Here is a 72,089-nt window from a genome sequence, read left to right as displayed (position 1 = left end):
GAACTACTAAATAGAAGCAATATCAGAACATAATTGGTTAACAGAATACTTTTTAATGTGGTATGGCTTCAAATAACAACAAAAAAACAACTAATTGGAAGCAATATCAGCACATAATAAGTTAACACAATACTTTTTCATGTGGGGTTGGGGTGGGGGTGAGTGAAGGGAAATGAATAAATTTCGATAAGACAGAAAACATATTTACCAATCCGTTTTGAAAGAAAGCAAGAAGCTCTGATTTGACAGGATCAATAGCTCTAATGCATGCAAAAATTTATTGATCACTAGGTATTTCTAGTAATCCATTACTTTCTTTTAATCCAAAGTCATTTTCTTGAACCATGGGTAGAAATGATTAAAAATACCTGCCACTTCTTTGTTGTTTTTGGTTGAAGAACACCAAGTGGAGAAGAAACAGAGTCACATTTGATGTTTGTTTTCTCTCTAATCAGATTGGGTTGAGACCTGTTATGTTCTGTAGATACAATTCCATGACTATCAAGACTGTGTGCAGAGTTTTGTAAGGTGTTGGCAGAACTAGAAATAGATCCATTTTCACTCAGGTATTGACCGGATGACTCAACCATAGAGGTTAACTCCTTCAGTTTTTCATCTAATAGAACACCCAAAGCATCACCACCAATTACATTCAAACCTAATGGTGGTGTGATGGATGATTTTGGAAAGGACTGATTGTCACAAGAATCAGAAATGAGAGACAAAATGTTCTTCTTTTCCATAATTTGGCTTGAAGATGTGGATCCCGCCACTGTTTTCTTAATGGGAGATGTGAATGTAAATGAAATAACATCCATACCATTTTTCCTCTCAACTCCATCCCAGTTGGTACATCCTTCAATTGTGACATTGCATTTTACTGACTTGTCATCTTTGCTCTTCAATATGCTGCTGGGAACAATTCCATCAGAGTGAATATCCCCATTGACTAGCTGTTCCTTTCTGCAAAGTGTCTTTGATCTAGAAGTAGATGGTTCCTTTCCAATATCAGTTGCCATAGATCTTGCAGCTCCAGAACTGTTTCTGTTTACGACAGTATTTTTTACAGTCTTACTGGGCCTAGATATGTCATTTGTGGAAGAAGATTTCCTCTCTTTTGGGTAAGAGACTGAAGATTTTGTGCTTTCCCCATCTTTATTAGATGAACTGTTCTGCTTCTGGTTATTCTGCCTTAGCACATTGGAGGTCTTGCTGGATGCTCTTTTTTCCACACTTCTTTGTATATTTGACCTATTCCTACCAGATTTGCCCTCTGTGTATTCCTTTGAAGTTACAGAAGTTTTATTACCAGTTGGAGCTGATCCCTCCCTTTTCTGAATATTGGTCTTCGCCTGAACTGCAAGTGAAACTGATTTCTCCTTACCCTTACTGTGAGAAACATCTCGCCTTGGTACCTCGGCAGCCCAGTGTGGGTGTGTCTCTTCTGGCTGACCCTGGACCTTCTCAGTAGGTTGTCTTCTCAGAGGTTTAACAGAATTGTGGTCTCTGATTCTTTGAGATGCTTCGAGAACCTTGGATGATTTCTGAGCAGCCTCCATTTTCTCTCTTAGGTCACGTATTCTCAAAGGAACAGAAGAAGAGCTGCAATGTTGCATCTTGTTCTTGATTGTTGATTTAGGACTTTGCTGAATTATTCTGGCAGCAGCCTCCATTATATATTCTGCATTCTTAGGGGGAATAAACCCAGGACTTTTAATAGGAGATAACATCCTATGTTGGGTAACTGAAATAGGCTTAGCTGATTTTGGAGGCAATACTTCAGTTTGAAACCTCTCAATTGGGAGGTTTTGCACCTTTTGCAGCCTCATTTCAACAGGATTCATGCTAAATCCATCCAATTTATTCCGCACATTTTCATAGACTACCGTGTGATGTCCATTTCCAAAGTCACTGGTTGCTCTTGGGTAATGAGAATCTCTATACGAGTGAGAGTATGGGGGCGGGGCTTGATACAGTTCTGAAACTTGTGAAGTCGGCAAAGAATCCAATCCCATAAGGCGTGCAACAACCCCAGGTGGCCGTTGCCCATAATTTTCATCACTACTGACTGACAGAGCAGAGTGATAATCATAATTCTGTTTGGCATCTAAGCCAAATACATAATCATGTGCCTTCAAGAAAATAAACAGCAGCGATGAACAATAAGTACGTAATCACAGGAACAAACTATATAGTTCAATTACTTAAGAATACACACACACACACACACACATATATATATATATATAGAGAGAGAGAGAGAGCCACCTTCTGAAATTGTGACAGGGCCGGTCCATTGATATATTCTTTCCCCTGTTTAGAACTTTCTGTAACAAAAGTATCGCAAAAGTAACACTATATTCAGCACTATGCATCAGAAGCAAAAGAGAGTGTGCTAGTTTAGATATTGCAAAGGGAGGAAAGGACTTGCCAGGTGCTTCAGACTTGTTAGAGAAAAGCTTCTTTCGAGATTTAATATTCCAATCAAACAACTGCAGAAAGCCTCCCTTCAAACTTCGCTTTTCAACCTCCATTCGTTCATTCAGTTCCTCAAACACCAGATCAAATCAAGTACATTCTGCAATAAGCATTCACATTCAGTTACCAATCTCAAGTACTTTAGACACTATTAATATCCACATAAAATAGAGCTCTTTTTTTTTTTTTTTTTTTTTTTTTTTTTTTTTTTTTTTGTAAAATGAGAATTCCAATAAAAATCCATTACTGTGGAATGTGGATGTATGGTCCTGCCTCTCTTTTTGAGAAGAAGAAAGAAAGGAAGAGGAAAAAGACAAAAAGTTACGGACTTTGAATTCAAATCACAAAAAACTCAAATGTAAGAACGAGCATTTTCCATAATTAACCAAAACCACTACTTAGAGGAAAAAATTAAATTAAATTAATGCACATTCCATATACAGATGCGCACATAATTATTAGGAGTAAAATGAGAAGCATCAAATGAAGAGAAACGAGCTAAGAAAGGGATTATAATGGGGGGTCAAAAAAGGCCACTACTTCTAATTCAAGAAGTTCAAAGAAATAACGGGGCAAGAGCATTCTCCAAAAGTAACAAAACACAACACTTGAAAATCGAGAGAGACAAGTAAATCACGACGCATTTCAGATACAGCCGTGTATAGACCACGATTTGTGCAGAATTAGAGTGACGAAATTTGAAGAAACAGAAAAATGTTTAAAATGAGGTCTTACTAAATCGGGATTACCATGCCAGATTTCATCTTCAAACCCTCATATGGTTCAGCTCCATTATCCACAGCAGAACAAGAGGTAGAGAATGAAGAGAAGCTAAGATCTGATTGAACGGTTAGGGTTTCGAATTCTTCCGGTCAATGTGGGAGAGAGAGAGAGAGAAAGAGAAAGAGAAACCCAAACACATGAGAAAGTGTGCTTTCTTTTTTGAGGAATAGAGAGACTGAGAGAGAGAGATTTGAATAGAGAGAGAGAGAGAGAGAGAGAGAGAGAGAGAAGTGTAATGTGGCAGTGAAGAGACGACGACGTCGACGCTCAATTTCACCGTTACATTAAAACAATTACTCTTTTAACTATTTTTCAAAAAAAATAATAAATTTACTCTTTAACTATTTAAGTTTTAACCGTTAAGTACACCAGTTAATTAGAATTTTATGGATAATTATACAAATGATAATAATAGGATTATAGGAGTCATATTATGAGAAATGCTATTTCACAAAATTTAAAGGTTTTAATATAATTCTTATTCTTATGTTTAATTTGGTATAATTGTCATAAAATATAAATACTTGTACTATTTTTATCACATTTTAAAAATTTGAATATAATTTATACAAAATATAAATGTTTGAATTTTACTGCCTATAAACCCGATATATTTTTTTTGAAAGCCTATAAACCCGATATATATTTATGCATGACATTAAAATAAATTTCGTCATATCATTTACATCAAATAATATAAATTAATTCAAGGATGCAAGTATTGTGAAATAAACTCAAAGTTTGAGATAATTACCAATTTATCATTGTATTTTTTCCTTGCTTTGAAATCGTTGGTCTATCTACATCAATGCCCCAATGGATATACTGAGTTACTCCGTATTAGTGGAGCGTTATGTTGTGCATGGTGCATACGGATGCAAAAAAAAAAGACGTTATTTTGACGTCTAACTTACAAAAAATTCAGAATTACATAACTACACATCCATAATTTCACTACACTTCCAGAATTGCATAACTACACTTCCAGAATTGCATAATTATAATTCCAGAATTTCATAACTACACATCCATAACTTCATACTACACTTTCAGAATTGCATAACTACACTTCCAGAATTTCATAACTAAAAAATCCAAAATGAATGAACTAAAAATGAATAACATAATGTTGTTGCTGGGAATCAAAACTGATTTTTTTTGTTAAGTAGGACGCACGTTTTATGCAAAATGACGTCATTTTTGCATCCGTATGCACCATGCAGGGTGCATACGGATGCACATCATAATTTGCCCGTATTAGTTTTCTCATGAGTTAATAATCAAAAAGATCCTTTGACTATAGTGAAATTACCAATTTAGTTTTTGACTATTTTTTTTTATCAATTAAGTTCTTCAATTTTAAAAATCTTAACCAATTTGGTCCTCTGTTTATTTTTTCGTTAGACATCTATTAACTCGGAACCAAATTGGTAATTTCGTTATAGTCAAGGGATCATTTCAATAAATAACTTTTCAGAAAAAATGGAGCATGTGATGACTGAAATGGTCCCTTGACTATAGCAAAATTACTAATTTGGTCCCGAGTTAACGGATGTCTAAGGAAAACAAACGGATAGGGATGGCAATGTGCCCCGTCCCCGTTGGGGATCCCCGCCCCCGTTGAGGACGGGGACGGGGACGGGGATGGGGAGTTTATGAAATTCCCCGGCGGGGACGGGGACGGGGACGGGGATACCCCTCCCCGCCCCGCCCCGTCCCCGAATAATATATATATATATAGTTTTAGGAATTAGAAATTAGATATAGATTATTAGAATTTCTTTTTGTCTGTGGCTAATACAGTGTACTGTTGATTTAAACATAATTAGTTAATTACATAAAACACTGTTGTATACTGTGTATGACAGGATAATAGGGCTGGCACCCGACCCGGATCACAAATGAGCATCTGACTCAGCATCACATGGGAACCCAACGGGCAGAACTCCAACGGTTAGAATCCAACAGGTGTCACATTTATTGTCATTGAAGCCACCTTTGATGCCACCATTGATGAGAGAGTGTTAAAACCTCAATGCCTCATTCATGACTCTTCATATTCTTGCCATTAGCTCAGCTCCCCAAGGATGTCTCTTCATGTTGTTACCGTTAGGACCTAGCATAAATAGAACTTCCCTCAGCTGAGCAGGGGACACACTGTACTTTCTATACTGAGACAAAGAGCAATACAACTATTGTTACTCTCTTTCACGGAACGTCATTCTAATATTATATTTCCGGTAACATTATTACCGTCATTGGTGCTTTCGTTGAGAGCCTGAGTCCAATACTCAAGCAGACTACAACACAACTCATTCCTCTTTCAACAGCAAGCTTGAAAGAATGGTGTCCCGCAGCTCCCATGGTTCCTGCAACGTGAACAATAACAATGCCTCAGGTGACCTCCGGGACCAACTCACCAACAATCGCGGAGGGGACCTTCGAGACCAACTCAACAATGGAGGGGACCTTCGAAACCAACTCAACAATGGAGGGGACCTTCGAGACCAACTCAACAATGGAGGGGTGAACCAAGCCGTGAACCTCCAGGCGACTGCCGATGTCATTCAACAAGCAGTGACGGCGGCGCTAAATCAGGTGGCGGTGGGACTGCAAGGCCAAGTGCCCCCGCCGCGGCCCTAGGAAATAAGGGTGGAGACCCAAAGAAGTGGACCGGCCAGACGACAACCAGGCCCTTCCCAATCTGCACCAGAACGATTGGGACAAAGGGCGCCCGTGCGGCAAAGATTAGGACCACGGGCCGAGGGATCCTCTACCAGAGGTCCTCGCCAACACGAAAACAGAGAAGCCGAGAGATCACCCACAGAGGAGGTGGGCGAGTCTCGGGAGCCGACCCCACGCCAACACGTTGATGAGTCGGCCTTACGTCGACACTTGGAGGAGCGACGCGTCGAAGAGCTGGCTCCGCGACGGCACTCGGCGGGGAAGCGACGCGTTGATGAGCGGGCTCCACACCGACACTTGGAGGAGCGGCAGCCGGCCCCGCGCCGGCACCCTGATGAGTCGGCCCTGGTCGAGAGGCTGCAGAGAAGAATCGAGGAGTTAGCAAGAAGGGTGGAGGCACGGGAGCAGTCGCCGGAACCCGAGGTACGGATGGCAGCACCATTCTCCCCAAGCATCATGGACGTACCTTTGCCGAGGGACTTTAGGTTGCCCGCCATCAAGGAGTACACGGGGGTCACTGACCCACGCGTCCACATGACGAGGTACAAGGCTGCCATGGTAATGATCGGGGCAGGGGACGTCATCATGTGCCGAGCGTTCTTGTCCACCCTGGATGGAGCGGCCCAAGACTGGTTCAACACCATCCCTGATGGGTCGATCCAAAACTTTGGGGAGTTGTCCAAGAGCTTCCTGACATACTTCTCCGGTAGCATACAGCGTAAGAAACCCTTCTCTCACCTCTGTGTAGTGAAGCAAGATAGAGGCGAGAGCCTCAAAGACTTCCTGATAAAATGGAAAAAGGAAGTCAATAATGTGTACGACTTCGACTCCAAGGCGGCGATCCCGATATTTATCCATGCCTTAAGATCAGGGTATTTCCACAAGCAGTTGAACGCCCACCACCCCCGCTCTTACGAAGATCTGATAAGGACGGCTAGCCGCTATGCTGAAGCAGAGGACGTCGACAGAAAGAAGAAGGACGAAGAGGATGGAAGGAAAGGTGGGAAGCCTGGGAAAGCGGGCCCGCCCAGCCAGGCACCACCCTCGAACCACCCGACCGCAGGGAAAGGCCGAGACCACGAACGACCTCGCTTGGTCCCCTTGCGTAATCTAACTCCTCTTACCCATCCCGTCAGTGTCATTCTACAGCAAGCTGAGGAGATGGGAATGGTAGAATTCCCCGAGGAGTGCATGAAGGTCTCCCCAAAGGCAGACCAAACAAAGTACTGCAGGTTTCATAGTCAAGCTGGCCACGATACAGATGAGTGTCACGTTTTGAAGAGACAAATAGAAGAACTCATCCAGCAGGGCTACTTTCGGCATTTTGTCAAGCGATCCAAGCAGCAGCAGCAGCCGCAGCGCGATCCATCAAAAAATCCACCAAAAAATGTCTGGAGAAATGAGGATGTCACCGAGCCGTCCACCTTGAAAAAAAGAGAACACGACCAAATATCTGAGCAGAGTGATAGCGAGAAAGAAACCGAGGTGGCGCCTAGACGACAAAAGAAGCACACCATACACTTTATCTATGGTGGACCTGCAGGGGGCGACACGCCCGCGGAAAGAAAGAAGTGGAGCCGGCGGCTATACATGGGAGAAGTGGCGAGTCTTCCCAGAGAAAAGAAACAGAGACAGGAGGCCATCACCTTCTCTGATGATGACCTCCCAGAGGGCCCGTTACCCCATCGTGACGCCCTGGTAATTGAGATGGACGTCAACGATGTCATTGTCCGCCGCATCTTAGTCGACACGGGAAGCTCAGTCAATGTGATGTATTACGATGCCTTCACCAAGTTAGGGATACTTAGGAACCAGCTCAAAGAAGTACGTACCCCACTCTCGGGATTTACGGGTGGTTCAGTGGAGACGGAGGGGTCAGTGGTCTTACCAGTGGAGATAGGCACGAGCCCTAACATTCGCAAACTTGACTTGGAATTCATCGTGGTAAGACTCACTTGTGCGCACAACATCATATTGGGGAGACCGGCACTGGAGAACCTCAAGGCCATAGTGTCGGTGGAACACTTGTGTATGAAGTTCTCCACTCCGAGCGGGATAGGGGTCGTCAGAGGAGACCAGCGAGCGGCCCGCAGTTGTTACGTTAAAGCATGCAAAAAGATTGGCAGAAATGATCCATAAGTCCACACCATCTGTAAAGATAATCGATCGGGTATGGAGCTAGGAACATTTGATTAAGTATTTTCCTTAATGTTCTAGTAGTCGTTTGGGACTAGTGTTTGGTAATCGCGGTCCGCCCGCTTTGCATTCTGAAATCTTTTGGAATAATATCTCGTGCTTGTGGTCCGCCCATTGTTGTTTCCAAAAAAAAAAAAAAAAAAAAAAAAAAAAAAAAAAAAAAAAAAGGGAACGAATCGCACGCCCCGGCCACAGGTTGGCCGAGACGTGACTCGACTCGGATAACCGAGGCAAGCCTCGGCCAAAGTTCGGCCGAGGAGCCCGCCTCGGCCACAATCTGACCGAGGCACGCCTCGGCCAAGGGTTGGCCGAGGCGCACACCTCGGCCACGGTTCGGCCGAGGCGCCCGCCTCGGCCAACGCCGAAGTCCGTCTCGGCAAAAAAAAAAAAAAAAAAAAAAAAAAAGGCCGGAGCCTGCCCCAGCCACGATCGGTCGAGGCGACGCCTCGGCCACGATCGGTCGAGGCGCACGCCTCGGCCACGATCGGTCGAGGCGCACGCCTCGGCCACGGTTGGCCGAGGTGCACGCCTCGGCCACGGTCGGCTGAGGCGCACGCCTCGGCCACGATCGGTCGAGGCGACGCCTCGGCCATTATCGGTCGAGGCGACGCCTCGGCCACGGTCAGCCGAGGCGCACGCCTAGGCCATGATCGGCCGAGGCGCATGCCTCGGCCACGATCGGTCGAGGCGACGCCTCGGCCACTATCGGTCAAGGCGACGCCTCGGCCACAATCGGCCGAGGCGACGCCTCGGCCACGGTCAGCCAAGGCGCATGCCTCGGCCACGATCGGTCGAGGCGACGCCTCGGCCACGATCGGTCGAGGCGACGCCTCAGCCACGATCAGTCGAGGCGACGCATCGGCCACGATCGGTCGAGGCGCAAGCCTCGGCCACGAACGGTCGAGGCGACGCCTCGGCCACGATCGGTCGAGGCGACGCATCGGCCGGAGGCACGCACCTCTGCCAACCTAGGCCAAAGCCTATCTCGGCTAGCATAAGAAATAAAATAAAATCATATGTGATTAAAATATATATATATATATATATATATATATATATATAATCACCAGGGTTGCAAAAATCCCGCCTAGGCACCGAGTAATCGGCGCCTAGGCGCTAGGCGCCCCTAGGCCGTGGCGATTTCCTCCCTAGGCTCCCGCTTAGGAGACCGGCCGCCTAGGCGCCCGCCTAGCGCCTAATTTGGCCGCCTAGCGCCTAACTCGGCCGATTACGCCGAGTTAATTCGTCAATTTCTGTCGAGTTAGCCGAGTTAACCCGGCCGACTCGACCTTGCCAATTCTTTTCATATATATATATATATATATATATATATATATATATATATATATATATATATATATATATATATGTGTGTGTGTGTGTGTGTGTGTGTGTGTGTGTGTGTGTGTGTGTGTGTGTGTGTATGTATGTATGTATGTATGTGTGTATGTATGTATAATATGACATATATGCACCTACAAACGTACACTGTTTTTCATTTTTTCAGTTAGCCGCCTAGGCGACCGCTTAGGCCCCGCCTAGGCCGTCTAGGCGCTAGGCGCTAGTCTACCGCCCGACTAACGCCTAGCGCCTATTGCAACCATGATAATCACATATCCTAAATCAAGCAGGATTCTACACAGGATCAAGATAGATTCAGCCTTACTCCCAAGTCAACTCAAACACATCCGTTGACTCAGGAGTAGGGGGGACTGGTGACAGGATAATAGGGCTGGCACCCGACCCGGATCACAAATGAGCATCTGACTCAGCATCACATGGGAACCCAACGGGCAGAACTCCAACGGTTAGAATCCAACAGGTGTCACATTTATTGTCATTGAAGCCACCTTTGATGCCACCATTGATGAGAGAGTGTTAAAACCTCAATGCCTCATTCATGACTCTTCATATTCTTGCCATTAGCTCAGCTCCCCAAGGATGTCTCTTCATGTTGTTACCGTTAGGACCTAGCATAAATAGAACTTCCCTCAGCTGAGCAGGGGACACACTGTACTTTCTATACTGAGATAAAGAGCAATACAACTATTGTTACTCTCTTTCACGGAACGTCATTCTAATATTATATTTCCGGTAACATTATTACCGTCAGTGTATATTGAATATTACATAGAATATAATGTATGTAATTAAACATAATTGTATAAAGCATTGTGTACTATATATATATATATATATATATATATATATATATATATATATATATATTGAATATTATATAGAATATATGTATTTAAATTCTGAACATAATTACATAAGCATTGCTATACTAATACTGTGTATATATTCAAATATATTATATATTATTGAATATTGAATGTTGAATTTTTCTTTTATAGATTTCATTTTTTTTAATTATACTATGGGTTGATCGGGGATGAGGATTCCCCGTCCTCGCCAAATTCCCCGTGGGGACGGGGACGGGGAATTTTTTCAAATCCCCGTCGGGGATGGGGACGGGGACGGGGATGGGGTTGGGGTGGCGGGGACGGGGAGTATACTCCCCGCCCCCGCCCCGCCCCGTTGCCATCCCTACAAACGGAGAATCAAATTGGTTAAGATTTTTAAAGTTGAGGGACTTAATTGTAAAAAAAAAATGGTGAAGAACCAAATTGGTAATTTCGCTATAGTTAAGGGACAATTTCGGTAATCAACTCTTTTCTCACGAACACCAATCTTTTTTATATATAATATTTTGTTAGTGAAAATGTGTACTTTAAACCATTCAATTGCTCTTTAGGTATTGGTCTAGTAGATCAAAAGTCACTTAAGACTTACTTCTAGTGAAAGAGTAAGAGTTTTGATTTGAGTTTGGCTCCTTGTGTGCATAAGTATACAACTTAATTCCTTCCAAAAAAGTATACAACTTAATTGATGTTGAGTCTTTAAAGCTTGATTGGCTTCGATTTACCTCCCTATGAGTTTGAAGGCGAGTTCATGGGGTCTAAAATATAGTCCGACAAAATTGAGAAATATAACTTATATTTAAAAAAAAAAAAAAAAAAAAAAAACCCATTTAATTTATACTTCATTAAATCTAAATCTCACAAAAGGATGACTTTAATTTTCACTTAAAAAAAGGTAATATTTTGGGTGAATCAATAATTATTAATTTGAATTGAAATTTAAATGATTATCATTGAGCATCACAAAATATGATAAATTGTTGTTAGCTATTAGTTGATTGGGTTAATTATGGGGTATAACTAGTTGATAACATTAGCTGATTGTAGAAAAATATTTGGTAAATTAGCTGTTAGCTGATAGCTGTTTGGTATAATTTCTTTTTTCAAAAAGCTAATTTTAAAAAGCTAATTGAAAAAGTTATTTTGAGCAGTTTTTTGAATTTTAGCATTTTGGAGTTAAAAAAAAAAAACTAATTACCCAAACACTTATATTGATTATTTTTAACCAAATTAAACAATTAATAATAATCAAATAAGTTAAAATTAGCTGATTAGCTAACTATTTTATCAATTTATTAATTCTATTTATCAAACACTAAAATATCAAAAATAGTATAACATTAATTCTTTGGATTTATTTGGTAATTCTACTTGCCTAATTCTTGAAATATTCGTTTGCCCCAAAATTTTGTCCAAATTTACAAGAAAATTAAATGACTGTGACCGCTATTATAAATATTATTGTACTATTTAAAATAAAAATTTGATAAAATAATTTTAAACAATTACATATTGTTGGTGATATACTGATGAACTTAGAAAAAATCCCCAAACTATAAAACAAAACCTAATTCCAAAATTATATCTCAATTCTCATATTCTTGCCATTTTCCCCTACTTAGTCCACAGAGGCGCAGATCCGTTATCCGTAAGTTCATTTTCGGCTCTCATTATTTTCATTGATTGCTCGTGAAAAGTGTGCCTTTCTAGCAACTTCAATCTATAATACTGATGTTTACTCCTATTTTTATCCTACTCTCTTGGGTTTCTATTTCATTTCAATCTAAAAATATGCTTTTTTTTAATAAATTAATTCATATTTGAAGCCTTTTGGTCGTTTTAAAAGGGGGGTCGCAAAAATTTTAGTGTTGATTCAGCTTGAAGCACATTTTCAAGTTTGCTTCTATCGATTTTGATAGAGTTCAATGCATCATACATGATTGAAAATTGTGTTCTCATGATGAAGTACAATGCGGATAGAATAGTCATGAAATAAACTGGCATGACATTTTTTTTCCTTTTAATATAAAACGCCAGGCAGTAGTTGAAAAAAAAAAAAAACAATAAGTTTTGATTGTGGAATTAGAATTATTGTTAGAATAAAGATGTGAATCAGCGGATGCTTTGTACTTAAATGAAATTCTGTCTTGTGTATTTGAAAGCTGGTGTGAGTGGATATTTAAAGATCTGTGATCAAGTAAGGGATATTGGTTTTTGTACACTGATACTTTAGGTCAGAGGAGAGATTAATGTGTAAAAGGGCTCCAAAATTCTAAATTGGGAAGCTGAAATGAGATGTGGTCACAATTGTGACTGGTATATAAGTGCTGATTAGGCCAGTTGTAACTCTCTAGTGCCAGTTATTGTTGAATGAACTACTTAGAAGTTAGGGCAATAAGGGACAAATGATACAAGGGTGAACTCTGTTGAGCTTCGTAATTTAGTTTCTCATGAGATGTTCTTTTTATCATCTTACAAATTCTTACATTTGAACATGAAATGCTATATTGTTAGAAAAATTTGTTGTTAAGTGAGAAAGGAACAATATATAAGGGGAGAAACTTCATTTAGCTAAGAATTTAGTATGTCAAACTAGTTTAGAAAAATTTGTTGTTAAAGTGAGAAAGGAACAATATATAAAGGGAGAAACTTCATTTAGCTAAGAATTTAGTATGTCAAACTAGTTATTATATTGATGAGATGGTATAATATTGTATAATTATGTCCAATTCCCTTCAAAACGATGTGTATGATAGTGGGTGTGTATGTATGGTGCATTGATGGTGAGGAGAAAAATACTCCAATGCATTATAAGCTATTTCAGTTGATAGTCTCACTTAATTTAGTGTGATTTGTCTTAGTTATACTAGTATTTGCTCTCGTGCGATGCACGACCATTTGATGATAATAATAAAATGAAACAATATAACATAATAATAAGAAATTAAAATATTTGGAGTAAGAAATTAAAATATTAAATAAATTATTTAATAATTAACATTAAAATTGTATTACATAGTATTGAAAACTTATTTATATACGACATTTTTAGTCTTATTTAAAATTGTAAATCTGATATATGAGTCCGTGTGAACAAATCTAAGAGGGGTGTATTCAATCATGACTTTCATAGAATTTTAAAGACTTTTATGAACTTTAAAAGTTTGGGGGTATTCAATTCAAACTTTTAGAGAGTCTTTAAAACTCATGCGGTATTTAATCAAGATTTTTAAAGAGTCTTTAAAAGTCGTGTGGTATTCAATTAAGACTTTTAGAGAGTCTTTAAAAGTCACGTGGTATTCAAAAAGTTATGAACTTTTGTAGACTTTTTAATTTTAAGACTTTTGTAGACTTTTTCTTCTCAAATATAAATAGTTGAAATTCAACCATCAACCCTCAGATTTCAAAATTTTCTTTCTAACAACTTTGAATGTCTCTCTCTATTTTTTCTCCCAATTTAAACTTTATAAACCTATCTAAATTAAATAAAATTATTTTTTCTTCATTATCTTATATTTTCCTCATACCTAAACTCTACCAATTTTTCTCTCTCTCCTAAACTTTACAATCTTCCTCTGAAAATTCGAAATAATATTATTCTTACTTCATTATTTCTTGTTTATATTGATTTTTATTTTTTCTATGAATTTTTTATCCCTAACTTTCTCTAATTCTCCCTAAATACATGAACAAAGCAATTTTTTCATCATCAAATTTTAATATATGTTTCATAATATTCATATAAATACTTATATATTTTGATTTTTATTCTTTTTATGTTTATATTCGTAATATATATTTTTCATTTTTTTAACAACAACTTACTACGAATAGCGAACTACTGTTCGCAACAATAATTTGGGGTTGCAAACAGTAACACCTTGTTGTTGTTCGCAGTCTCAAATTGCTATTGCAAATAATAGTTCTTTGCGTGATGCCTAGCAATATATCAAGTATAATTATATATATATATATATATATATATATATATATATATTATAAATATTAGATTTTTATTTTTTTTATTTTATGCAACTTGTAATTATATTTTTAAATATTTTATTTGATCAATTCTTTTATTATATATTTTCTTATTCAATATTGTTATGAATTTCTAATGAAATAATTTTTTTTTATGTTTATTAATAATATATATAAGTAATTAGCTAGCATATAAGTCTCAACATACTATGGATAAAATAATAATGTTGAGAATGTTGATGTGGGTGAAGAACTACATAATAAGAAAATTTTATGATATATTATAAATGTTTTGTAAGAAAATTATAAATGATAAGAATCAAAATCATTGAAAGTTTGTAAGGATGTATTCAATTTAGAATTTTAATGACTTTTGTAGACTTTTTAAAATAAAAAGTTGATAAAAGTCTATGAATGTTTTTTATATAGACTTTTATAGAGTCTTATAAAGTTTTAAAAAGTTCTGAACGACTATGAAAGTCAATCAAAGTTTATTAAAATCTATCATTTTAAAAGTTTTTAAAACTCTACACGAATGAATACACTCCCCACTCCCCTAAGCCAGTGAATACTTGAGATCAATACTACTCCAAGTCAACCGTTTGCCCATTCATTCTGCGTAGTACAAAAGAAATGAATTAGGGGCCGTTTACTAACTTGGAAAAATGGAGGATTTTCCTCAATACAAAACAAAATGTTTAGCTCAATACAAAACAAAATGCACAAAATACTTTGAAAAAAAAAAAAAAAGAAGAAAAAGCATAGCCCCTAAATCCCTAACCCTATTCAGATGTGCATCTCTGTTTCTTGCCTTCCCCACTCCACACTTTCAAAGCTCTCCACTGTCCTCTGCGTCTCGCTAACTCCTCCTTCCGGCCTCCACACACTCCGGTCAAGCGGTTTGGCCCTACCCTCGCATCTTAATCTTCTCCATTTCTGACGCCAACGCCCTTGCTCCTCTCCCCGTCTCCCTCACTCCTCTCACCTAACCTCAGCCACGCCGGATGCCTGGTCGACCCTCAGCTACTCAGGTAACTGATAATATGTTAATTTTTAGAATTTTACTTCATCCCACTTAATTGTTGGAACTTGGAATTGATTTTACCCATCTGCCTCAGCTTTTGATCAATTCTCACAACTAATTTATCTTAGGATTTTAGAATTTTATGTAAAATCTCTGCTTTCCGCAATAATCTACTGATGAAGATCTGATCTCAAGCATAACTGCATCAAGAATATCTGATTTTTTTTTTTTCCATTGGGTTTCCCATTATTTGGCAGATCAAAATCATAGCCAACTTCAATCTCCATTGTCACCATGATTTGCATTTCCAGCTCATCAAAGCATTTCTGTGTTGATATGTGTATCAGTATGGGATCAAAAGTATTGCATTAGGCTGTTGTACTCAGATTTAATGAGGTTAAGTGGTGGGAATTGTAGAGAAAGTAAGGAAAACAAGAAGGAAGATAATTTCATAGTGTAGTGTTGTGAAAATGGCACCAATTGGATTTGAGGGTACAAAACAATATTATGCTACTTGCACTGTTGTGTTGGGCTATGCTTTATGTTCTAGCTTGCTTGCGGTGATCAACAAGTTTGCAATTACCCACTTTAATTACCCAGGGCTTCTCACTGCATTGCAGTACTTCACCTCAGCTCTGGGTGTTTGGGTTTTGGGGAAGCTAGGGCTGTTGCACCATGATGCGTTCACATGGGAAACTGCTAAGAAATTCTTGCCTGGTGCCTTTGTGTTTTTCTTGGCAATATTCACAAACACAAATCTTTTAAGCCATGCCAATGTGGATACATTTATAGTGTTCAGATCATGTACACCCCTTTTGGTTGCGTTGGCTGATACAACATTTAGGAAGCAACCGTTGCCTTCAAAGTTAACATTTCTATCCTTGGTCATTATTTTGGGAGGTGCTATTGGATATGTTGCTACAGATTCAGGTTTTACATTGACTGCTTATTCATGGGCACTTGCTTATTTGGTGACCATTACTACTGAGATGGTTTACATCAAGCATATAGTGACCAACCTTGGACTAAATACTTGGGGATTTGTGCTGTATAACAATTTGCTCTCTTTGATGATAGCTCCCTTGTTTTGGGTCATTACTGGGGAGTTTTCACAAGTAGTTGTTTCCATGGGATCTGGCACGGGGAATTTATTCAACCCCGTTGCGTTTTACGCGGTGTCGCTCTCCTGTGTGTTTGGTCTGCTCATTAGTTTCTTTGGGTTTGCAGCAAGGAAGGCAATATCTGCCACTGCCTTTACAGTGACAGGTGTAGTAAATAAGTTTTTGACAGTTGCAATTAATGTCGTCATCTGGGATAAGCATGCCAGTCCTTTCGGGCTGCTATGCTTGCTGTTTACTATTGCTGGTGGTGTTCTTTATCAGCAATCAGTTACTGTGGTAAGCAGTGCTCCATCACAGCGAGAAATTAAGAACCATGTCAACAACTATGCAGATGGCGATGAAGAAAAGGGCGTTTCTGGTAAAATATCTGGTGTATGAGCATTTATTCCTAGTATGCCAACTCATTCATTATGGATTTTGATCTTTACTTTACCAGATTATAGCATTTCTTGAAAATTTTCTGATTGGATCTTTCTTAGCATGACCTTTTTACTTATTTGCCTTAGTTATAATACTCGGTTTTCTGTTATCTATCTGACTATCTGTGCCTCCTCACCCAACCCCATCAAGCCTCAAAATGGAAAATCTTGGTTTAGTGCCCTACACTGTTCTTTTGATTCTATTTCTTAAAGTAGGTGATTTGCAATTTTTTATATTCATCAATTACTCGTAAATGGATTGGATCGGTTCAGGATCGAGTATGATTATTCAGTATAGACAGATACCCTGGTAACTCGTAGACAGAAATAGCGACAACTCTTCTTTTGCTTGCGAAGACATCTGGTTTGTTTAGTCTGATAATGGCCAGAGAGCCGCTCGCTGTGATTAACCAATTCTTGAAGACTAATCCGTGTGGATAACTTCAAAACTTTTAAAATTTGGTTTCTAGTGTGCCAGTTTAAAACTCTGAGATCTTTGACCACTGACATCCTCCTGCTCACGCGGGAAAATACTTCGATTATCTCATCCGTTCGGGATGGGACGTAAGCCCCTAGTTGTGATCATAGTGATTGTTAAATTACAAATTAGATATATTTCTACATTTATTTTTATCACCATTCATGATAATAAAAATAAAAAGTATTTTTAGCCATTTTAATTTGTAATGTACTAGTATTTTCATCCGCGCGATGCACGGAATGGATTTGTTGTAATATATTAAGAATATTTGAATCGATATATAATTATTTAAATTAGAACATCAAATATTATATAGTGCAATTAAATATATGGTTTGGATCGTTTATGTATTTTGATGTTATCATTGCTTGAATTTGTGTAAATAATTGCTCAAATTAATAGCTAATGTCTAGATGTACGCATGCGGTGTTATAAATTTGAAAATTTTATTTATCATTGTTTAGTATTTTTATAAATTAGACAAATGTGTTCGTTCTCTAACAATTCAGTTATAGGAATGAATTGCTATGTTAATTCATTTGTATGGAATATCTATTTTTTGTCTAGATATATAGCAATTTTTTCATTTAAAAAGAAAACATAATATCACCGATAATATTTACACATTATTGAAACCTCTTTGTAGACGACATTGGTATTGGCAACACCTTCAGTCCATCAGGATGAGTTACTCGGGTGAAAATATATAATGGTAGAATATCACTCAATTTGTATATATAATGATATCATGTATAATAAGTATTGATGTTGATTGGCATTGTAAATTATATCGATAATTTTGACTTCCAAACATCTTTTTTTTTTTTTTTCAATCGTTGTATCGTGGGCGCACAATGCATTGTGCGCCTTAAAAAATTTCATGTTTCGTAGTACAGAATTGTATAGTAGAATACACAAACTCCTAACATAATACACATAATCTAACATAATATATAATACACATAAACTCTTACAAACAATACACATGAACTCATAACATAATACACATAAACTCTTAATATAATACATATAAACACACAAAAATAAAACCATAGCGGGATCGGACGAATAGAATGGTATCCGTCACATCAACTCACCCAACTTATAGAAACGATGTCGTTTTAGGTGTACACGATATAATTTGCCTCATTTTTCTGGCTCCACCGGTTATACTTATTCTTTATGGTTATGATTTTGTTTTAGAAACTTTCATGACATTGCATTATTAATAGGCCCTAGGGTCCATGACCAAAAAGTCGCATATCTACATGTGCCATGAATATTTTCAGAATTTAAACGTGAGCCTGCCACACACCGTGCAAACAAATTATAGCTAGTTTCATGGGGCCATCACATCATTCTTGGTGTGGAAAATAACATAGGAGTTTACACACACACACACACACATATATATATATATATATATATATACTCTATTGCTATGTATACCACAAGACCACAAGTCATTAGCATACTAGAGTCGTTTAATTAGTTGTGATGTCTAATTCAAAAATAACTCTAGTTAGTTACAAGTGCAATTACAATGTAGACCACAAGACCACAAGGCAATTAGCATATTAGAGTCATTAAATTAGTTATGATGTCTAATTCAAAAGTAAGTCTAGTTAATTGTTACAAATAAATGTGCAATATTTAATTGTTAGTTTTAAAGCCTTGATTGATTGAAAGATTATTAAATTTATTTTGAATTTTAATACATACATACATACTCTATATATATATATATATATATATATATATATATATATATATATATTAATCTTGCGTATTCGTTTTTTTTTATTATGAAAATGCCACCACATTTTTTTAAAATTAGATTTGGTCCATCCAATTTTTCCAAACGTAAGGTTGAGATAGGTTCTTAGTTTTTCTCCTAAGGACTTATTCTCATATGAATGATATGATCCAATACATACATACATACATACATACATACATACATACATACATACATACATACATACATATATATATATATATATATATATATATATATATATATATATATATATATATATATATATATATGGGTTCCCGTGCGGTTGGCTACCTCAGGTGCAGTTGTTCGATTAAATTTGAGTCATTGATCTTGTCTAGATCAACGTCCATGATTAATAGTGATTAAAAAACGCGCGGTGCTAATTTGGTATTTTTGAATCTAGGTCAAATTTAAGGTGCGTCGTTTTCCTTCTTAAGGTGAGTGGTTTTTGTACTGTGTGGCTTAAGGTGCATCAGTTGTTGAAAATTTAAGTGCGTCGATCTAAAGCTTTAGGTGCGAGATTTTTCTTCTTAAGGTGCATGGTTCCCTCTTAAGGTGCGTGATTTGTGTGCTTAAGGTGCGTCAGTTGTTGAAACTTAAGGTGCGTCGGGCTAAAGCTTTTAGTGCGTGGTTTTCCTTCTTAAGGTGTGTTGTTTTCCTTCTTAAGGTGTGTGATTTGTATGTTTAAGGTGCGTTAGTTGTTGAAACTTACGGTGCGCCATTTTAAAACTTTAGGTACGTGGTTTATGTTCTTAAGGTGTTTTGTTTGTCTGCTTAAGGTGCATCATTTTAATGCTTAATGTGCGTCTTTTTGTGGTAACCGCACAAACGTACAAGAAAATATATTTACACGTGATCCACTCCCTATATACACTATGAATCATGGTCTATATTGCAATATAAATCATTGATAAATGTTCATTTTAGTATATTGAATGCTCATTTTTAATGTATTGAAAATTTCTTTTTGATAGTATATTTAATAATAAACCTTGAGTACATAAAAAAATAACCTTTAGAAAATAAATATTTAGCACGTAATAGTAGACCTTATGCTAATGGTCTATCTTGTAAAGTGGACGACATAGTCCATGATATAATCATTGAAAGATTTTGTAAGCACAAAAATTGTTGCAGCAAATTATTGTGTGAATCGTGATCTACACAGTTGTACATTACGCGTTAGAATAATTAATGTACACTATGTGTTAGAATAATGAAACATTTGGGGTAATATAATATATATTATGTTTTAAAATAATGTACATTATGCTTTAAAATAATGTACATTATGAGTTATAAAAATGTATGTTGCAACTGAGCACGCGAAAAAATAAAATTAAGCAAAACGACGTCGTTTTTGAACCGTAGTCCACACAATTCTGTGAACCACGGTCCACGCAATAACTATTGATATAACATATGTTGGGCTAAACTTATTTCTCTGCAGGTTTTCATTCTTCCAAAAGGCTGAACCCCAACCCTAATCTCTGCAGGTTTTCATGGGTCGTTATATCGTGGACCGCGGTGCATGGTCAAAACGGCGCCGTTTCTTTAAGTAAAGAAACGGTGCGCCGTTAGTATTAACGGAGCGCGCATTTTTTTATGTTAATTACCAATTGGCACTACAGTATATCTAAACCAACACTGCCTCACGTATTATTTTTATATTATCAAATGAAACCGCAGTTATATCAAAATGATACTGTAGTTGTGGTGAAATGAAACTGTAGTGTATATAAAATGAAACTGAATAACATTTCACATATTTGAGTATATATTGTACAATGAAGCTGTAAATATATCAAAATGATCATGTAGTTGTGTTTTAATAAAACTATAGTGTATATAAAATAAAATTAAATAACATTTTCACATATTTGAGTCTATGAATGAAACTGTAGTTATATCGAAATGAAATTGTAGTGGTGTTGAACTGAAACTGCAGTGTATACAAAATGGAATTGAATAACAGAGTTACTTTTTTGCGGAAGGATGCGGAACGGCGAAAAACGGATGCCGTTTCTTTTCAGTAAACAAAACGACGTCGTTTTGATGCGCAGTGCATATTCGATTATGCACCGCAGTGCACTATATAATTTGCCTTTTTCATATCTCAGATCTTAATATCTCATTAAAGATTTTTGGAATAAGGTTCAAATTGGCCACTGAACGTAACCTGAAAATGCAATTAGGTCCCTGAACGAAAAAAAAAATGCAATTAGGACACTGAACACTCCAAAAACGTGCAATTAGATCACTGAACACTCCAAATGTATTCAATTTTACCGGATAGCAGATTACCATCAATTTTAGCAGGTTATCTGCTTACGTGGCAGCTGAGTTGACATTTTTAATAATTTTTAAAATAAATTTAATAATAAATTTTAATAATCAATTTTAAATTTTACCTGCTTATCATCGTTTTTTTAAAAAAAATTATTATTAAAATTATTTTAAAATGTCAACCCAGCTACCACATAAGCAGGTAACCTGCTAAAATTGATGGTAACCTGCTATTAGGTGAAATTGCATACATTTGGAGTGTTTAGTGGCCTAATTGCACTTTTTTTTTCGTTCAGTGACCTAATTACATTTTCAAGTTATGTTCAGTGATCAATTTGAACCTTATTCCAAGATTTTTTTATTCACCAACAAATCTGTGAATGTCTTATTTTGGCGTTCTTTATACTAGTTTCTTTTTCACCTAATCTATCGTGACCACATTTTATGGTTTTTTTTTTTTTTTTTTCTGTAATTGTAATTTTCAAACAAACATTATGATGCTTGAAATAAATTTTCAGTTACATCTTATAGTGCCTGTAATTGATAATACCGTATTCTGATTAGAGTTAATTACTGAAATGGTCCCTTGACTATAGCAAAATTATCAATTTGGTTCTTGACTATTTTTTTTAACCAATTAAGTCCATCAACTTTAAAAACTTAACCAATTTGGTCATCCGTTTGTTTGACCGTTAGTCAACCGTTAACTTGGGACCAAATTGGTAATTTCGCTATAGTCAATGGACCATTTTGGTAATTAACTTTAGGGGTGGGCAATTCGGTTTAGTTTTCTCAAATTGAACCGTACCAAACCAAACCGAACTAATTTGGTTCGATAATATACCGAACAACCGAACGGTATTGGATTCTTGTATACCGAACGATTCGATAAAAAATCGATCCGAAGTGTTCGGTAAAAAATTGAATTGAACCGAATACCGTTTGATTTATTAAAAAAAAAGAATAATAATAATAATAAAATTAATAATAATAATAATAATAATAATAATAATAATAAAATTAATAATAAAAATAAATAAAAAGTAAATCCAAGTCCCTTACTGTTTGCTCTGTCGTTAAGCTATTTTTACGGGTATCTCTCATAAATGTTTTATTTGATTTCTTTATGGTTTGTTATCAAAAGTTCTATATTATGTGTTATGGTGTTTACATAATCCATATCCAAAGTCTAATATATAACAAAATAGCAATCCAAAGTTCAAACGGTATTCGGTTCGGTTCAGTTTTTACCGAACAAATTCAGTTCGGTTCGAATTTTTACCGAACTGTTCGGTATACAAGAATCTATTACCATTCGGTTGTTCGGTATATTACCGAATCTAACTATTATGGTACGGTTCGGTTCGAGAAAACAGAACCGAATTGCCCACCCTTAAAGTTAATTACCAAAATGGTCTCTTGACTATAGCAAATTACCAATTTGGTCCCAAGGTAATGGTTGACTAACGATCAAACAAACGGGGGACCAAATTGGTTAAAAATTTTAAAGTTGAGGGACTTAATTGGTCAAAAAAAATAGTCAAGGACCAAATTGGTAATTTTACTATAGTCAAGGGACCATTTCGGTAATTAACTCTTCTCATTATCAATGAAAGACAAGTAATGCGCCTTTTTTAGCGAATCCTACTATACTCTCGTAGTGATCTACAAAATTTATTCAATTAAGCATGCGCAATATAAAATATCATATAAATAAAATGTATGAGTTAATATCTCCAATGGTCCTTCGAGTGCTTTTACCAGCAAACTTCCTCCAAATATATGGTGAAATTATATATATGGTGTTAGAATTGCACTCAGGTGCAAATGAAGCATCTAGGAGGGAATATGTGAACGAATCAGCGCGGGATACGTGTCCAGATCTAATAGATTAAAAAAATGCGGTGGCATTTTCGTAAATAATTGAACATCGAAGTGCAAGTAAAATGTATTACAAGTGCATGTAAAATGTATTATAGGTGCAAGTAAAATTTACACTGAGCATCAATACTAAGTGCACCTATAGTTATAAGTAGTTGCACATATAGTTATAAGTAATTGCACCAATAGTTATAAGGAGTTGCACCTATAGTTATAAGTGGGTGCACCTAGGTACATGAATGTTTACGGGAAGTGAATGTTAACAAGGCAAAATTACATGCACTTATAGGTGAAAGTATGTGCACCTATAGTTATAAGTAGTTGCACCTATAGTTATAAATAGTTGCACATATAGTTATAAGTAGGTGCACCTAGGTGCATGAATGTTTGCGGGAAGTGAATATTAACAAGGCAAAATTACATCCACTTATAGGTGAAAGTTGGTGCATTTGTAAGTGATTTTACTTGCACTTCGATGTTCAATTATTTACGAAAATGTCACCGCGTTTTTTTAATCTATTAGATCCGGACACGTGTCGCGCGCTGATTCGTTTGCATATTCTCCCCTGGGCACTTATTCGCACCTGAGTGCATCCCTATGGTGTTATATATAATTTAAAAAATTAACAAAATTAGCAAGACCGAATTGACCTAGCGCATAGGCCGATTTTTGCAAAAGTGATAAAATCACTTCAAAATTAGGCTTTATGGGAATTATGGCTTTCATAAGATAGAGTTGTACGTAGTTCTTTGATTTGACTTTCCAATTCAATCATTCTAATTGAATCTTCCTATTTCAAGTTATAATCAAAATTCTTAGCAGTGGTCATTTTGGACGAGGATTTTAGTTTTGCACACTTTTACTCAATTTTTGCATTAACTTGCCTATATGATCAAGACCATTCTAAGCACCAAATTTACCGTCATCAACGAGTGTTGTAGTCATTTCCTTGGCATCCAAGCATCTAAGTGAAGTTGATTCAAGTTGAAAAGTATCTTTATCCTCCAATAAAATTTCTTTTAAAATGAACAATTTTCTTGCATTCGAAATTTACTTTGTATTCTTTGCTACATATATAAGATATATAACACAAAGACTATTGTGTTAAATGTCATCAGTTCTTGTATTTAGATTTGTTATGTTGTCAAAAAAGTGAACATTCATAATCAAACACATATAGATTTCATTGTATCTTGGAGGCCTATTTAGATTCCTTATGTGCTTAATTGTAGAATAAATAATCTTAAAGAAAATATTATTTAACAAATTTTAAACCCACAACACCCCTATGGGGTATTTGGTTGGCATGAATTTCAATTCCTTTGTAATGAAATTCATCATCCATGCCAATTACATACATTTTTTGGTTGGAAGGAATTGCAATTTTCTCAAACCATTGATTTACAATTTTAATTCATACACTCCAAAGAATTCCAATTCAGCGGTGAGATGTAATGGAAAATTGAAGAAATTTACAAATTTGCCCTTGATTATAATAATAATTATTACGTAAGGGTATTTTAGCCTTTATATCACTTCTTCTTTTTTCTATTCTCAAAATTCTATTATTTCCCCCAAATAATGTAATTTGAATTCCTACTTTATTCATCATTATTCTTTTCCCATCGAATTACAATTTTTTTCCTTCCTAATTCCTTCATCCCAACCAAACGTCCTGAAGGCCACATGTTCGAGTCTCATCCTAGTTCAAGGGTTGACATATTATGTGAACCATTACTATAGATAGGGTTAGATTGTAGTTATTATAAAAAGGAAAAAGTGGATATATAATAATTGGGAAAAACATTAGACAATGTGAGAGGACTAGTATAATATAAAATCGAGTTAATTCCAGCAATGGTCCTCCGACTATGTTGATTTTCCATAATTAGTCCTCGACTTTTAATTTGGACAATTTAGACACTTGACTTTCCAATTCTTTCCAATCTTGGTCATTCCGTTAAATGGTTAAATTAAGAGGTAAAATGGTCATTTCAATTGCATAGTGTCTTTCTCCTTCCTTGTATACGCCAGTAACGCCACATACATCAAATAGCAAAATCCCAAAATCCATTCTACTTCCTTCTTCGACCAAGGCGCCGGAATATCTCGGCGGTGACTATGTTGGCCACTCTTGGTGACTTGACCGTCGAGTGACTCACCGGAGAAACGACAGCTCAGATCGACGACAACGAGGAGCCAAATAAGGGTCACGCGCCAGCGACCCAAAAAACAAGGGAGTTGGTGATGGTGGACGGCGAGAAACATCCGGGTGGAAGTCCGCCGCATCGGCGAGAGCGGCCTGCATCGGTTCGGGGAATTCGAGAACCAGATCCGGGTTATCGGCAAGCTGGTTCGACAGCGGAAGAGGGCCTCTACCGCCGTGGAAATCAAGGTTCGCCGGGAGATTGAAGCGCGTCGTGAACTGTAAGTGGGACTGGAGAGTTTTGTTTGAATTGTTGTTGGAGAATGACCACATCTGGGTCTCTAATGGGGCGTCGCCGGAAGTGCTCTTCGCTGCAGCGAGGAAGGCTTGACCGCTCTCGCCACTATCGCCGGAGGTGAACGACAGCATCCAGAATGTGCTGCCGCTGCTCGGTGCGGAGAAACCGCCCACATGGTGGGTGCCGGCATAGGGGCGGTGGTTCGTCAGAGAATACTAGGTGGGCATGTTTGGGAATTTCGATAATTATACACTTAGCATGTTAAAGGGCTGTTTTGCCCCTCCATTTGATGTGCACTTAACCTTCATTTAACAGAAGGACCAATGTTGGAAAGAATTCGAAAGTCAAATGTTTAAATTGTCCAAATTAAAAGTCGAGAACCAATTGCAGAAAATCAACGTAGTCGGAGGACCATTCCTGAAATTAACTCTATAAAATCAAAGTAATCATAACGCTGGAAGCTAAGCTAAGGAAATTGAATTGAATTTGTTTTTACCCAAAACCAAATTGGAAATCGAAAAAGAGAAAGAAAATTACAGAAGCAGAAACCCAAAAATAAAGAAGATATAAATGATCTTCCATTAAATTAAAAATTAAAATCCATGAAAAATTCTGAAACACTCACGTTTGAGCCAACGATAGCCATTGTTGAAAGAATCCTTCATTTTGCCTTCCATGGAATACAGATTATATTTGACGATTCTCCTCCTCCTTTTAAGCTCCCGTTTTGAGTGCCACATTATCGACTTTTCCGCCTTGCATATCTCCCTCTCCCTGCCGTAGCTCCGCGGCGGCGCGTGGTACCCGCGATTTTTCGATGATCGGACTACGTACATGTTGTTGGCGTCGTAGGACGTCGACATGTCGCCGTCGCCGTCGCCGCCGTCGCCCATGCATGTCCGGTTAGGGCAATGAGCCGACGACGATGAGCAGTCCTCCGTCTTCACCATTTGATTTCCCGGCGTCCGATGGAGGAGATCGAGCGGGAAATGTTGTGGTGAAGGAAGATCAGATGAGAGAGAATATAATTCAGGACGGGAATATAATATAATGTTAGTTGTGTGTCCCAATAACTGCATTATTTATAGATAAATGAATGAATCAAATTAAAAGAAAGGAGGAGAGGTGGTGCTTTTCTTTCTTCACTTCACTACCTCCTCACCCAAATATACACATTATACTATACTCTATACATAATCATGCATCACAAATTCATTCTAATCATCACCATACCCCATATATATGCTCATCACTATACAGTATACACTAATAATAATAAGTGTTTGCAAAAATTACGCCTAGGCACAAATTAATCAGCGCTGAGGTGCTAGGCGCTAGACAGCCGCCTAGCGTATCACCATAATCGGTGGTCTAGGCAACTGGCCAGTTAGGCGGCCTGACTAGGTTGCCTAAGCGCGGACCGCCTAAGTCTTCTAGGCAGCGACTAGGTCGTCTAGTGGCCGATTATATTAACTATTGTTCACTCATTTTTTAAATGGGTAAGGATATCATTTTGAGCGAAAAAATCATAAATTATTCAAAATCTATATGTTTTTTTTTAGGTTAATATTTAATATTTTAATATTAATTATTAAAGTATTAAATTAAATATGTCATACCCCCCATCCCCGCCCCCGACTTTCTACTCATTCCTCGTCTCCGTCCCCATCCCCATCGGGGAAGGGAAAACTTCCCCCATCCCCATTCCTGGGGGATTATTCGGGGACGGGGAATCCCCACCCTGTTAATAAGTTATAAAAAAATAAAAATTAAACATTAAAAAACATTTATATAAATAATGCATATATATCAATCCCCAACTTAAAGTAGTATACAATATTTTACAATTAAACATGTTATTTAAATATGCATTTCAAAAGCATGACATACAATGACAAGAATGCTTCTAAAATTATATATATTGTATACAAAGTACTACATATGTGTGTGTTGTGTGGCTATATATATATATATATATATATATATATATATATATATATATATATATATATATATATATATATATCGGGGACGGAGCGGGGTGGGGAGAGTACTCCCCATCCCCGCCCCCGTCCCCAGCGGGGAATTCAAAATTGCCCCCATCCCTATCCCCGATCCCCTATTTCTGTCCCCAATCCCGTCCCCGTAGGGGCAGGAAATCGGGTTCCTCGTCAGGTGCGGGTACAATTGACATCCCTAGTCATAATTATTATCAAGTCTTAAAAAATTAAAATAAATATAAAAAATACAAAATAAAATAAAAAATACAAGGGTGCCTAGGTGCCGATTAATCGCCCCCTAGGCGTTAGGCCCTAGCGCACGAGGAGCGCCTAACCAATTTTTTCAAACAAAATTTTTTAATATTTATGAAAATGACCATGTTCATTTTTTACTTAATTTCCCATCCATCAGATCTTGCATATCAATAGTTTGGATTTGTCCATAAGTTCTCTCCTGGGGAGTGGTTTTCATATGATTAAGATATATATATATATATATATATATATATATATATATATATATATATATATATATATATATATATATATATATATATGGAAGGGTTCAGGTGCGAGTATAACTTTTCGTACAGTTGTGCGGTTAACTCAAGAACACAAATCACACACCTTAAGAAGGAAAACAACGCACCTTAAGAAGGAAAACCACGCACCTAAAGCTTTAGGCCGGCACATCTTAAGTACACAAACCACGCACCTTAAGCTCACAAACAAAGCATCTTAAGAAAACAAACCACGCACCAAAAGTTTTAAAATGGCGCACTATAAGTACACAAACCACGCACCTTAAGCACACAAACAAACCACCTTAAGAACACAAGCCACGCACCTAAAGTTTTAAAATGGTGCACCTTAAATTTCAACAACTGAGCACCTTAAGCATACAAATCACGCACTTTAAGAAGGAAAACAACGCACCTTAAGAAAGAAATCCACGAACCTAAAGCTTTAGGCCGATGCAACTTAAGAAGGAAAACCATGCACCTTAAGAATGAAAACCATGCACCTAAAGCTTTAGATCGACGCACTTAAGTTTTCAACACCTAACGCACCTTAAGCCACACAGTAATAAAACCACTCACCTTAAGCACAAAAACCACGCACCTTAAGAAGGAAAACCACGCACCTTAAATTTGACCTAGATGTAAGAAGACCAAATTGCCACCACACATTTTTTTAATCACTCTTAATCCTGGACGTTGATTTAGACAAGATCAATGGCTCATATTTAACCGCACAACCACATGACACACACCCAACCGCACGGAACTGAATTCTATATATATATATATATATATATATATATATATATATATATATATATATATATATATATATATAGTGTGGTTGGCAGTCCCATGCACAGTTGTGCGGTTAAATTTGAGCAATTGATCTTGTTTAAAACAACATTCAGGATTACCAAAATAATAATAAAAATGCAGTGGCAATTTGGTAATTTTTGCATTTAGGTCAAATTTAAGGTGCGTGGTTTTTGTGCTTAAGGTGCGTGAGTTTTGTGCTTAAGGTGAGTAGTTGTTGAAACTTAAGGTACGTGGGTTTCCTTCTTAAAGTGCGTTATTTCCTTCTTAAGGTGCGTGATTTGTATGTTTAATGTGTGTCAGTTGTGTGAAACTTGAGGTGAACCTTTTTAAAATCTTAGGGGCGTGGTTTGTGTTCTTAAGGTGTTTTGTTTGCGTGCTTAAGATGCGTGGTTTGTGTACTTAAGGTGCGCCATTTTAATGCTTAAGGTGCGTCCTTTGCACAACCGCACGAGAACCCTTCCCCGCACCTGAACCCTTCCTCTCTCTCTCTCTCTCTCTCTATATATATATATATATATATATATATATATATATATATATATATATATATATATATATATATATATATATATATATATATATATATATATATATATATAAAAACGCTCATATGTGGTTATGCCATTAGGTGTGGTCGTATCTGTGTCGTTGAATCAGTTTAATCTAAAGAATGTGGTAATTCTGAGGATTTTCGCGCGTTTTAGTAAGTGGGGGTGTTATGGTAATTACAGTGACCATTTATAGCGGGCGGGTTCCAGAATACACCAACAGTGTTGACAACACACACCAATAGTGTAATAAAACACACCACAGTGAAACACACCAATGGTGTATTCCCGTGTTATGGTAATTACATTGGCCATTTATAGCAGTCGAGTTCCAAAATACACCAACAGTGTTGACAACATGCACCAATAGTGTAATAAAACACACAACAATGTGATTTTCCTTATTCTGGTGTTTTATGACAAGTTTACCCTTACAGTTCGCTTGGTAGAAGAATGTGCGCGAAAATACTGAAAAAATCTTGATTAATATGATTCATTAGATCTATCTAATCTAATGGTCTATAATTGACCATATGACCACACCTAACAACATGGCCACATGTGATCACTCCTATATATATATATATATATATATATATATATATATATATATATATATATATATATATATATATATATATATATATATATATATATATATATATATTTATTTATTTATTTATTTATTTATTTATTTATCAAGTTCAGTTTTTTTCCTGTCCGGTTCAGTTTTTTTTCCTACCCGATTCCTCACTCTCTAATCTTTGTTTCTTTAATTCAGTTTTTAACAAAGATTGAGGTCTCCCAATGAAAACTGGATCAGACAGTAAAATAGAGGGAACATATTTTCTTAACTGTTTAACTGGATCAATCTGGACATCAAAAATGGCCACATAATCAGCATGCAACTCCTTAAGGTCAATCATAACCTTCTGAAACAATGATTTACTATTTACATCATCATAAAATTGGGTAAACTAGTATGGCATGTATTCTGTTTTGTCCCTGAGGTCCAAGATATTTGCATAGAAAATTAGAAAATTCATTTTATTTGGATCACCCCAGTATTTATCAAACTCCACCCACATATTATTTCTCACCAGTTGAACATTGTCCTATTCAACTCCCACCATTTCATTTAATATGCATGGCATATTAGAAACCTTAGAGAAAAATGAATTAGAAGCCACATATAAAGAACCAGATATCCTAAGAGTCATTTAATAGAAAGAAGAATCAACAGAATCCCAATCCATGAAATCAGGCACATTTGCACCAAAGTCAACAGTAAAAGATGTATCATGACCTTCATACGCTTCAAACACTTTCTAATAGAGCAATGCAATATGAAACATCATGTTTGTGGAGTTCCACCTTGCCGGAACATCAAGAGTTAAAGAATTTTTTACCTTCCACCCCTATTAAATCAGCTATATCCCTAAACTTTTGTAGCGTAGTAGAGGAGTTCCTCACATACCTAACACATTGTCTGGTTTTCTTAACAACAATGTCAGATTCCCTCAACCCATCTTGTACCCCCAAGTTAAGGATGTGAGCAATGCATCTCATTTGCAAATACTTACACCTAACGGCAGTACCACCCCAAGACAACATTTTTTTTTCTTCAAAAATCTCACAATAATATCATTACTTTTGTCATAGAAAACATAGACTTTAGCCCCCAGTTAACAAAGCAAGTTTCTAGTGTTTTTGCAATGTATTTCCCCTTATGTGAAGACACGGGGACAAATAAAATTATTTTATTTTGCCACTTTCATTCATATTCTATGAAATGTGATGTTATGCACATATAATTGATCCTTTGTACAAAGTTCCAAGTATCAGTAGTGATACTGACCATTTGACTACTAGTCCTAAAAAGTTTCTTCAAATGTACCCTCTCATCAAAAAAAATCTTGAATATATCCCTACTCACTGTCCATCTTGAAGTGATTTTAAACCTAGGGTAGGAAACAATAATAAACATCCTAAAGCTCTGACCCTCAACAAATCTAAAAGGTAGATCGATCATCAACGATAACCATTTCAGCTAGTGATCTCCTAATCAACTCTTCATCAAATACCCAAGATCTCAAGACCTCTTCACTACTCTCAGAGTCAGTTAAAGTAGAACTAGGGACATGTTTGAGAAAGAATTGCCTAGTATCCTTAGAGTAAGAATTTTTTAGGCAATTTAATATGTGATTTCTCAAAGAAGAAGTCACAGAAGAAGTCACATGTTTCTTGAACTTACATGTACAAAATTTTGTGCAATATAAACATTTGGCTTTGATAACAATGTCCTCATTGTTTTTTCTTTTTTCAAAGTGATTCCGTATATGAGATTTGGTCTCAACTTCTTTCATTTTCTTTGAAACAGGTGAAGGCAAATGATGTTGAGATGTATTTGTCTCCATAGTTTGGGCTTCCACCTCATGTTCCTCATATTAGAGTGGGGAGAATGTAAATTGATTCACTAGAAAAACATAGTACAATACAAGGTTTAAATAAGGATCCTAACAGTTCTGAACCAAAACTACAGGAGAGAAATAATAACAGACTAGACTAGACTAAATCAAATAGAATAAATATAATAAAATACATGTAGCTGATATGCCTTAATACGCCCCCGCAAGATGGAGGAACCATCGGTTACACCAATCTTGGACCTGAACTATTGAAAAAGAGCTCGACCCAATGGTTTAGTTAACATATCAACGACTTGCTCACAGGCGGGGACATGACGAACAGACAGGAGCCCTTCAACCACCATATCATGCACAAAGAAATAATCTAAAGCAAGATGTTTCATTCTCGAGTGAAAAATCGGGTTTTTACAAACGTACGTCGTCCCAAGATTGTCACACAGCAGCAACGGTAGTTCAGATAAGACAACAATGGCTTCTCGTAGAAGATTCTGAACCCAAACAAGCTTAGCAGCAGCGTGTGCTAAAGCCCGGTATTCTGCCTCCATGGAAGACCGAGACACCGTCTTTTGTCGTGCAGACTTCCAAGATATAACATTATTCCCAAGATAAACAACATAAGCAGTCGTAGACCACCCTTTCTCTCGTAAGTTACCCCAATCTGAATCAGAAAAAGCACACAGACACAAAGGTACATCAAATTTTAATAACAGACCATGTTGGGCCGTACCTTTTAAGTACTTTAGAATACGTTTCGCCCCTTGCCAATGTTCTGCAGCTGGCACATGCATGAATTGTGCCAATTTATTAATAGCATATGCTATGTCTGGCCGAGTAACAAGAAGATATTGAGTAACCCAATCAACTTGCGGTAATCAGTGGTATCAACCACCTGGCTGGAATCATCACACAACACACTATCGACTGCCATAGGAGTGGACACTGGTTTCGCACCCTCCATGCCAAACTGAGTCAGTATGTCAACCAAATAGTTCCCTTGTGATAAGAAAACATCAAGAGGAGTGGAGATCACCTCAACACCTAAGAAATAGTGTAAAGGACCTAGGTCTTTCAACGAGAATTTGGCGATCGGAGTTAATACAAATTCATCCAGGAATCCGGTAATTTCCCCGTGAGAATAATATCGTCAACATATACCATAAAATATGTCAAAAACCCATTGGAGTTTTAAACGAATAGGGAAGTACCCGCCCAAAAACGAGTAAAGCCTGCCGAAATCAAAAATTTTGAAAGTTCTAAATACCAGGCACGAGGTGCCTGCTTCTGGCCATACAACGCCTTACGAAGTTTACAGATAAATGAAGGGTATTATGCATCCCGGTACCTCAGTGGTTGTTCCATATAAACATCCTCGTACAGAGTTCCATGAAGAAATGCATTGTTAATATCCAGCTGCCGAAGGGACCACCTGCGACTCAAAGCAATTGTTAAAATAACCCGTATGGTGACGGGCTTCATGACATGACTAAAGGTTTCAAATAATCCCGCCCTGATTCCAGCAAGAATCCTTTTGCAACCAGGCGTGCTTTGTAGCGGTCAATCGTACCATCTAACTTCCGTTTAATGCGGTATACCCACTTGCAACCAATGGTACGATGGCCATCTCTTGGATCTAAAGCCCATGTCTGATTCCGTTGGGAAATTGATTGACTGGAAAAGCACAGTACAATAATACAAGGTTTAAATAAGGAGGATCCTAACAGTTCTGAACCAAAACTACAGGAGAGAAATAATAACGGACTAGACTCAATCAAATAGAATAAATATAATAAAATACATGTAGTTGCTATGCCTTAATACCTCACTTGATAGAGGAGGTTGACTTCCAAACCCACCAATACTCTCCATCTAAAAAGGAAAGTATTAGTAAATGGAAATCACTCAAATCAGAAACAGCAATTAGGGGCTCAAGGCCTCAGACACTGAGGCACATAATCAGGCTACATTACAAAGAAATTTAGAATCATGTACTTAAAAAGTTCACCATGTATCTAAATTTCAAAATTAGGAGTTTCACACCTTCATTTAAGGGTCATATATCCATAAACTTGCACATTTCAAATAAATCTAGAATGAGACACTTAAAACATTCTTCATGTATCTTGATTCATAATTAGGATTTAAGGGCTTGCACCTAAGGATGACAATTCTTCTCGCACCTGATTGGTTCCCCGCATCTCAAACTCAACACGTATTAAAATACCCACGCGATGTGGGTAATGAGTTCGGGCATGGATGGAATTTTTTATACTCGCACGGGTATGGAGCGGGTACAAGCGGAGGTATCCCCGCACCTGCACCTACACCCGCTATATGTGTGTGTGTGCGCGCGCGCGCGCACGTGCGTGCGTGTATGTGTGTGTGTGTGTGTGTGTGTGTGTGTGTGTGTATATATATATATATATATATATATATATATATATATATATGGTTGAGTTCACATGAGGACAATGATATATAGAGGACTGTGTGGACAAATAATGAGCACACGACAAATTAGTGTCATCCACATAATTTAATACACAATGGCACACTAGCATACATGTAAATATTAGGTTTCGAATCCAGTCTCTATTAATTAACAAACCTATGCACACGACTACATTAGGCCATGCACATGACATACAGACTAATGACACACGACTACACTTGTCAACCCTATGCATACGGCATACAAACTATGGCACACGACTACATTAGGCTATACACACGACATACAGACTAATGGCACACGACTACCCATGTCGAAAAGGCTTAATTCAAGTTCGAGCTCGTGTGCGCCGGCTCCTGCGGGCACGAATGTCATCCGGAACCGAGAGCACCACTCTCGTGCTACAGAGAACATGAGAGGTAGTGGTGCACCGAGAGCACAACTCTCGTGCAATGGTGAACACGAGAGGTGCACTCTCGTGGCACAACTCTCGTGCAATGGTGAACACGAGAGGTGCACTCTCGGGTTGCACCACAGCACGAGAGATGCACTCTCGTGTCCTGAACAGCGAACCTGCCTGTTGATCTGTTACGGAACGGAATTAATACTGTTTTAATTTCAATTTTAAATCTGAGTTTAATCCTAGTTAGTGGGTGGCTGTTACAGGTGTTACACAATTGGTTTTAATACCAATTTAATGGTCATGATGAATGTTATCCCTCAAACAGCCCTATATAAAGAGAGGTAGGGCAGAAACATTTTACACACTACAGAAACAAAGGAATTCCAGTGAGTTTAGTTTCTCAAAACTCTGTTTCTACTCTCTTCTTTAGCCAACAAGTGTTCTTGCCTTGCTTTGTTTGCCGGATTCTTTGTTTAGGTGCTTAAACAAAGAATCATAGCACGTTTTATCCTGGGAAACCTAGCCTACAACGCTCCTAGCACTTGTGGGAGGTAGCAAATAAGGTTTTAAGGAAAAGAACTTTGTGTTCAAACTCGTGTTAACCTCTACCCAGTTTTTCCACCTTTTCCTTCCCAGTTTTTTCTGTTTTTCCCATATATTAATAATCTTTCTGTAGGATTATTATTTTAGAATTTTCCACCTTATTACCTAACACACACACACATATATATATATAAGTTTATTTTATATAAAATACTTGTGTTATTAGTATTAACTTTTTACATAATTTTATGTAATTAAAAAAGTATAACGAATTGAACTTATGCTTTTTTAAAGTTTATCTTGTATAATTAAAAATACATAATGAATTGAATTTTTTTTATAGGCTAGTGTTTTGGGAATTCAAATGCATTAATACCTTATTGTCAAAGTTTTTTTTTTTTTTTTTTTTTGGGGGGGGAGGGGGGGGGGTTATGTTTTTGTATGGAACTACATGATCACAATAATTTGTAATCATGTGATTTGAATAAACTGAAAGACCAAAAGCGATCAACATAATAATTGGTAATAAAAAAATATAATATTATTATAATCAATGGATTAAAATTTGAATAAATCTTTTTTTCAAAAGTTATTGCATGAAATAAAGTTTCATGTTCGAACTATATTGATATGTATATGTATATATATATGTATAATGTTCAAACTTAAAAGAATTCATTCAATAATTAAATTGTAGTTATAAAAAATTGATTAGATTTAAGTGTGATATTAATGATTAGAGTTGCGGGTTGGGTATTACCCGCACCCGCAAAATCTCCACGAGCGTGGGAATGAGATATGAATTTCATTACTCGTGCGGGTGCGAGTGCAGGAATTGGGTGGGAATGCGGGTATGGGGGCGGGGAATATATCCCCCGCTCCATTGCCATTCCTACTTCCACCAATATCCATAATCGGGGGTCATTTAATGATCATGTCAAACAAGAAATTTCACAACAAACATAACAAAATCAGGAGTCATTTAAGGCACATATCGAACTAAAAATTTCATAGTAAACATAACAACATCAGAGACCATTTAAGGAACATATCAAACTGAAAATTTTATAGTAAACATAACAAAACCATAGGCCATTTAAGGGACATGCAAACTCGAAATCTCATAGATAATATAAAATTAGAGTTTTAAGAATACTGTAAACCTATAGCAGATTAGCAATATATCACAAAAAATTAAAAGTATACAATTAGGATTTTAGAATTTCTTCATTTCTCCAAAGAATCCTCGGAAAACAATGGCTTCGCATTCCACACACAAGAAATTAAATGCAAGCTACGGCTTAGGGCTTCCACCACCAGGAAATCAGAAATGGGTCACCGGAGTGACGGAGTCTGCGAGAGACAAACTAATAATATTTCAAAAACTTGAAGAATTGAGTCGAAAATAGAGAACTAAGAAGAGACTGGAGATGAGAGAAGACTAGAGATTTTGAGTCACTAAAAGAAGAGACTGGAGAGATTGAGAGAACGAGAGAATAGACTAGAGAGAACACTGGAAACTGGAAAGGATGCGACCGCACAAATGAGTAGGGTTAGTAGGATGGCATCTCTTAAAGGTATATATATACTCAAACTAAACAACATCGTATAATATATGCATACATAAACTTTAAACACAGTTCGGATATTCAGACAGGTCGAGAAAATCACATGTCGAATAACCCATAATCAAATTCAGATACGCATCCACTTTATTTTCAGTTTTCAGGGCGGGCTGAATCTTCGGGTTATGCACAATCCTAGTTGGGGTTGGATTAAAAAAAAAATTAATATTTAAAATTTAAAATAAATTAATAAAATATAAAATAATTTATTAAAAGTTAACCATCACATTAATGGTTAACTACTTAACTTAGAGAACCAATCACTTTAAACCCAATTGCATAGTTTTAACTTGTTTAGAGAATTAATTGTATTTTTTTAATTGGATGACCCAATTGCATTTTCATGTATCGTTCAATGATTAATTTAAACATTTTTCTTAAAAAGTATTACACGTCTAATGTGTAATGGTCTCACACAAGACATTGATAAGTAAGCAACTTGAAAATTTATAAGCAATAATAATAGTGATTACAGTGCACTACTAACATGTAAACGTAATATATTAACAGTGAATCAAATATTCACATCGAAGAAATAGAAATCTTTTTTTCCAGAGACTATTTCCTGCAAATAGCAATCACTAGACTAGATACTGGCATGCAATTCGGATAAAATTCTGGGCAAATTAAATTTAGAACTGCTATGCTCAATATCACTCTGCAACTAACAAGGTTCATATAATTGGTTTCTTGAATTCAATTTGAAAGTACTATATGCACATATATAACTACATAATCAGCATCAAGGCATAGACAGAATGTGTCATTGCTCAAATTCAGCATCAAGGCAGATCAGCCCATGGCTTGTTGGAGAACATTGTTCCTTCTTCTTGGTTTCCTTCTTGGCCTTTTTCGAGTTATCCATGTGTGATACCTGCAGCATATTCATCTGCATCATGAATCTACCTTAAGAAGAATAAATCACTTAAGCTAGGCGTTATTAACCACCCAAAACAATAACAATAATAATAATAATAACAATCCATAGACAGGGTCGGAGATTTTCATACAATGTGTGATTTCCACTCAATTTTGTTATGTCCATCAGAGGCACCAGCAGGCTGTGTGTGGCCACGAACATGACGAAATATATGGATGAGAACAACAGCATCAAGTGCAGCATATTCTAGCTGCATTCATGCACATCAATAATTAGTGAAGGCTTCATAGGAATGTGGAGAAAGAATTAATTCCAGCTGTTGTCCCGACTATAATGATATTCCACTTTCAGTACCCAAGGGGGCAAATTTGGTCCTCAAACTACTGAAAATTATATAGAAATTGTCCATTTAGGGACAAAAAATGGACACTTATGGTGGTCCTTCAAGTTTGAAGATTAGTGAAAGTTAGGAAAAAATGCTCCACCGATCATCATTTAGCATTCAACAAAAATAGCCCTGTCCTGGAATCCCAATTATCAATAGTTAAGACCAAATATGTATAAATTGATAGAGGCGTTGGTTACTAAACCTGAAGTAGGACTATAAGTAACTAAAACTGGAATTAGTTCTATCTAAAATGCAAAACCCCTTTTAAGATTTCTTACCATACAGGACGCTAAAGGGCCAAGTGTCTTCTAATATCAGTTTACTGGTTATGTAAAGCTGAGTATATACCTGATATTGAGTTAAAGGTCGTTGCTCCCAGTTGCTATTCCGTCTTGTTTTGTTCAAACCAGTTCCCAATATTTTCTGTGTCAGTACCACATACAAATGTGTTTTAGAAAACTCAGGGTTCTGTGTAAGTCAAGCTAATATACCTGCAAGGGAGGGAGGAAAGAGGGGAGGGGGAGAGGTTGGAGTACCTTCGCTAGACCAGAAAGACCACCCCTCGGCTCTTTAAAAACATTCTGAATATCAAGTAGCATGTCATAGTGCTTAAAGCACTCCAGCCTTCCATAAGATCGAGCAAGTTGAGCCACATCACATTGAAAATTGTACCCTGAGAAAGTCATAGATCATGATGACAGCAATCATTCAGTAATTCAGATCTAAGGCATTCTACAAATTGACAGAACAGAATAACAGCATAGAAAAAAGATGGAATTCCCCAATTCTAATGAAAAGATACCAAACTATTATAAATGGTTCTCCTTTGGGACACTAGGAAGTAATTCAAAGAGGTGGGAGTCAAACTTAGAAAATAAAATATCATTAAAAAGCCATCATCTTCAATAGAAAATAACCATCTCCTAATAAGTAAACCAATCTCTCTTACCAAGTTTTAGTATTCTAGGAGAATGAAGTATTCGCACTAGGCAATCATCTAAAATATCTGGAACATCATTGTATAGTTTTATGAGATCAAGTATGTAAGCCTTCCTTTCAGAAGCAATTTGCATTATAGAAACCTGTCAAATATGTCAAAGAATTCTATTGTTAAAATATAAGATAAAAGAGAACAGAAGTGACATCTTTTCTTATTTACCAAAAGCATCACTTCTTTCAATGCAACAAGCCAACAACTATATGCCCCAATCACAAAATTTTTCAACAAAAAACACAAACTCAATTGGAATGGTTTTAAACATGAAAAGTATATGCATCTCAGTTCTTTTTATGATCAAATTACTTCTTTCTTATAATCAACTTGATTCTTAGAGCTGCAAAATAGCAGGTTTAAGTTTTCTCCAAGAATCACAGATCGCATCAAACATTATGAGTTATGAGTGCTGATTTTTTATAAGATTTTGGTGCCCCAAGTATAGAAAATAAATACAGTTATTTGCAAAACAACCTTGTTAGGTAAGCTTCCCTTTTCATAATTAGGCTTCCATTCACAGTCAAGGCCCACAACTTTACATTCCTCAATATGGTGTGTAGCATCTTGCAAGCTGTTCGCGTTGTCAACCCAAACAACTTCCTCAATAGACAATTCTTTAAGTTGCAAATAATGGCTTTGTACAGCACTTGCTTCAAGCTCTATAAAATATGAAAGCAGAGTACACATCAGAGAACAGAGGAGGGAGTAGTTTTACTCCAAGTACGAGTTATTTTGATTCTTGAATGAAAACATAAAGTCCGTCAAATGAAATCAAGTACAGAACAGAACTTTCCCAGAAGCTTAAAATATAATGTGTCAAGTCATCGTATGCAGTAAAAGAGTAAAAGACATTTTTGGTCCTAGACTTATAGTGGCACGGACAATTTTAGTCCTCCATTAAGAAATCAGACAATTTATGGACACACTTATTGTGACGAGGACAATTTTGTTCCTCCGTCTATATTCCCATTAGATGGCCGTTTGAGAGGGGGTATTTGTGTCATTTCATGATATTTTCTTCTCTTTATTCTATCCCTGAGTGTTTTGTTCTTGATTGTAGATTCATGCAAATTTGAAAATGAATGTTGAGGCAGAGTGAAAGAGAAAATGGATGAGTATGACCTCGTTGTGACCCTTAGGCCTTAGCAGCTGCAAAGTGAAGAGCGAGTTGAGGCCACCAAAAGTGGAGTACTTTGCTAAATACGGATTGCAATCAAGCAACATCTTGGCTTTTACATAGTCATCACCGTCCCTTGCAGCTGAAACTAGCCGCTCTCCTGATGCAGAGCACCCAAAGGAGTTTCCCATCTTTCTCTCTCTCTCTGGAACAATCTCAATTTCTCTCTAAATCTCTTAAGTATATACAGACGTGTGCTTATGTACGTATAAATATAGGCAGCTGTTTATTTTCTTTCTCAACTTGCTTTATTCCATCCCTGAGGGTTTTGCCCAATCTCTAAGATCTCATGGTTTAATCCATCACTGAAGATTGAAGAATATGTTGGCGAAGTCAAAATCCATCACTGAAGATTGAAGATTTACAAAGATCTCACGGCAAAGTCAAAATCCAAAGTTCTTCTCTTACAACATGGCGCCATGTTTCCCCTATGTGAGATGCACTCTGAACCCCACCCACCTGCGCCACTATGAAAACCCAGTTCCAACGGCTTTCTTCCTGTTCGGCCGCCCACCAAGCACGATTACGGCAAGCTGCAGCACAGGGGCAAGTACTAGCGATATGACCGATCAGAACCCAATTCGCCATTAACCCAAAATTTCTTTTCGATCTAAAGAAGATCCAACTCTGAGAAGCCTATAAATTCCAACAATAGTATAGAAGTGGAGCCCAAATCGGTTCGGTTCGATTTGGGTTAGTTTAAGAATAAAAATCTGTAAATTAGGAGAAAAAAAAACCCTCAATATCAATCGCAGCTTTGTTCAGTGAGGCTGCGGCAAGTGGTTACTGGCGAAATGAGAGGAGATTCGAAGCTGACATTGAGTTCTTGATGGACTAATCATGCCCAGAATAATTGTTACTTGTTTGGGTATGGGTGATGCTGAAGACGGTGGTCGAAGTGGCTAAGGAAGGAGGAGTGGCGATGGACTAATGGGTGTTGCCGGAAATCAAGAACAAAACACTCTCAGAGATGGAATAAAGAGAATGAGATATCATGAAATGACATAAATACCCCCCTCTCAAACGGCAATCTAACAAGAATTTAGACGTAAGACCAAAATTGTCCCCGTCACAATAAATGTGTCCATAAATTGTCTGATTTTTTTATGGAGGACTAAAATTGTTCATGTCACTATAAGTCTAGGACCAAAAATGTCTTTTACTCGCAGTAAAAATATTCCAATTCAATGTATGTAAACAAATTTAATAAGAGCCATAAAAATTTCAACTGAGAACATTTGCATTTAAGAGATCTCTTCCATAAGCTAAGAGCCCATCTCTGAACCTTCTACTCTGAAGATGTGTTATTGCTTTTCAACCATCATTCATGCTCCCAATAGAGCATCCAATACAATAACCCAACTAAATGTCTCAATCAACTAAAGCCTTAATCCCAATCTAGTTCATGCTGGCGTTTGATTCAACAAAGGGTAATCCTACCACTTCCTGTTCTATCTCCAATTACTAACAATCTAACATAAACATCTCCTTTACCATGCATCCAATAGGTATATATTTTTATATGTCAAGATTATCTTCATTGATATTTCAATTTTTTCCCAATAGTTTTTATTTATTTAATAGGTGTGCCAATTGAGCACTTGATTCTCAAGTTATTTCTGATGACTTTTCTTGTATTCCGCCTATGCATCTTAACATTCTCATCTCAATTATAATCAACATATGAACATTTTGCTTTTAGCTTCAAAAACTAAATGTCATAAATCATACAGGCTGTTTTCTTCTTTATGGGAATTAACCGATCACATAAAACACTAGTGACGCTCAATGGCATGAAGATCTATGCATGGCCAACCATTTCTTAGATATTACTATTTAGAATTTTAGATCATGTCTACAACTTGATATGTGAATAAGAAGAGTGAAAACACCTTTGGTATTTGTGAAACCTTCAAGGGAGTAGCGATTGCAGAGTTCTTCAACCTTCTCCATGTACCCAGCTTCCATAGCCAAATAAACCTTTTTTTTTAACAATTAAAAAACAAATTCAGTTATTGCCTTATTGGTAACTTCAATCTTAGACAATAGAACTGGAAAAAGAGTAATAGACTCATAGCATGCCTGATTTGCCATGGTTATTAGGCAACCTTACTCCTCGAAGAAAAGTGATACAAAGTTCGAGAAATTACTAATCACTACCTCCATGATCTTACGTATTTATAGATGCATACATCACATAGCAATATTTACTATTATATGACCTCATACCAAAGCCATTACCAATTTATTGTGATTGCAGTAATGTTAAAGAGCAGACACGTGCATTCCAAATGTGGGAACAAATAAACATTTTTAGCTAGTTCTAATCTCTGTATATTATATTATTATGAATGCTACGAAATGGGTTTTTCAGATGACTTACCAACAAAAAGGAAAAGCAACAAGACCAAAGTTACATATAGCTCATTCAGAAAAGCCATTAGAGGCTGGCTACGTACCAAATACTCAAGAAGTTGTCTATCATTCTTTGTCCTTGCCTCAGCAATATCCCAACATCCTTTTTCAGCAAGCTTCTTTAGTTTGCTGAAAATTAATATTACCAGTTACTTTTCATAACTAGTGGTGCTTAATAGACAGAATATAAATGATACATGAGAGTCAGCAGAACTAAGTCAACTAACTTGCCTTTCTTTGCCTTGATGATATGCTTCTGGGAATTCTTCCCTCAGATTGTTTTTCCTTATGACCTCATAAGCATCATGTTCCAGTTTCCTATCAATGTATTCCTGGACAAGTGTACACAAATATTGCTTCCCCATAAATGTTGCCCATTTTTCTGCTGCTTTGTAGTCTTTGTTATCCATCATTCTAAGTAGAAAAGACTCCTCCAGCCCCCGGAGAGAAAATTGCTCTAAGAGAGAAACTGCAGTCATATACGATTTGCAGTCTATCAAGTTTAAAATATATTGCTGAACAAATATCTTAGCTGTTTGCTGGCCAATTTCATTGTTTGCATGTGAACCACAGATAGCTTTCCCTATGTTTGACAGATTGACATTAAAAACTTCAACAATCTTGACCATAATCCTTTCATCATAAATCAGCCTGTGGCCAACAATGTCCAGAAACAATTTGGCAGCCCAAATTTTTGCATCTAAGATATCCATCTGTGAACTTCCCAATTTCATAAAACGCCTAAGGGCAGATAAAATAAGATGAGAGAAACCTTCACAGTATGATTCAAATATTGGCAAAACATAGAGGCATTGAGCAGCAAAAACAGCGGGCCCAGGTTGAGGACCATTGTATAAAACTTGAACCACTACTTGTTGTAGAGCTCGAAATTTAGTAGTCGCCTTGCATGTTCCTACCAAATAAGTACATATTTTATGAGGGAAAAGCACAGTTGTAGATCCAACTGCTTTCAAGAGTTCATCTCATGAGAAATTTGAAACAGAAAAGGTTGTGTTAAAACCATTATGTAAGAAAATTCTTTACGATAATACAGATCCCAAAACTTTAACCTAGGGAGTAAAATTATTTTTTGAAAAGGAATGCATGGAAAATACTAATTTATATAAAGTTACAAAATTCTACAGAAAATTCTCCTTTGCATACTCCAAGAGCCATAAGATGTCTCAATAGCTTCCCTCTTAAGACTATCTTCATATTCAGCAAAAGTCACCAAAGCGGCACAGTATATCAACACATTGTGAAACCTCATTACCATTTCCCAAAAAATACGGATTAGAGAATATATTAATTAAACTGATATTTTGTTTCTAAAAATGTAAACAGCAACCAGGATTTAATCCAAAGGAACCTTCCTAGCACTAACAACCCTAATTTATTCAAGCAAATTACCAAGTACCTCGTTGTTAATTGCACATTTTAAAACTACTAACTTAATTACACAAGTTTCATTTGAAGCCCAGGTGAAGTACCATGATTAGTTCCTATTCATAGTTTTTTCCAAACATTCTTCCATGTATGATGGTCTTTCCCATGGCAGATAATTAACCTTTTCTGATCTGGTTTTCACTAAAAGCAACAAAATACTCCTTTATGTTACTTAGGATACTTGTTAGTTTATAGTTTGATTTTACACAGTATGTTACTTATACTCAACTATTAACAAATAGTTATACTTATACATATATAATCTTTAGGTAGGTAAATACGTAATTTATAGTTGGCTGTCAGAATGTAGTTATATTGAACAAGGATTCCCCAGTCCATGCTTCAGAATAAGATGTTACAAACTTGACTCGTGGTTTTGGATGTCTACTTGAAGAGGTGGCATAAACCCAACTAAGCCGTGCAGTATTTTTCTGAAACATAATGGCAAAGTTGTAGAAGTTTTGTGCATTACTAGACATTTAGTAAGTACCAACAAAAGTTACAACCAACAGTATGGGACTTGTAATATATGGGACAAAGGTAGTAATTAGTAAAAAAAAAAAAAAAAGGATTTTACCACAAACATAGCATTCCTTCAACAGGTATAGAAAAACCACTGGAGAAACATGAGACAGATCATTGAAGGAATGTTTTGACAAATACAAAGGTTGATTTTTCTTCTTGTTAAGTCGGCCATCATCTCTCTTGTCCACCCACATGGTTAAGTACTAAAGCCAGAGGATGAGAAAACTATTCTGCATATTCAACAAGTTAATAAAGAGTCAGTTCCTAGGATATAACTAGCTATATATAAAAAGTGATGCACAACATAAATAGTTCCATATTCATTTACTGTTAGAGAAAACTGTATTTTCACATGAGCTGACATTATCAATAAGAATCAGCAGAAGCTACAAGTTACTCCAAAAGAATGTCATAAAGAAAACTCTTTATAAAACACAAAAACTGCAAATCAAAATAGCACATCTTTTCTGAAAATAGAATGTAGATATTCAGGATATTTCATTCTTGCATTTTAACAAAAAATTGTTTCCAATTATTTTACAGGGAGCAAGGGGGAAATGTCAAATGCCATGAAAATGAAAAGATTGAACAACCAGAACATTCATATAAGTATAAAACAAAACCTATAATCATGAATTTCACACAAAAACATGATACCCACCATGGTGGCATGGTCTCAATGGAGACATGACAACTTTATTGTGAAGTAAAATAAACTGCCACTTAGCAATTCATCAATCATGGATTAGACATACACCAAAAATAGCAACGTTTACAGGTTTCAAATAGACCATTTTAAGTAGCTATTATCGCAGATTATACTAACTAAAATTGGCATTACCAGAAACATACATATAATATAAAGATAAGAAGAAATTGAAAGGCACAAAAAGCGGTTACACATCTGATCAATCATAAAAAGTATCACTCCCTTAGGAAATCCTGCATTAAATAATTATTATAAATAATATAAAGGACAACTCCACCATTCTAACAACTTAACCTTCCACAAATAGAGTAATCGATGAAACAGTTGAAAACCATATAGCCATAGATTCTCACCCAAGAAAAAAAAAAAAAAAAAAACAAAAACAAAAAACAAAAAACAAAACAAAACAAAAAAAAAAAAAAACAAACAAACAAAAAGAGGCAGAAGAAAACACATAAATGCATATACATATATACGCACACATGAATACAGTAATCTGAACAGAGAATTCTAAAGTAAAAATTGACAGCGTAATCACCTATTTATCTCTGATCTTTACAGCAATGTTTGAAGAGAACTTCCCAAAGTTGAACAAATTCACCCACCACCTAACCAAAAAAAACAGTGTACACGATTTTTGCAGAGTTTGAAACGCGAAAAAACAAAAGATCAGAAAGCTGCAGAGTCCCTGACTCACACGCTCCAACAATGGCGATCTTCTGGCTCTAGGCAACGGAGAGAATGTATAATCCGTAGGCGTGCTTGTGTTTGTGGCATGAGTAAATTGAGTTTTTGTTCGGATATGAAATAGAGTTAAGAATTAGTTGCAGAATATTAGGCCAAAAAATCAGAAGAAATTATAAACCCTAGGAGGGAAGAAGCCAAAAGCTTTTGCTTAGGCAGAAATGGCTGTGGCTATTTTCCCTCTCGCTAACTCCCTCCCTCCTCAGTGTTTCATGCGTTTTTGGATTGTTGTACTGAGCTGAGAGAGGAGTGGGCCAGCCGCTATATTTACGTTGCCGTGATGCTGTCCTTAAATGGAAACGTGAGTGATCACCGGGACTTTTATGACTTTTTACCTTTTGGTTAGGCGACCTGTCGATCCTATTTGATAAGATTTCTATTGAGTTATTAATACTCAAAATATATAATGATTTTTTTTTGGATCAATTGTCTCATCTAAATAAGGTGTCTACAATTCGCGATGAGATTAGTTACGATGACAAAAACTTTGGTACACTAAAAAATAATTGTTTTACTCAATTTCGTTCTAAACCATTTTGGTGAACTAATATAGTCATGACTTTTGTGTTTTTGCTTAATTTAGTTATCTGTTTGTTATTTTGTCAAAATGGTGTTAAATAAAGAGACAATTCAATAATTTTAATATTGACATCTCTTTACTCTTAGCCATTCGAAGTGCAAAATGCCGAAATCCCTATTTCTTTTACGCATTACTCTCATAATTATCTCAGACCTGCGAATCAAATTTTATATTCGGAGGTTTAAGAGTAATTTGTAAAAGAAAAACGAATTTTCGCATTTCACAGGGCTGAGAGCAAAGAGTGACTAATATTGATATTACTGAATTGTCTATTTATTTAATATCAATTTGACGGAATAACAAACAAATGGCTAAATTGAGTAAAAACATAAAAGTTTGAGACTACATTAGATCATCAAAGTTGTTTAGGACGAAATTGAGAAAAACTAATATAATTGATTTTATAATTTCATGAAGCTTTTGTTGCATAAACCTGACTTGAATCCATATACAAATTGCCATGGAACAACAGAGTCAACATTATGTAGAACATAAATACTTACTCCATTGGAATCGATGCCACTGTCAAACTCATTTAAGATTGAAATTAAAATTGAATCTACAGATATGTGGATCACGGTCCACGCAATAATGATTGTACATATTAGTGACAAACTTACGAAATTATGACATTGGTTACAAATTAAATTAAAGGCAGTAGCCAAATGTCTTATGGTCAAGCAGTATAGAGTCAATAGCATTTCAAAAATAAAAAATAAAGAATTAAAGGCATCAAATGGTGATTATCCCACAATTAAGCCCTACCATCATCATCCCATCATTCACTCTATATCTCACCAAAAAGGGTCATCAATTCTACCATTATCATATAGTTACCATAAGAAGTCATGTATAAAAAAAATACAAGTAATATTTTTCACTATAAAAATAGTTATCGGACCAATTTTTTCAACTTAAATTCATTTCTTTACTTTTCCAGTTTTTCTTTTTGCACAAATATAATTAATGTATAAAAAACATATTATTAAAAAACTTTTATTGAATACTACTGACTCTATTACATTGTAGTATATGTTTAAACATACTTTCTCAACTTAATGAAGAACAAATAGTCAATAACACCACCTCCACTATGGCTCGATCTCAGGATCTCCCATATGGGAGAGGTCACTACATGTCATCTTAACACAATGTGCTTGACTTATTGAAATCTTTTAAATTACACACAAATCAATATATTTTTCAATTTTTAATAAATTTACAAGTACATAAAGGCACCTCTATAATTATAAGTTAATAAAGACACTACATTATTATAAGTTCAAATTACAATTGCATGTTTATAAAATCACAATTGCAAGTTTGTAAAGTCACAAATGTAGCTTCATATTCATTATTTTCATAAAATTACCATCACAACCTGAGGTAGAAGCTAAGATATTCATTCATACTTAACCATATTAAGGAATAGTATTATTACTGGTTATTATTTATTCTTTTTGTATTTAAATTATCAGGCTCACCTTATTATTCTCTTCTGTTAGTTCACATAGATAGCTAGTTGTTACCACACTTATTCATGTATATAAAGGGTTGTGATGTATGAATAGAATGATCACTTTTCACTTCTATTATATTCTCACAAACCAAACGTTAATAAATTTATCATTAACTTTAAGTATAGAACAGTTTTAAATCTCTAAACCAGTTATCGCATTCTTAAAAATTGCTGATTCATAAAGTCACTACTATATTTTTTGATAATTTGCTTATGATATTATATTTACAATCTAATAGATATTTTAAATAAAAATAATACGGAGTAATAAAGATAGTGGACTTTATACAATTGTCAGTTTATATCCTGCTACTGCTGATGTAGATTGCACTCTAATTCTTATCTAGATTTTAGGTTATTTACTGCAAATAAAATAAAAAATAAAATTTGTGTGATGAAGTTGTTAGGTCACTTATCTAATCTAAAAACATAATAAGTGTCAATACAAGTTATGTCCTTGATTTTTGTCCCTTTTTTATATGCTAAAAAATATATACATCTTGCTTTAATTGTTGTACATTTGATTTGTATTGGACAAAATTACCCTTACACCGTTATAACACCGTTAATATTTAATATGTCCACCAATCTTACCATACACCTACATCTATCATATCTTTTTCTTATTTTTAGTTATCATTTTATTAAAAGGGAGAATGACACTTTTTCCCCCTGAGTTATATACTTATAGCACTTTTCCCCCCTTAATTATTCAAGTGGCTGTTTTTCCCCCTGAAATGTTAAATGGACATATTTACCCTTAAAATAAATATTTCATTTATTTTTCATCTCCAACAAATTATGATTATAATTTGGTTCAAACCAAACAAACACTATAGCAACCAAACCGAAACTCGATATTTAAAGTTTATCAAAATCGCGAACTGGAACGGACGGTTCATGTTCCGAACTGAAAAAAATAAAAAAACATTTATTGTTGAAGTTAGACTATTTTTTTTTTAAAAATAAAATTTTAAAATAAAGACGGTTCAAAATCGCGAACCGAATCCGGAACTGCCGATTCACGGTTTAGGATCCAATTTTTTTGATTCATAATTTTAATAAATTGGAATCCAAATATTGGGTTCTCGATCTGCATCATAACCGGAAACTTTTAATTCGATTGCTATAGTGTCTGGTTTAGTTCGAACCGAACCGTGGTGATCCCTACGTATACACAATAATTTGTTGGAGAAGTAAAATAAATAAAATGTTTACTTTAAGGGTAGAAATGTCAATTTAATATATTAGGGGGAAAAACCACCACTTTTAGGATAATTGAGGGGGCTAATGTGCTTACCTAAATAATTGAGGAGAAAAAAGTGCTATAAGTATATAAGTCAGGGGGAAAAGTGTCATTTTCCCTTATTAAAATTATCATATAACAATTAATTTAATTATAAATTATAAATTTTAATTAAATATTTATATGAATATTAAATTTTAATTATAAATAATATTTATATATATTATTTGTGTATACATATCAATATATCATATATGTGGATATTAGCTTAGTATTATTTGTAAATTATTATTATTAATATATATATATATATATATATATATATATATATATATATATATATATATATATATTGTTTTGATCACTATATTCAAATATATGATCATTCAAAAGTATCATAACTTTAAGGAAATGTGAAATATAATTTTAACTAATTTTTTAAATTTTGTTACTTAACAATATTTTAATATTGGGCATAAGTTTTCGCGCATCGCGCGTACAAAATGCTAGTATATATATATATATATATATATATATATATATATATATATATATATATGCTAAAGATCTTGTGGTTGAATGATATAACTGTGATTCTTTAAATGAGACGTCACAGGTTCGAACTCCAATGGAGGTATTGACTCTTTGTGGTTTAATAAGTACTTAAAAAAAGGTCGTTAGGTGGTGTGTGGACTGTGGTTATATATATCTACGAATATTTTTAATTTTTCAAAAACGGATTATTTGAGATATATTGTCTTCAATTTAAAAATCAATTTGATTATATCCATTGAATGTCGATCATCTAATAGTTGTATTAGCACTAGTATTAGGACTCTCTTGACGTGGATAGCGCAAAGGTTGGTGTCCTCGAAGAGTCCAACGAGGTAGGCCTCCGCCACCTCCTGGAGTGCGGCGACGGCGCTGCTCTGGAACCTAAGATCGATCTTGAAATCCTGTGCGATCTCTCTAACCAGCCTCTGGAACTAGTGCTGTCAATACGGGCTGGCGGGGCAGGGCGGGCCAAAGCCCGGCAGGCCGCGGGCCTAAACGGGGCGAGCTAAAAAAGCCCGCTCCTAAACGGTCCTGGGTTTGACAGGCCCGGACCGCCCCGCTAGTGGCCCGCGGGCTAGGCGGGCCCCCGCCCAAACCCCTTTTTAAAAAAAAAAAATTCATCAAACATCAAACTAATTAAAATAAATTGATACATAAGTCATAACTCACATAAAACATAATAATCAAACATTAAATATTACATAAAGTTCAAAGTTCATAGTTTATCAAACATCAAACTAGTCACAACTACAAAGTTCAAAAATATTACACATAACAATAATTTTAAAGTGCATATTTTATATAAAAGAAAATAAAATAATGGCGGGTAGCCCGACGGGGCGGGCTTGGCGGGCCGCAGGGCGGGCCAAAAAAGCCCGCTCCTAAACGGTCCTCTATTTTCAAAACCCGCCCCCTACCTAAGTAGGCGCGGGGTGGGCCGGCCCGGCGAGCTAAGCCCGTTTTGACGGCTCTTTCTGGAACGGCAGCTTTCGGATCAGGAGCTCAGTGGACTTCTGATACTTCCGGATCTCCCTCAGAGCCATAGTCCCTGGGCGGAAGCGGTGAGGCTTCTTCACTCCTCCGGTGGCTGGAGCAGACTTCCTTGCAGCCTTGGTGTCCAGCTGCTTCCGGGGAGCCTTTCCTCCGTTCGACTTGCGAGCTGTCTACTTGGTACATGCCATTGGAACGATTGAAGACTCAAATTGTATGTATTATATGTATTGGTACAAAGAGTCCTAATACTAGTCATAATAAGTTGTACAATAACACACTAATGATTTTGACTAATGAAGATCAGAGATGGTCACTATTTCTTTCCTATTGATATTAGATTATTTGTTTATGATCGCAACTGTGTTACAAATAAGTAAAATCTAAAAACTAATAAGTGTGAATGAATGTTATATCTTTCATTTATGTTCATTTTTCTGTTACATTTATATATATATATATATATATATATATATATATATATATATATATATATATATATTATGCTATAAGAGTTGTACTATACATTATTTTGAATAAATATACCCTTACCGTTATAACTTCCGTTATCTTTTCCATTATTGTTACAATGCACATGCATCCACCATATATTTTCTAATCTTCTTCTTCTTCTTCTTCTTCTTCAATAATAATAATAATAATAATAATAATAATAATAATAATAATAATTATTATTATTATTATTATTATTATTATTATTATTATTGTTGTTGTTATTATTATTATTATTGCAATAATATAAATATCTAAAATCTAAATAAATTTAAGATTTTAATATAAATTATTAATATTGGACACTTATTTTTACGTATCGCACATAGAAAATACTAGTATTAAAATATAAAATCAAATAACGTGAACAAATGAATATATTAAAATTTGTAGAATATAAATGAATATATGTATACCCTTAGGTCATTTTACATGTTAATCTAAACAGCTAATTTTTTCAAATATCTTTTTACCAATCGTTGATATAATTCGCTGGTCAAATCCACTAATATAATCCGCAAACGCTAACCGCTAACTGCTGATTGTCAAACAAGGACATTGCGAGGTAGTTCGCACTTCAATTTGTTGTGTGATTTGAATACTCTCTTTGTCAACAAATTCTTCAAGTAGTTAATATGATTGACTTTATTAAATTTTTTTTTCATGGTATTAATAAAATACTTGGTAAATAAATATATAACATTATTTTGTATTATAACTTTGATATTTAATTAAAAAAAATAATGCACAAAAAGATAATAGACAATGTAGTGAATATAATCAATTGAGGAATTTGAATGTAAAGAATTTTTACATTGGAGAAAAATAAAGACAATATAACTAATGAAATATTTCTCTTAAATAATTTATTGATAATGAATATTTTTTTTTAATAAAGACATTGTAGCTATGGACAATGTAGCGAATATAATCAATTAATGAATTTGAATGTAAAGAATTTTTATATTGGTGAAAATAAAGACAATATAACTAATGAAATTATTTCTCTTATTTAATTTATTGATAATGAATATTTTTTTTTTAATAAAGACATTGTAGACACATAATTCTAAATTAAAGAAACGCATACGTATTATTTTTTTTGTTGTAGCTACTAAATTATTATTTAATTACCAAGGACCTTATGGTCCACTGGTATATTACTCCCCTATGTGTGTAAATTATGCTTTGAAAACATGTTCACCATGCACATGGTGAACACATGGGTTAGATCCATAATTTCTATGTTGTAGATCCACAATTTCTATGTTGTAGAAATTATGAATCTACAGTACGGTATAGAAATTATGAATCTACAGTATAGATGTTATGAATCTACAGTATAGAAATTATGAATCTACAGCTTGGAAATTATGGATCTATCATGTGTTCACCATGCGCATGGTGAACACGGTTCAACAGCATAACTATTGCCCTATGTGGGAGGTCTAGGGTACGAGCCTCGTGTAGGCATAGATTGTATATGTGGGTATCCCCTTCCTTTGTAATAAAAAAAATTATTATTTAATTAATTTAATAAGATTAAAATAGAGTACTAATTATGCCAACTTTGATTGGGATAAGGTTCGAACCTAAGACCTTTCTTATTGAAATCAATGAGTAAGTTAACGGTGAACTAACAGAAATTAACTCAAAAAAATAATATTTAACGGGAAAATTAACGATAATCATATTCATTAAGGATAAATTAGGAAATCTCAAAGAAAAATTAAAATCTGATCAATCTGAGCCATTCATTTGATTAAAAAAATTGACCGTCATTTTTCCTACCCATTATAGACCTAAAAAATTTCGATCTCATGACCTCCTATATGAAAGAAGTCACTACATGACATATGAGCACAAGGTGCTTGGCTCTTTAGCTCTTATTAGTATAGTAGATAGTAGATAGATTATTCTTTGTTTTAGTTTTGTTTGTTATCTTTTTTTTTTAATCATCGTTATCATATATCGTATATATCTATTTATTATTCCAAAAGGCTAAACCTCAACCCTAAGGGTCCCCCACACTCCGGCCCGACAGAGCATAATATATGCAATTATATTCATAAAAAAATAAATAACTAAGCATATTGTTGTTATGATTACAAATTATATATTATGCAATTATATTCGAATTGGTTGACCCTACTACCTTATTATCAAAGAATAAATCATCCAATGAAAAATTGTCATGTATGTTAGGATGGAGATTAGATGGGGTGGGTAGTATTACTCTTTTAAAAAAATGAATGTACTATTAAATAGTAGTCACTGCCAGACTCTATTAATTATATTAGTTATATTGTCTTTTTATTTCTCCAATGTAAAAATTCTTTACATTTAAATTCATCAATTGATTATATTCGGTATATTGTCTATTATCTTTATATATATATATATATATATATATATATATATATATATATATATATATATATATATATATATATATATATAAGAGTCCAAGAGTTAGCCCTATAATGGGTAGAAAAAATGGCGGTCAAATTTTTTAATGAAATGAATGGCTCAGATTGATCAGATTTTAATTTTTCCTTAAGATTTCCTAATTTATCCTTAATGAATATGATTATTGGTTATCTTTTCCGTTAATTTTTGTTAGTTCACCGTTAACTTACTCATGATTTCAATAAGAAAGGTCTTTAGTTCGAACCACATCCCAATCAAAGTTGTCACTCTATTTTACTCTTATTAAATTAAAATAATAATTTAGTAGCTACACCAAAAACTAATACATATGCATTTCTTTAATTTAGAATTATGTGTCTACAATGTCTTTATTCAAAAAAATTTATTCATTATCAATAAATTAAATAAGAAAAATAATTTCAGTAGTTATATTGTATTTATTTTTCTCCAATATAAAAATTCTTTGCATTCAAATTCATCAATTGATTATATTCGCTACATTGTCCCTACAATGTCTTTATTAAAAAAAATTATTCATTATCAATAAATTAATTAAGAGAAATAATTTTATTAGTTATATTGTCTTTATATTTCTCCAATGTAAAAATTCTTTACATTCAAATTCATCAATTGATTATATTCACTACATTGTCTATTATCTTTTTTGTGCACTGTTTTTTAATTAAATATCACAAGTATAATACAAAATAATGTTATATATTTATTTACCAAGTATTAAAATTTAAAAAATATAATTAATAAAGTCAATCATATTAACTGATTGAGGGATTTGTTGACAAAGAGAGTATTCAAATCACACAGCAAATTGAAGTGAGAACTACCTCTCAATGTCTTTGTTTGACAATCAGCAGTTAGCGGTTAGCGTTAGCAGATTATATTAGCGAATTTGACCAGCGAATTATATCAACGGTTGGTAAAAAGATATTTGAAAAAAATAATTGTTTATATTAACATGTAAAATGACCTAAGGGTATATATACGTATATTTAATAATAATAATAATAATAATAATAATAATAATAATAATAATAATAATAATAATAATAATAATAATAATTTTTTTAAAAAAATAAAAAAATATAATTAAGTCAATCATATTAACTACTTGGGGATTTATTGACAAAAAGAGTATTCAAATCACACAACAAATTGAAGTGAGAAACTATCTCGCAATGTCCTTGTTTGGTAATCAGCAGTTAGCTCTTCAATATTAGAATATATTTAATATTTGGTGCCCTAATTTTTATTTGTTATCCCTTATGTCCCGTATAATTGGTTTCAACCATACCTATACAATTATTTTATTGACAATTATAATCAATCTTGACTATATTATCTTGCATTTGTAAATTTAGAATTGCTTATTTAAATACGCAAATTTAGCATTCAATTATCTATGCATGAACAATTCCAATATAATCTTGCCTTGATATACTTTAAAGTACTTATTTTAAAAAAAAAAATATTATGCATTATCCCAATTGCGCAATGCGCGTAAAAAAATAGTACATATATATATATATATATATATATATATATATATATATATATATATATATATATATATGTGTGTGTGTGTGTGTGTGTGTGTGTGTGTGTGTGTGTGTGTGTGTGTATAAATAAGAATTTAGAAATATTTTGAATTAAAAGTGAAAAATCAAAATATAACACTATAGGAAAAAAGTGTCATTAAAATTAAATTAAATGAGTAAAATTAGAGTAAACCCCTTTTTAACATACCTGAATTAAAAAAGAAAAATAAATGGATTGATTGGACATTTTGGTCGGTTTCAAATAAAAGTTTATTTGACACCACACAAAAAAGTAAAAATAAAAATAAAGAGACAAAAGAAGCTCAAGTACAGCATGAGATATTCAACCCTCAATTGGAATGGTTCATTTGCTCTGTCCATCATTTTCAGCATAAATCCATATAGGTGCTGTCATATCCCATAACGAATTTGTCATCAACAGGGTTATAGAAGGTGACATCTTAACTACACCATGTGTAATATATAAACTAGTGTTTGTGTTTTATCTATACAGAATAAATTATGTTATTATGAATTTAAATAAAAACATGTTAAAATGTACAATATAATAAATTGAAGCATGTGCTCCATCTCAACTAAAAGCCTAAGCTGATAGTTGGATTGCACATTAATGGTTATATGCTCACACGTCGCCTCACGTGTGCGGTGGGTTCCAAGCAACACGTGGATCGGTAAACCGTAGTTGTTTATGAGTGGCGGTGAGTTTCGAACCCATGACCTTTGGTCTGGCTCTGATACCAAATTAAAGCATGTGCTCCATCTCAACTAAAAGCCTAAGCTGATAGTTGGATTGCACATTAATGGTTATATGCTCACATAATAATATTGTTGGACTTCCATATATTTAGTTTAATTTTTATTTTCATAGCATACAAAAATATATAAATACTGAAAATTATTTTGATATTATCATGTAAAAAAAGGTGATAAGTGCTAAAGATGTTATATTTTAATTTGTGAGGTGTTTTGGAGGCATTTTGTGCTGTAATTGTAGTCATTTGAGCTTATTGTATGCTTAGAATAGCATAGTTTACTTAAAGTGAAGAATAAGGACTAATTGTGGTTGTATTTATGCATTATAGGAAAACAATGCCATTTCTAGAGCACTTTCATGATATTTTGGCATTTTGATCATACCTCATCCTAAGAGTGTCTAAATGGAGTGATTCAAGTAGCATTGAAACGGCAACTCAAAGAGCTACAACTTTCATAGAGACCATAAAGTCTAATTCAAACATCTTCAAGGTCAAAAAGTACGAGGAAGAATACATTAGTACTTGCACTCGTGTTGATCGACAATGGCAGAAAGTTGCACGAGATGCAAGTACGCGCATACCAAGCTCGTACGCGGGAGAGAAAATCAGCAAAATGAAAATTTTGAGGCTTTAAAGGCTTAAGGAACCAAGCTAAGGGTAGTTAGTTTTTAGATCATTTTCTCAATTTTGTACTTGTGCTTTTAGAGAGAGAATCTCCTCTAGAGTCCTTAGAGGATCCACAATGGTTGGGGAGAATTGTGGGATAATGTAAGAGTGATTAGGAGAGAGAATGTGAGAAGGGAGAAAAACAAAAAAAGAAAAAAAATAACAAAAATTGAAATTAAAAAAATATATATAATAAAAAGCTGTTGCGTCAGGCGCGCTGACAGCGCGCCTGACGCGCCACACGGGCGCGTGCAGTCCCGTGTGGCCGTGTAGCCATGGGCTGTGCGCGTGTTAACTTCTTCTTTTTACTTTTTCTCTTTTTCTGACATTATCTCCACATTTGCAGGACAAATATCTTGCAAAATAACCTCACCCCACATTTGTTATTAACCCCACCCAAGATAATTCGATCATCTGACAATAACTCCACAATAACCACTGATGTGGATGCTCTTAGGACAAATTAACAACTTGCTCCAAGGATCCTAGGAGTGTATGAGGAGTGACCACATCATACAAGAGATCTAGGAGGCGTGTAGTTACATTGCCAAGAGATTGAGACTATACTATAGCATCTTTCACTTGTAATTCGCCCCTCACATCGAGAGGCGAAGTTTAGAAGCAGATGTGGACATAAGGTGTTTGATAAAATGACTCAAGTACTAAGGTGTTACAGTGGTAGGGCTCTATACTGTAGGCCCAATCCCTATAACTGAGCATAAACGACGATTGGTAAGTCATTTCATGATTAATATATAATTAAAGTTCTAAATTTTGAGCACAATATGAATATATAGTTTATTATTCTTGAATAGAAAGAAAAGTTAGGAAATGAGCCCAAACATGCACAACTATTCCAAGCCACCCATAAACGCAAACACATGAGTTTGTATGCAAAAAAAGCTACCCAAACAATGGTAAGATATTAAAACTTTTTCTAACAGTATAAATCATTCTTTGGTAATATGCTGTGGATTTTATAAGACAATATTGTTTTTTTTTTTTTTTTTTTTTTTGGAATAATAAAAACTGTTTTACAAAGAAAGAGACTTCAAAATCCCACATATGCTATCTAGTATATGTTGGGCACTCATTTGTGTGTGTGAGAGAGAGAGAGAGATAAGGATCAAATATGCCACTCAATTGCATACCTTACTGCAATTAGGCTATCGAACTAAAAAAGATGCAATTCGACCTAAAAATGACTTGTTTACTTAAACATGCTAACATGGCGGTTACCGAATTTAAAAATAATTTTAAATAAAATAATTAAAAAAAATCCTTCGTTTCCGCGGGAGATGAAGTTGGCTTCGTCTCAGGCCATCTCCATGGCCGAGGAGACGGTCCAAGATGAAGCTGCCCCTTGGAGACGAAGGAGTTATTTTTTTTAAAAAATTATTTAAAATTATTTAAAAATACTTTTTAATTCTGTAACCGCCTTTCTAGGTAAACAGGTTATTTTGGGTTAAATCTCATGAGTTTGTATTGTTTAGAGATCCAATTGCATTTTTTTTTTAGTTCGATGGCCCAATTGCAGTTTGGTGTGGAGTTGGGTGGCTTATTTGAATTTTTTTTTTTTAATGTAGTATATGTTGGAACGTTATGTTGTGCATCCATATGCACCATGCATGATGCATACGAATGCAAAAACGACGTCGTTTTGACGTCTAACTTAAATAAAAAAATCAGAATTGCATAATTACACATCCATAATTTCATAACTATACATCGAGAATTACATAACTACACATCCATAATTTCATAACTATAAATCCAGAATTGCATAACTACACATTCATAACTTCATAACTATACATCCAGAACTGCATAACCACACATCCATAACTCCATATCTATAAATCCAGAATTGCATAAGTACACATCCATAACTGCATAACTACACATCCAGAATTGCATAACTATACATCCAGAATTTCATAACTAAAAATCCAGAATGAATGAACTAAAAAATGAATAACATAATGTTGTTGCAAGGAATCGAAACTGATTTTCTTTTACGTAGGACGCGTGTTTTGATGCAAAACGACGTCGTTTTTGCATCTGTATGCACCATGCATGGTGCATACGGATGCACAACATAATTTGCCTTAAAATACATATTGATAAAATATATATGTAATAAAAATAATAATTAAATCTTCTTAATATGTAATACATAAAGTCTAAGTTATTTTTTGAATGCTGACTCTATAGCTCAATCCCATGACCCCCACGTGTGAGAGGTCAATACATGCCATTTGAACACAAGGTGTTTGGCTAAAGACTAAGTTAATAATTAATTATTTTAATATATATAATATAGAATATGTGGTTTGTGCTGTGTTATTTATTCATTTATTATTTTTTGAATTATTTTAATATAATTATAATTTTAACATTAAGCATTAATGTTGAACACTTATTTTTGCGCATCACGCATATAATTACGGGTTACTATAAATAAGGGACAGGTGTAAATGATAGAGTTGAAATATTAAAAAAGTAAAGTAAGAATACATAGGAAGATGGAAATAATTATTAATAATTTAAAATTATTGAGGTAATTTCACAACTTAAATCAAACAAGATTATATAACAAACTAAACCCACTTAGGCTGTGTTTGGAAACTCAGAAAATGATTTCTGGAAATCATTTTCCTGGTTTCTCATGTTTGGCAATGTTTGAAAAGTCCAGTCAACGGAAAACATTTTTCGTTGACTGAGGAAAACCAAGCCAATTTGGCGGAAAATGACTTTCGCCAAATTTTGGCGGAAGTCATTTTCCGCCAAATGACCAACAATGTTTCCGGCGGATGGAAATCTTTAAAAAAAATGAAAAGCAGTGAGGAAGGGGAACCAGAGAGATTTTCTCTCTGGTTTCCGGCGAGGGAAACCAAAGAGAAGTTCTCTCTGATTTCTTCTGGCGAGGGAAAAAAATCCACCATAAGATAAATTCTAACCAATAATATAATTTACGAGTTAATTACCGAAATAGTCCCTTGACTATAGTGAAATTACCAATTTGGTCCTTGACTATTTTTTTGACCAATTAAGTCCCTCAACTTTAAAAATCTTAATCAATTTGGTCCTCCGTTTGTTTGACCGTTAGTCAACCGTTAACTTGGGACCAAATTGGTAATTCGCTATAGTCAATGGACCATTTTGGTAATTAACTTTAGGCAAATTATGCCCTAGAAACGTGTTCACCGTGAATGGTGAACACAAGGCCAAACGACGTCGTTTTTAGGCAAAAAAAAAAAAAAATCGCGGATGTGGAGTTAACGGCGCGCGTTGATCAAATTATGAATTTTCTGTTATGAGATTATGAATTTTCATAAAATTCATAATCTCATAACAGAAAATTCATAATCGCATAACATAAAATTCATAATCGCATAACAGAAAATTCATAATCTCATAACAGAAAATTCATAATCTCATAACAGAAAATTCATAATCTCATAACTGAAAATTCATAATCTTATAACAGAAAATTCATAATCTCATGGTTTCAAAAGTGAATGTGTAGGCATGGTTCCAAAGTGAATGTGCAGGCATGGATTCATAATTTATGAATGTCCGTGATTTCGGACGGGAATGTATAGGCATGGTTCCAAAGTGAATGTGCGGGCATGAATTCATAATTTATGAATGCCCGAAATCATTGTTCACCTCAAATTAAAGTGAAACCGCAAAATGTGAAAATGAAGAAGAAAAGTCACGCAATTAATTAAGAAAAAAAAAAAAGATTGGAACCGTGTTCACCATTCATGGTGAACACAGTTTCATGGCATAACGCTCCTTAACTTTAAGGGTCGGCAATTCGGTTCAATTTTCTCGAACCGAACCGTACCAAACTAGTTAGATTCGGTAATATACCGAACAACCGAACGGTAATAGATTCTTGTATACCAAACGGTTCGGTAAAAACTCGAACCGAACTAAATTGTTCGGTAAAAACCGAACCGAATACCGTTTGAACTTTGAATTGCTACTTTGTTATATATTAGACTTTGGATATGGACTATGTAAACACCATAACACATAATATAGAACTTTTGATAACAAACCATAAAGAAATCAAATAAAACATTTACGATAGATGTCCGTGAGAATATGAGCTGAACGGCAGAGCAAGCAGCAAGGGACTTGGATTTACTTATTTATTTATTTATTTTATTATTATTATTATTATTATTATTATTATTATTATTATTATATTTTTTTAAAAAAAAAAATCAAACGGTATTCGGTTTAGTTTAATTTTTTACGGAACAATTCAGATTGGTTTTTTATCGAACCGTTCGGTATACAAGAATTCAATACCGTTCGGTTGTTCGGTATATTACCGAACCAAACTAGTTCGTTTCGGTTCGATTCGAGAAAACTAAACCGAATTGTCAACCCCTAAAGTTAATTACCTAAATGGTCCCTTGACTATAGCGAAATTACCAATTTGGTCCAAAGTTAACGATTGACTAACGGTCAAGCTAACGGATGACCAAATTGGTTAAAATTTTTAAAGTTGAAGGACTTAGTTGGTTAAAAAAAATAGTCAAGGACCAAATTGGTAATTTTACTATAGTCAAGGGACCATTTTGATAATTAACTCTATAATTTACTATCTATGAGAAAGTAAATCGAATTTGGCTAATAATTTGGAGCCTCACATCACATTTAAAGTTTCTGTCTCTAATTAATTAATTCTTCCAACATGACTGTTTCGTGGCTAAATCTGCAACTATTCGAAGCATCTTCCATCACAACATTTAACGGAAAGTTTCCGAAAATGTGGAACCAATTCAATAGTTTCATGAAAATTTCGCCAAGAAAATATTTTTTTCTGTCGCTTGTCGTTTTCTTCTTCTCTCTTCCTCTTTTTAGTTTTTATTTTTCTTGATTTTATATAATTATACCGTAATTTCGAGTGAAATTTAAGGGGAACTTTTACTTTGAATTACATATGATTTTTGAGCAATCAATGGCGGGTGAATATTTGTTTGTTTGTTTGTTTGTTTTTTTTTTTTTACCCAAAAGTTTTAGATCGAATCATTGACCTTTGATTAAGGGTGCGTGAATGAGTCTTTTCCATTTAATCACACTCTCCAGGTTAACAGCTGGTCAATATAATCATTAAAATAACTGAGTATATGATAATATAGAGAAAATATGAGTATTATATTGTTGAATATTGCTTGTCCTTTTCGTATATGAAGCTATTTATACATATTTTAGGGTGGAGCCTTACAATGAATAACAATTCTTGCTTCTTGGTGGGAATCCGAATTGCATTGAAAGTAGTGGGTAGTATACAAGATAAGCTCAATTTTTAATATGTTATGAATAGTAAGCCTATTTCTATTGTAATTCCCTCACGGCCTTGCATAGTTATACCATTGACTTTGAGTCCATTTTGCAAAGTGGATCTGAGTTTAAAATACATAATTTACATACTAAATATTCATAATTTCTATCTTTTTCAAAATTGTGAACATTCAGTATGTAAATTGTATATTTTGGATCCGATTTCAGAGAATAATTTGCCCACTGCAATCATTATTGCATGAACTGTGGTCCACAAAGCTATATGGACTACAGTCCAAAAATACATAAAGCACATTATTCTAACTCATAACTCATAAGTAGTACATTATTCTAACTCATAAAAATATTATCTTATCCTAGAAATTTCATTATTCTAACACATAAAGTACATTATAAATTATTCTAACTCATAAAATACATTATCTTACCCCAAAAATTTCATTATTCTAACACAAATAAAGTACATTATTCTAACTCATAAAATACATTATCTTACCCTAGAATGTTCATTATTTTAACACACACGTGGAGCAAGCAATTTTTTTAATATCAAAACGACGTCGTTTTGAACCATGGTCCACACAATTATTTGCCCATCAAGAGGGCAAATTTTACCATGGACTATGGTTCACATCGCATTATGAACCCTGGTTCAAAATGACATTCATATTATGTGTTTGCAGTTAACAAATTATGTACCTATAAATAATTGAAAGCACATAATATGTTAACGGTAGATACATAATTTATTAATTATATACACATAGAGAAAAGGGTCAAATACACCCCTAAACTTTACCTCAAAGGTCAATTAAACCCTCAAACTTGTTAAATTGAGTCAATGAAGCCCAAAAACTGATAAATAACCTGTTATTATAGGTCATTTCAATTCCAGCGACGAATTCCGACCACCGGTGACCGGCGACAACATCCAGCCTTCCGGTCGTCTTCCACACGAGAAGACGACCGGACGGCCGCCTTCTCCGGCCGTCTCCTCCGATGGAGAACACAGCCAGATCTGGCCGTCTCCTCCCATGGAGAACACGGCCAGATCTGGTCGTCTCCTCCAATGGAGAAGACAACCAGACGGCCGTCTTCTCCAATGGAGGAGACGGCCAGATCTGGCCGGAGAAGGCGGTCGTCCAGACGGCCGGATTTTGTCGCCGGTCTCCGGTGGACGGAATTCGTCGCCAGTGGTCGGAATTGAAATGACCTATAATAACAGGTCATTTACCGATTTTTGGGCTTCATTGACTAAATTTAACATGTTTGAGGGTTTAATTGACCTTTTCTAAAGTTTAGGGGTCTAATTGACCTTTGGGGTAAAGTTTAAGGGTGTATTTGACCCTTTTCTCTATACACATAATATCTTAATTGCATATCCATAATACGTTCATTGTAGTAGACACGTAATTTATTAACTAAATATACATAATATGTTAATTGCAAACACATAATTTGAATGTCATTTTGAACAAGGATCTACAATGCAAGGTGGACATGATCCATGGTGATGGGTAAATACGCACTTGGACTGTTTGTAGGATCGCTATCTCTGCTATTCGTGGCCAACTGCGTTGCTCGTGTTGAAGATTGGAAAGCCTAGTGATGGGAAAAGAAGCTCTAGGATTACCCCTGAGGTCATCCAGCCAACAGAGTGCCACTCGGTCAGTCTGCTACGTGACCCACTTTGCAAATTGGAGATCTTAGCTTATGCTACAAGTAAAGAAGGTCCATTTGTGCCTGTAGGAAGGGTAACTGGCGTTGTGCGGGGGAATGATGACTCTGTTGCCCGGATGTCGATATACGGCTAGTTGTAGAACAACCGACTCACCTGACCAATAGAGCGTGCCACGTCAAGCCACCGGCATCTGGAGCATGCTTAGCCATCTAACTTAGTATAAATGGGGGGGGGGGGGGGGGGGGGGTGTTCTCCCCTTAGTTGTCTTATTCACGATATTGTAACACTACACCACTTGTAATTGTCTTCTACTTTGTAATACAACATAAGCCTTAGTCCATTCAACACTCCACCTGACAAACCGACTAACAGTCTAACTGACTGACTAAACATTGTTTTACTTGTTCACTATATATGTATTTGTAGTTTAATTGCGACTGTCAGTCCAATTTACGCTATCACATGGTATAACAATTGCTGAATTGCGTCAAGAGTCCTAGGAAGGCTAGATCAAGCTGATTTAATTTGGTCAACTACTACCACCTACAATGAGCTGAGACAAGCAACAAGCTAGACTTGCAAGAGATTCGACAATCAATTGAATTCTACCACTGTTGATGTTGATCAATGAGAAACTCATGTAAGATTTACAGTGGTTATCTTCAGTCACATAATGACTAAAGATTCCTACCATCCTCATCATTTGTAGTAACGGATGTTACTTTCTCTTTATTTACTTTACTCTCATAATTACTATCAGTGTAACAGTGCTTGTAGTTATTATATTTAGATTACTAGTCTAGTAGGTTTTCATGCTCATAAACAACTCCATCTTATATAAAATACTAGTTTTTCTACGGGCTTTGCGCGAATATGATAATGCACAATACTTATTTTTAAATAAGTATTTCAAAGTATATCAATGCAATATTATATAGAAGATGTTCATGAATAGGTAATTAAATCAGTAATTTAAAGTATATAAATGCAAGATAATATATGAGAGATTGATTATATATAACTGTCACAAAAATAAATGTTTGCAACTTTGTAATAACACTAATCTAAGTACTAAGTCTAAAAGCGATAGTCTAAGTAAATACTCTTTTTGGTTTAAATTTTTCTAATTCTCTTTTGGGTAGCATTGTTATTGTTTCCATCTTCAGTATCGTATATGTCCTTTTTTTTTTTTGTTATTGGTAGTCTGTCATGTGCAATTGGGTTATTTGTAGTATCATAGAGGGATTCATCATACAATGAGATTATGGTGTATGAAGTTTTAGATTTGTCTTGTTGTGTATATGACTGGATCTTAGTTGTGCTATGAACTCTTTATCTTACAAGCACATGTTGATAGCTAGACATCTAATTCTAAATTAATTAAATGTATATGTATTATTTTTTGTTGTAGCTACTAATTTATTTTTAAATTTAAGTAATAAGAGCAATAAAGTGGGCAAATTATGCTGTGGAACCGTATTCACCTTGCAAGGTGGACACGATTCCAAAACTGTTCATAATTATGAATATATAGTTCAAAAATTATGAACATATAGTTCTATAATTATGAACATAGAGTTGTGAACATAATTATGAATATATAGTTTTGTAATTATGAATATAGAGATTCAATAATTGTGAATATGAAGTTAAAAAATTATGAATATATACCTTTATAATTATGAACATAGAGTTCTGTAATTGCGAATATAGAGTTCAATAATTATGAATATGAAGTTCAAAAATTATGAATATATAGCTTTATAATTATAAACATATAGTTCAGTAATTATGAACATAGAACTGTGTAGTCCACATTGCAAAATGCAAGGTGTACACAGTTCCACAACATAATGATTGAATAAAATGGCATGCATACTTTTCATCCACAATAATGAAATCATTGATTTTTTTTTTTTAAATTTTCATTCGTTGTTGAAACAAATTGTTTTGAGAGTTTGTCAATGACAATTGATGTCAATAGATGATGATAATAAATAATTCAAAATATAAGGTTACAATAGATATTATTATAATAATATAGTAAAAATTAAGTTACAAATTTATTTAGAAGTTTTCATGCGTTAATAAAAGCATAATTGAAATATTAAGTTTTGTTCTCAATAATCAAAAGAAGCTTAATTAAATTGAAAAAAAAAAACTGAACTTAAATTTATTTTTTAATTAAAAAATTAAATAATTTTCAAAGTTCCAGATTTATAATCATTGAATGCTATGTATTTAGTCGGACTAATTATTTGACCAAAGTTTATATTAAATATTATATTATATTTTTTAATATATTCTAACATATTTGTAGTATATGTTCAACAATTATGCTAACTCTAATTGGAATGAGGTTCAAACTCAAGACCTTTCTTATAGAAATTAATGAATAAGTTAAGAATAATAAATAGTTAACGAAATATTTCGTTAATAAAGTTTATACTAACGGAATTTAAGGTTATTTAAGGAAAGAAAATAATATAATAAAGAGTAAATAAGGAAAATTATTAAAAAATACTAAAATCAAAATAATATGAACCATTCATTTTAAGAAACAATTAGTACCGACATTTTTTTATTCCAGTTAAGGGCCTGACATTATTCGCTCTTATTAAAATTGTAGACTACACACACATATATGTGGTAAGGTCCTATTAGAACAGTAACATATATGAGAGTAATAAGAATCAATCTTAGTCTTACATCTATAAAAATTCGACAGATCTGACCAGATTTTTTTAAAAAATGTGGTGATATTTTTGTAATTATCATTAATTTCACTATGCAAACATGAATACTTAAATACGCAATCTTTAACAATTGAATATGTAAACCTGGTAAATTTTATAAAATCAACGAAAAAGTTAAATTTTAAATCTAAATCGTAAATGTTAAACCTTAATCAATAAAAAGTGAATAATTAAACCAAATAAAATCAAAAACTCAGTCATGAACTCTAAAATCGAAATCCTAAGTGCAATGCATTTTCGTATTTTTGCAAATGCAATCCTTTAATACTAAATATACAAAATGTTAATACTAATAGTGCAAAATGATTATAGTGCAAAATGTTAATCTAAATGTGCAAATCTGAAAAAGTCTAAAAATTATAAATTTTAGTGTTGAAGTATGTATAATAAAGTTGGTGGTAATTACGAAAGTGCCACCATATTTTTTTTAAATGATATGATCCGTTCGATTATATAAGGTTGAGAGGGTTCTTATTTCTCTCATAAGGACTTGTTCACACACACACACACATATTGAAGAACTACTCGAAGTTGACAACTTTGAACTCAACCTAGTGACAAATTATACCATGAATTAGGGTGCATCTTATATTGTGGACCTTGGTCCAAAACGACGTTATTTTAATTAAATTTCAATTAGTACGTGCATCATCATATTTAATAGCATCATCTTATATTATGTTCATAATATTTGTTTTATATGTCCATAAACATAAATCTTAATATTCATGCATAAACACTAAACTAATGAGGGTGTGTTCAATAATAACTTTTGTAAATTTTTAATGATTCTTAAAATAATAGATTTTAATAATCTTTTAGTGACTTTCATAAAATTGTTATAAACTTTGTAATAGTCTATCAAACTCTATATAAAAAACTTTTATTAACTTTTACAAACTTTTTTTTTTTAAAATTTTAGAAAGTCTATAAAAGTCATTACAATTCTAAATCAAATACATTCTTACTAACTTTCAATAACTTTGATTTTTATTATTTATATAATTTTCTTACAAAAAATGTAATAATAATTTTTATATCTTTATCTTTATATTATTATTATTATTATTATTATTATTATTATTATTATTATTATTATTATTATACAATAGAGCAGAATCTTAACTTTTCCTTCAAAATTGTGAATGAGCTTTGAGAAAATGGGCTGCAGCAATGGGATAAGTTTGACCCAGAAATTTAAGAAATTTTTAAAAAATGTAATTATATATTGGCACAACATTTGTTATATTAAAACTTTTATTTTTTATTAAGTTAGTATATATATATATATATATATATATATATATATATATATATAGTTTGTGCCTAATAAAATAAGTCAAGCACCTTGTGCGCAGATAACACTGATTCTTTTTGATGGAAGATCACAGGATCGAATAGAACAGATATTACCTTGTAATAGAGTAAATAATATTTTAAAATAGGTGAATAAAGGTTAATTGTCGACGGTGTGGGCGTGTGGGCATCTTCTAATAAACTTCCGGGCAAAATACTAAATACCATATGCTCAGCTCGGCCGCCACGCGTTACATTTTACATTCATCCACCGTCACCTTTCAACTTCTACATTCTTTAGTTCCATTGAAAAACATTAAATTTTTCACCCAAGTTGTTTGATTAGTATACTACACTCCGGCCTTGTACCTTAGTTTCCAATTTTACGCGCTTATCATCACAAATATTATTTCATTTGAAATGCTGATAAGAGTAAAATGATGTGTTTTTTTTCTGCAATTTGACTAAAAATGTTGGTAATTTGTGTGGACTTTCCAGGCAATTAAGACCCAGACCCAAGCCATTAATTGGGTGCATATATATAAACAATGGCCGTTAGTTAAGATCTTACAAACTCATAGATTTGGCTACAAATTTTGTTGATATATGTGAGTTTGGCCATCATTTTGATTGAATATAATGAAGCGAAGCGAAGCTGATGGAGATTATGAGGGGTCTGAAAGTTCAGCCCCCGCATCTAAACGTCGGAATCACTTTACAACGTGAGAAGATCGATGAATGTCGTGTTTTCTTGGACTGTTATTCGGTGAATTTAATGTTGTTTCCTGTATGTGCAGGTTGATCAATGAGCTTGGTCTCAAGTTGGAACCAAACTTTCGACGCTGGGTATAAAGATAATATAATAATCATCTTTGCTTATCTTTTGAAAAATGTTGTCTCTGCAATTCCTAATTTTCCATACTATGTTTACTGGTAGGTGCGGGAGGAGGTAGAGAAGGCGGTCCACTCATACTTGAGGTAATAGAGTCTGCTTATTTTGAAATTTAATAGATTCCGTTTCAAAATAAGCTATTATTTTAAGATTTTCATGTTTGCAACTTAAAATAAATTATAAGCTCTAAAATAAGTTTTACCAGACATAATCATAGTTTTATAACTGCTGTGTCTTAGAAGTTTTCTATGTTTGACATAGATGTTCAGTTAACCAAGTGGCGCCGCCATCTCAGTCAAGGGCTTACCAGCTACACTTTGATGGTGAATTGGAGTCCACCATTTTCACAGCCAGTAAGGTGGAATGTGCAGATGGCGAGCCTTTGAGGATTTTCTTGTATGATGTTTATTCCAAAACCAGAATAACATCTGGACCCCTGGCTTCTATTAAACTCGGTGTCGTTGTGGTTGATGGTGAATTCACCCGGGATGGTCGAGAGGATTGGACCGAGGTTGAGTTCAGTAATAACATTGTGAATGCAAGAGAAGGAAGAAGGCCATTACTGGCTGGGGATTTGGTGATTCAGTTAAGGAATGGAGTGGGGAACCTTGGAGACATAAATTTCACGGATAATTCTAGCTGGATCAGGAGTAGGAAGTTCCGGTTAGGAGTGAGAGTGGTTAGTAATTCTGGTGTCAGAGAAGGCGTAAGCAAAGCCTTCACTGTGAAAGATCATCGCGGGGAGTGTAAGTTCTACACAACCCCGCTTCCCTTGAATAGCCTGTATCAATGGTATATATATATACACTAATATTTATGTTTTTTGGATATATATGTATAGTGTACAAGAAGCATTACCCGCCATTCTTGAATGATGAAGTATGGCGGCTGGAGAAGATAGCGAAAGACGGTGCATCTCATAGGAAACTTGCTAAGAATGGGATATCTTCAGTGAAAGGCTTACTAAGGATGTATGCCACGAGTCCTTCCATATTGCGCGAGGTTATTGTCTGAACACGTTTTATGATTTACTCCTCGATCGCACTTAAAACCTTTCTGTGATAACTGCAGATACTTGGTTGTGGATCATCGAACAACACCTGGGACAAAATCATACAACATGCCACCACTTGTGTTGTGAACGATAACGAGTGGCACATGTACCGGGTTTCAGAATATGTTGCTCTTGTGTTTAATTCCATCTGGAGTGTCGTGGGAGTAATCCTCGATGGCCAAAATTACCTGCCTGTCGACAAACTTGACAGATCTCAGATGGTTGGTATTCTTATCCTTCGAGCATAATTTGGGTGTTTGTAAATTGCAATAGTTTCTGCTGAATCTAACTAAATGGAACTGTTTTTTTTTATCTGTTGTGAAGACATTTCTGCGGTTATTTAACTGTCCTGACAAAGTTTTGTTATTCCTATGATAGCAAATGGTGGAATGGTTTAAGCAGCAGGCTTATAGAAACGAGGACAATATCGTCCCACTCGAGGACGACTCCATCATTGACAACCAGTCTATGGTGTTCTTGAATCATCAAAATGGCCTTTTGAACAGCCTTTCTTTAAGCCAAGAGGCTTTCGTTTTCCCAGCTGAGCAAGGTACTGGTTAGTATGAATTTTAAATCGATGCACTAAAAACCGAGAGATTGATGTTAATCTAGTGATGGGTTTTTGACAAATACCATGATCTTATATATTTTCTGCAGATCAGCTAGAGATGCAGATGAACTCAACCCATACATCATTCTCAATGCCAATTCCCAGTAGTGAACTGCAACATCTCGACCAATATGGAGATCCGATGCCCGAGACTTCTCATAGAATGCAAGTGTTCAATCCTAACCTTGGAAACAGTCTTGCACTTCATAATTTTACTTGTTTGGAAGATGATTTGGCTTCTGGGGGTTCTTTGGACCCTCTAGATAATCTAACTGCAGGTAATAATAGTGACCATTATCAGTTTGGTTCATCATCTTGGCTAGGAAATGGAGTGCATTTCAATTCAAACCTCGAACCAGTTCATCCCGACTTCTTCTTCCACGTGCCAAGTAGTACTGGAAAACCAAAAGCGCGGTGGTGCAAGATCCGCGCTGTGGTTAAGTGGAAGATGGTGGCTGCTAAAAAGTGGGCTGCATTGTTTGTGTAGATTGTAAACTAGTCAGTTGTCAGTGTAAGCAAAGCACCTAGCTAGCTTGTTCATTACTTCCTGTAACTTAGTGCCACTAAGAGTGTCTGTAATTAGTATGTTTTTAGTATGTTTGGCCCTGACATGGTTGTGCATTTTGGGCACAAGTCCTTGCAAAAAGATGCTGGCTTTGTCTAGTGGCTAGGTATTAATAGCATGTTTGGTTCGCGGAATAGGCCTGGAATTGAATGACATTCTCAAGAATAAGCCTATTCCGTTGTTTGTTAATCCATTTTGTTCTCGAGAATATTGTACCCGGGAATGAGTTATTTCTCCTGCAAGGGGAATAACTCATTACCAAACAATGGAATAGGCATGTTCATAGGAATGTCATTCCATTTTAGGCTTATTCTGTGAACCAAATATGCTGTAAGAGGGTTTGTACTTTAATGGTTTTGGTATGTTTTGCCCTGACATAGTCGTGCATTTAGGGCACAAGTCCTTGCAAAATGATGCTGGCTTTGTATAGTGGCTAGGTACTTGGTCTTATAAGCAGTCTTCATGTTTCCTATGTAAACTTCCATTATTTGTGACTTGTTGATACTCTTGATTCTCATATACACAAGTTGCATGTGCAATCAATATCCGATTTAGTTATTGTTTTAAAAAAATATCTTGAATTCAAGTTATAGGTTTATTAGTGATGAGGACATGGATCTGGGGAGTGTTCATTTTTATTATTAGGAGATAGGGAAGTTTGGAGCAAAATATTAAATGATGGAAGTGCTACTACTCTTAT

The 72,089-nt window shown here is 34.8% G+C and overlaps 5 protein-coding genes across 13 annotated transcripts in view; 2 read left to right on the top strand and 3 right to left on the bottom strand.

The window, feature by feature from the left end:
• Window positions 1-3,498, bottom strand: part of LOC109182286 — a 5,663-nt gene extending 2,165 nt beyond the window's left edge. For 2 of the 3 annotated variants that reach the window (XM_019332414.1, XM_019332416.1), the window contains exons 1-4: window positions 3,228-3,498; window positions 2,432-2,578; window positions 2,269-2,327; window positions 369-2,132 (exon numbers count right to left, since the gene is read on the bottom strand). In XM_019332414.1, coding sequence (XP_019187959.1) covers window positions 369-2,132; window positions 2,269-2,327; window positions 2,432-2,534 — 1,926 coding nt within the window. In that variant the 5' untranslated portion in view covers window positions 2,535-2,578; window positions 3,228-3,498. Of the gene's footprint in view, window positions 1-368; window positions 2,133-2,268; window positions 2,328-2,431; window positions 2,579-3,213 lie in introns of all 3 variants that reach the window. The other variant, XM_019332415.1, reaches the window with a different exon arrangement.
• An 8,379-nt stretch (window positions 3,499-11,877) lies between these two features.
• LOC109180911 (GDP-mannose transporter GONST4-like) lies at window positions 11,878-16,969 on the top strand. Of its 2 annotated transcripts, none has more exons than XM_019330627.1 (2): window positions 11,878-11,997; window positions 15,612-16,969. In XM_019330627.1, the coding sequence occupies exon 2, from the start codon at window positions 15,825-15,827 to the stop codon at window positions 16,851-16,853; it is 1,029 nt and encodes a 342-aa protein (XP_019186172.1). In that variant the 5' UTR covers window positions 11,878-11,997; window positions 15,612-15,824; the 3' UTR covers window positions 16,854-16,969. The 2 variants fall into 2 exon arrangements, with proteins under 2 accessions (XP_019186172.1, XP_019186173.1); XM_019330628.1 differs by lacking the exon at window positions 11,878-11,997 and adding an exon at window positions 15,117-15,361.
• Window positions 16,970-26,360: 9,391 nt separating this feature from the next.
• On the bottom strand, window positions 26,361-26,717 carry LOC109181282. Its single transcript, XM_019331033.1, has one exon. It carries the CDS (start codon window positions 26,715-26,717, stop codon window positions 26,361-26,363), a length of 357 nt encoding a protein of 118 aa, XP_019186578.1.
• A 10,870-nt stretch (window positions 26,718-37,587) lies between these two features.
• Window positions 37,588-46,684, bottom strand: LOC109182304. Of its 3 annotated transcripts, XM_019332442.1 has the most exons (12): window positions 46,336-46,684; window positions 46,177-46,246; window positions 44,982-45,159; window positions 43,190-43,871; window positions 43,003-43,087; window positions 42,436-42,523; window positions 39,841-40,025; window positions 39,322-39,454; window positions 38,909-39,045; window positions 38,721-38,795; window positions 38,115-38,234; window positions 37,588-37,978 (listed from the first exon to the last, which is right to left on the bottom strand). In XM_019332442.1, the coding sequence occupies exons 3-12, from the start codon at window positions 45,121-45,123 to the stop codon at window positions 37,868-37,870; spliced, it is 1,758 nt and encodes a 585-aa protein (XP_019187987.1). In that variant the 5' UTR covers window positions 45,124-45,159; window positions 46,177-46,246; window positions 46,336-46,684; the 3' UTR covers window positions 37,588-37,867. The 3 variants fall into 3 exon arrangements, with proteins under 3 accessions (XP_019187987.1, XP_019187986.1, XP_019187985.1); XM_019332441.1 differs by having other exon boundaries at window positions 46,141-46,684; XM_019332440.1 differs by having other exon boundaries at window positions 46,177-46,684.
• A 22,207-nt stretch (window positions 46,685-68,891) lies between these two features.
• On the top strand, window positions 68,892-71,800 carry LOC109181000 (calmodulin-binding protein 60 D-like). Of its 4 annotated transcripts, XM_019330747.1 has the most exons (9): window positions 68,892-68,990; window positions 69,066-69,114; window positions 69,206-69,246; window positions 69,422-69,906; window positions 70,002-70,162; window positions 70,232-70,435; window positions 70,593-70,770; window positions 70,872-70,989; window positions 71,088-71,172. In XM_019330747.1, exons 1-9 carry the CDS (start codon window positions 68,908-68,910, stop codon window positions 71,089-71,091), a joined length of 1,323 nt encoding a protein of 440 aa, XP_019186292.1. In that variant the 5' UTR covers window positions 68,892-68,907; the 3' UTR covers window positions 71,092-71,172. The 4 variants fall into 4 exon arrangements, with proteins under 4 accessions (XP_019186292.1, XP_019186290.1, XP_019186289.1 ...); XM_019330745.1 differs by having other exon boundaries at window positions 70,593-70,764; window positions 70,872-71,800; XM_019330744.1 differs by having other exon boundaries at window positions 70,872-71,800.
• The last annotated feature ends 289 nt before the right edge of the window (window positions 71,801-72,089 follow it).

The sequence above is a fragment of the Ipomoea nil genome, unplaced genomic scaffold (genome assembly GCF_001879475.1).
Source record: "Ipomoea nil cultivar Tokyo-kokei standard unplaced genomic scaffold, Asagao_1.1 scaffold1043, whole genome shotgun sequence".
NCBI classification, from domain to species: domain Eukaryota; kingdom Viridiplantae; phylum Streptophyta; class Magnoliopsida; order Solanales; family Convolvulaceae; genus Ipomoea; species Ipomoea nil.
The sequence above is the reverse complement of the archived record's forward strand: the minus strand, read 5'-3'. Positions and strand labels throughout refer to the sequence as shown.

Excerpts from the sequence above, each read along its gene's own strand:
- LOC109181282 (XM_019331033.1), bottom strand. The coding sequence starts at position 26,717 with ATGGTGAAGACGGAGGACTGCTCATCGTCGTCGGCTCATTGCCCTAAC.
- LOC109180911 (XM_019330627.1), top strand. The coding sequence starts at position 15,825 with ATGGCACCAATTGGATTTGAGGGTACAAAACAATATTATGCTACTTGC.
- LOC109181000 (XM_019330744.1), top strand. The coding sequence starts at position 68,908 with ATGAAGCGAAGCGAAGCTGATGGAGATTATGAGGGGTCTGAAAGTTCA. Across the intron at positions 69,247-69,421 it reads GCGGTCCACTCATACTTGAG|ATGTTCAGTTAACCAAGTGG; the intron begins GTAATAGAGTCT and ends TGTTTGACATAG. Across the intron at positions 70,771-70,871 it reads CCCAGCTGAGCAAGGTACTG|ATCAGCTAGAGATGCAGATG; the intron begins GTTAGTATGAAT and ends TATTTTCTGCAG.
- LOC109182304 (XM_019332441.1), bottom strand. The coding sequence starts at position 45,123 with ATGTGGGTGGACAAGAGAGATGATGGCCGACTTAACAAGAAGAAAAAT. Across the intron at positions 43,872-44,981 it reads GAAGGAATGCTATGTTTGTG|GAACATGCAAGGCGACTACT; the intron begins GTAAAATCCTTT and ends CTTATTTGGTAG. Across the intron at positions 37,979-38,114 it reads TTGAGTGGAAATCACACATT|GTATCACACATGGATAACTC; the intron begins GTATGAAAATCT and ends AATATGCTGCAG.